Genomic DNA, 72,089 nt, shown 5'->3' with positions numbered 1-72,089 from the left:
ATGTGTAAGCTAATATGCCTATGAGTAGAAAAACCACACCCGCTCCCACTCCTACTACTAGTAAAGGGAGAAAAGACTAAGAGAGAAACAAAGTGTGTTGCATTATATAATATTCAAGCAAAAGAGAAGGTTATATCATTCCTTGTGTCACATTCCTCATATTATAAATACATTTATAAAAATATCTAGGTTTCTGGTTCCTCGTTCACACGACCTAGAGAGGCAAAACTATGCACCATTGTTCTTAATAAATAGTATCCAAAATTGAGCATTTCAATGGAGGATGTGAGACAAACATGGATGAGTGAATGATGCTCCATCATCATGGATAGGTGGAACGATATTAAAAATAGACCCTTCATCAATCTTATTGTCAGTAACATATCAGGCTTGATACAGGAGCATCTTGCATTAAAGAGATGGGAGAACCTAAGATTTTAAAATATATATATTGAGGAGAGAGAAAGTATTGAAAGTAGTAAAAATATATATATATAGTCATTTCATTTCATTTATCAAGGTGCATATGTGGCATTTTAGAAGTTTGTCAAATGTATTTAATATTTGTAACTAGATATTTACACCTTATCTAGTGGTTGAGTCTTATCTATTTTCTTATTGGCCCACAAAGGCAATGTAATTTTCTAACTAGTCCACATGGTGGTGCTTAATTGTAGTTGGGTTGGCATTTAATATTTGTATCAAGGTAGTTGTATTTACCTTTTATTCCACATTGGTTGTGTTTGTAACATCTTGGGTGGTAAATACCTATATAATCAAGGCATATGAGCATTTGTAATCAAGCTTTTTGAGTGAAAGCTCTTGAGGTGTAAGCTCTTGGTGTGCAAGATCTAGTTTGGAAACTCTTAGTTTGTAAGCTCTCATTTTCGAAGCTTTCTCATATTGTTAGAAGTTGGATTTCTCTTATCTTGGAGAATTTGTAAGGAGTTTTAAGTCTTAATGTATACTTTGTAAAGTATTTTATCTTCTCTTTTTCTCCATGTTGCTATGTCTTTGGTTATAAGTTCGTAAGGGTGGTGTGGCCCTTCATCAGTGGTATCAAAGTGGCCCTTCATCAAGGCTCTTATTTTCTTAGAGTTATAGATTTTTTAGGGAAAAGGAAGGATGAAACCTTCTAATTTGAAATTTTGAAAGATGTTATAGAAGAGGTTGGACCTTCAAGTATTGTGCAAGTAGTCATTGATTCAACTCAAGTGTGTAAGTTGGTTGGATTGATGGTGAAGAGTACTTATAGGCACATTTTTGGACCCCATTTTGTATACATGCATTAAACATTTTTAAGGACATTAGTTATATTGATTGGGTAAAGGCTATGGTGTTTGAAGGATGCGCAAATGTTTATTTGCAAGTATCACACATCTCTTAGACATTTCAGGAAAATTTCAAATAAGAACTTTCTCAAGCACATGGAAACTAGATATGTTAGGTACTTTATTTTGTTTGAAAGGATGTTTAAGGTCCAAGAGACTTTCCAAAGTGGAATAGATGACATGAATCAAGCACATCAGATGGAAGAAATGTGAAATAAAGAAATATTGATGATAATTGGGGATTAACAATGAGGTAATAAAATTTGATAATTATTATTGTTAATTTTATTATTAAAGAAATGATTTTAACATTTTTTGATTTTATTATTGAAATGTTAAGAAATTCTTTAAAATTAATGTTTTTAATTGTAAATTGCTTGTGTTTGCCAATACATTTGCTCCTTCATTGATCTTATTATGCAGGTCATTAAACATGTTGATATTGATTCTCCTAACCTTGGAGATATTTATGAGACCTATGATAGCACACTTGAGTTCAAGCATGTTATTCATGTCAAAGACCCTACTTTGGGGTTTTATGAGGAGCATCTTAAGCCCATTGTGATGCGGTGGTGAAACATTATAAATAGCCCACTTCATATGACAACTTGTGTTGTCAATCCTAAATAGTATACACCAAGACCTAGGAGAGTGGTTCCATATAGAGTTGAGATGAATCTCAAATTTAAAATTTCAAGTTTTTAATTTAAATGTGAAATAGAAAGTTCTAAAGTAGATCTCTTCAATGTTCATTAATCGTTATTTGTTACTTTAATATGTTCATTTTTGTTAAGATCAACTGAAGGATGGTTTCTTCAAGGCCCTCGCAAAAATGTATAGTGGAGATTATACAGGTACTCTTTGAATACAATGGCTTGATTTTGTCAATCTTTGTGGTCCAGCCTTTAGTAGACTAGAGGCGAGGATGGATAGAGCTACATTATCTCAAAGGGACCCTATTACATAATGATCATCGCATGGTAAAGATACAACTGAGCTAGAAATTATTGTCATTCTTCTTTCACATGTTGCGAATTCCTCTACTACAATAGGAAATTATTTTCACATATAGCTTCATCCAATCAATCATGAGGAAAAACCTTGCCTCTAGACGATTCGAAGAAGTTAGTGCTTCTTTATGTTGCATTGTAGCTACAAGATCAATAAAGTGTTCAATATCGTCAGACTTTAGTGGTATGTTGGGTTGTTAATCCCAAGGATGCTATGCAAGTTGAAGAGGATTACACACCTATAGGATTGCTTAGGCTTCCTTTGGATGAGGACCCTCAACCTATCCCTACCAATGACTAAGAGGATGACTCTGATTTTGGTTTTGATTCCTAAAGACAACTGTGTATTTGGCATATACTATTTGTAGAGACATTATTAATATAAATTTTATGGACATCTGATTATAGAGATGAACTTTATGTTATTGTTTACTATTTAGTATTTTATTTAGACTTCTTTTCATGTCATTTTGATTTTCATACATGATAATTGGAGTCTTTGGGCATTTTTCTTATATGTACACCATATATTTACAATAAAAGTACTTAATATTTAAATTTTGCTAATTTGTTATGTATTGAGCTTCTAAAATGTCCATGGTGAATGGTTATCAATGTTATTAGATGCATATTTGAATTCTCTCTATAAACAAAAATCTCCCTATTTTTTTTATAATCTCTCCTTGGTGTCTTGTCCCCTAAATTTTGGCTTTGAACCATACCTATACCAGAAACATGTCATTGTCCCCTCAATTTTGACTTCGAACCATACTTATACCAAAAACACATCATTGTCCCCTCAGTTTTGGCTTTGAACCATGCCTATACCAGAAACATGTTATTGTCCCCTACAACATCCCCATCTCAAAAACTCCAAGGAGTATAAATTATTAAATTAGAATACAATTTATTACTTTGTATCAAACCCTCTGGATTCCAATGGCTCTATCAAAATAAATTTGGTCTTAATTTAATGACATATTGACACCATTCATCTTCACAAGCCATTATGATTAAACATCAGAAGAATGTCACCAAAATATTTTTGATCTAATTATGGTAGTATTGTTTCACGTATTCATGAGACCTTAGAGCAGAGTACAAATAGAATGACAACAAACTAATCTAAACCCAAGAAATCATTGTCAAATAGAGACTCTACGAACATCAAATGTTTCCCTAACTACAACTACTAAGATTTCTCTTAGACCAGCATCTCAATGACAGTTCTAGAATGGGAGTATGCCATGAATGCAGATCTACAAAGATGTATGCAAGATCGATGTGACAATGCAGATTATATGAGTATGATAACCCTAGAATGCTATGATATGAGTATAAAATAGACTAAATATGAGCTAAATGATACTAAATAACATGAAAAGAAAGTTAAAATGTTATCAAAATGACATAAATTCACTATAATAACAATGCTAAAAGATGATAAATCTAAATGTGTCTATAGTGCAAATTCCTAAAACTTGGATCCTTTTGCTCTTGAATTTCCCTCCTATTTATGGGATTTCAAAAGGGTTTGGGGCAAAGATCAGGATTTAACTTTTGACAAGGGGGTAATGGTGAAACTATAAATATCTCATAAGGCACCAAAAGGAAGAGTCCAACAAACTTAGTTTGCGAGGATAAAAGAGGATTTTTCAATTCTTTTAAATGTAAAAAGGAGGATTTTCACTTTTGTGAGGATAAATAGATTTATTGATTTAATAAATGTTCCATCTATTTTCAACTTTTGTCTTTTCCTTTTTCCTTTTTTTATTTCATTTTATGATTTTGTGAATTATTTTTCCCCTTTTTAAAGTTGATTTAGGTCCTTTTTAATTTGATAGATGATTTTATTGATCAATGACCTAATGTAACGATTGATTTGAAAGTTTGTTGGTTTCCTCTGATTTTATCCTTGATTTTGCATTGTTTGATCAAAATTATGTTGTTTTAGGCCTTTGCCAATTTTTGGGTGTCTACAAATGCCCCTCTTTGAGCTGATATGTGACACATATTAGTTCAAAGACTGTCTAATTTTTTGATTTTAGGTCAAATTCTAATAACTGAATGTCTGATTGATGATGTTTTATTGATTTGAGGTTGATATGATGCCTGATTGTTGATAATTTGATGTCTGATTATCAGTGATTCAATGTTGATGTTTAAAAATCCTTCATTTAGGATAACTTGATTGGATGCCCTAGTTTGATTTGATGTTAAAATGTTGGCTGGGGTAGAATGTTTTTTATATTTGAAATTTTTTTATGTCCCGAGGTAGAACATATTTTGTATTTGAAAATTTGTTATGCCCTGGTATACTGCCCCCTCAGAAATGAAATTGTAAAAATGGATGTGCAAAATAGGGATGTTCCAATTTTATTTCTAAAAATGTTGATGAGAACAGTTGATAGGGAATGTGTAGTCACAAAGTGACATGTGGGATCAATCAGGTAATGTTGATAGATAGAAAAAGTGCCCCCCTCAAGATACAGAGTAGGGAAAACTAACATGTCCATTTCAGGATATAGAGTAAGACAAATAACAGGTTCAACATTGTATTTCCACAAAGTGATGTGTAAAATCAATCAGGTGATGATGGATAGATAGAAAACAATACCCCCCTCAGGATACAGAGTAGCAAAAACTAATATGTCCATCTCAGAATACAGAGTAGGACAAATGACAGGTTCAAGATAGAACCATTAGTTGAATAGCTAAATGTTGAGATTGGATTGATGTAGGATGATCACTTGTGATGAAAAATTGATGTCATTGTTCGATATTCAAGTGTTCGAGATGGGATGAGTGCCCCCAATGAACAAAGGCCTTCAAATTAGACATAGACAGATGATAGGGTTGATTTGTGGAGCTTTTGTGGTCATTTTATTGGCTTATCATGTATGTCATTTATGATGAGGACCCTTTTATATCCATGTGGATGTACTGTATGACCTTTTTATGTTCATGTTGTTGGGACTTGTTTGATATTCATGTTGATGACTTTTTGATGTGGATGATTCGATCATTTTTAATTTATGAGATATTTGAGTTGTTTGATGTTCGAGTGTTGCAATTGTTGTATCATGGACTCTTGTATGCATGTGATGTTGTGATTTGAGTGTTATAATAGTTGTAGATGTTGATGCATTGTGGATGATTAATGTAGTATATAGAATAGCATGATATGTGGATAGTGAATGAAGTAGTTAAATGACATGTATGAGGAAAATGTGCTAATGGGATGGGTGAATGAAATGTTAGGTAACAAGAGGCATAAATGAAATGAAATGTGATGAACATAATGTAATGTAATGGTATGAATGTAATAAAATACAATGAAATGAAATGTGGTATGTAATGAAATGAGATTGGATGTAATGAATTGTGATAAATAAAATTTGATGTTATGAAATGAAAATGTGATAAAAGGAAATGCAATGTGATAAAATGAAATGAAATGAATGATAAATAAAATGTGAGTAGATGAAATGTGAAGGATTGTAATGAATGAAATGAAAGGATGTGTATAAATGTAAAATAAGGGATGGATGAAAAATGGAAAATGAAATGATAAGCGAAATGTGATGGTAGGATATGTTTAAATAGAATGTAATGTGATAAAAATAATAGGTAATGTGATTAGATGAAATGGGAAATGAAATAAAAAATGAGTAAATAAAACATGATAAAATGTGGTAAAGTAAAATGAAACAATATATGAATGAAACGCGACAAAATGCAAGGAAGTGATAACATAAAATGTGATAAATGAGATGAGAAATAAGTGTAGGGATAAATGAAGCATGATGAAATGAAATGATAATAAGAAACAAAATGAAATGAAAGAAGATGAGAAAATGAAATGATGTAAAAAATGAAAAATGGAAGGAAATAATAAATGAAATGTGAGGAAATGACAATGATAAATGAAGCGATAAATAATGATAAATGAAATGTAATGATAGAAAATGATAAATGAAATGATGTGATCAGGAAAATATGATTAAGGGGAATAAAATATGGAAAAGGATGAAATGAAATGATAATGATGAATGAAAAGAATATGAAAGAAAAATGATAAATGAAGTGATACAAAAAGTGAAATGTAAGGAAATGAAATGAAGTATGAGATGATAATAATGAGATAAAAATAGAAGAGGGAAGATGAGATGAATGCAATTGAAAAATGGAAGGAAATGATTGTGCTAGAGATGAAAAGATGTGAAGGAATGGGACTCAACCTTTGAGATTCGAAAGTCATAAATGAAACTTGAGATCGAAGTAAAAATAGGTGAAATAGTGAATGCATGAAATATGATGAATGGTGTAATGAATAGTGACCAAAATTATTTGAGATTCAAAGATCACACAATGTAATATGAGGTGAAAATAGGAGAAATTAGTTGAGTGCTAACCGTGCATGGGTATGTTGTTGTGTGTCTTGTTATTTGATAGCCTTCCCTAAATTGTGTACTCATTTTCTGGAATGGTGTTTACTAAGCTCATCTGAATGTTGTGCCAATCGTTTATTTGTAAGGAACCCAAGATGAAAATGCAAACTAAATGAATGCAAATAATTGTCACTGTTTGTAAATAGATGCAAATTAATTGTCATCATAGCGTGTTTAGTATAAAGTGACCTAGTACAACCACCACTAGCTCAGCTATGGTGATATTAATATTGTATCATGCTGAGAAGTAGCACCAAACATAGGCAATCTACATGAAAGATATGACAACTATTAAGAACACATGCCAGATAAAGAACCTCACCTAAGATATCATACAAAACTGATCGAGGTACACATGGCCTTCCAGGCGAGAGGATGCACTTACAAGTGGACACAAATGATGTAGAAAATCAAAGGATCACTGGAGCAAAATAGTGAAAAACCAAAGGAAAATAAAATATCATGACTTCATCCTGGTACCTCCAGTCAAGTAAATCATCGAGGTACTAGAAGCTCATAACAGTAGAAAAAATCATTGTTTGTGGATAAGTAGTGTTGATAGTTATGTGCAAGAGTGTCAAGTTTCTTCAAGTCCTAGTGGACGGAATTGATGTAGGAGTCTGGTAGTGTCAGCGGTGAATTAGTAGTGGGATCATGTGATTATGGCAGAAGATATGTGTCGGCGTGGATCAAGGTCTCTGAGTGTCATAGCCAAGTGGCAAGTGTACCTATACTAATGCAACAAGATGCAGAGAGCGGACGCATGGCAAAGTCAGCAAAATGTGAGTCATGGTGAGTGACAACCATAAATAGGTGGATAAGATGTAGATGAAGTGAAGCACGATGAATGGTATAGCATAGTCATTGAGTTTATTGAGAAGTCCAAGGAAGTGTGTAACTAAAAGCATGTCGGACTCACCAGATTAGTCGCAACAGGAGGGTGATGTTAGCCAGGGAGGATGGGTGAGGCAAGGACAGAGGGAAAAACACAATTGGTGGACCTCTGGGGAACTAGTGTATCAGTCCAAACTTCAAGCATTAGAACATGAGCAAGGTGAATCAAGTCATGCGAGATTGGCGCAAACACATCCTAAGGGTTCAGGAGTCAGAGTGGAAGAAATATCATTCTCAGCATTAATGATTTTTTCGAGGAGCACAGCGCAACTAGCATTGTAGGTGGTATTGGATGAGGAATCGATGGCGTAGGTGGAGACTAGTCCAGTCGGGTTGACTAAGAGTGCGTTAGCAGCAGTGGTAGAGGCAAGGGAGATGGATTCACCAAGGAAGACTACAAGGAAATCTTAGAGAGAGATAGAAGACATTAGCGTGGGTGAGGTAATGAGTTTAATAAGTCTGTTGATTAGCCTTGGGATGCCAGGGAAAAATTCGACGAAAGAGGAGGGGAGTGGATTGGGTGTGGTGGAGCCACTGCCAGAGGTGGAGGGAGGAACGTAGGCGACAAGTGAGGTGGAGGACTCACAAAAAATGCTACCCATAGAGAGACTCTAAGCAGATAATGTGGAGCAAGAAGTTGCATTTTTGCTAGGATTAATGGAGAAAGCTTGCGAGGATGGAGAGCAAATAGAAGCGAAGTGGCTCCAAGTAGTGGTGAATTTGGAACGGGATCAAGTGTGGTCATTGGAAGTGGAACTGCGAGTGGAATAGTCACGAGCAGAGGGAAATGATATGTGTCTGCAAGCATAGCAATCATGAGCACAAAGATTGAAAGAGTCGCTGAGGATGGCACAAGTGGGTTTGGAAAGTACGCATAATGAACTAGTGTTATTGCAAGCACAATCTAAGTTGTTTAGGAAGGCAATCAAAAAATTGAACACCCTATCATTGTAGTTGCAAGAGCGGTTAGCATTGAGTGAGTCAAATATTAGTTTGTTACAGCAATGATTGAGTGAAGCGAAAGCAAATGTGGAGTGCTAGAGAATGGCAACTGATCAAATACAACAAGAGTGGGATGTGGCCCAATGAGCGATCATTGTACCAAGAATAAACAAGCTGGTGGAGAATGTGTTTGTGGATATGCAACGGACTGCAAAGGTGCACCAGGAAGTTGCTTATTATATGAGGCTTTATCATTAGTCACTCCTAGAGGAGAAGCGACGAGAGACTCAATTTTTAGATAGGGAATTCAAACAAATGTTGAATGCTCAATTGCACAGTGGGAGATTTCCAATTCCCATGAATGTGGTGTGGGTGCAAGAAGGATTGACACCAAGAGCCTCATCCTCTAGGATTGGTTTTGCGAAAATGCCCCTGATTGGATACCCTGTCCTGCCACCTCCTCGAGAGAGGCCAGATTAAATGATCCACCAGATGTTATTTGAATGTAATATTGTGTTGCCATTGTAATTGAATAAAAAGTGTGTTTGTGTCTGTGACAAGAAAAAGGGGTGACTGGTGCTCATGATGGAAAAATATTGGATATACAATATCATTTCAATTTTTGCCATTTCCTTGATATGTTTAGATGTTTTTGGCATTTTGAGGAATATGTGGATGTTTTTGGAATTTTTGATAAATATTTGACTGTTTTTTGATGTGTTCATAAATATTTGAATGTTTTTGGAATTTTTGCAACTATTTCAAAGGTTGTCAGTCCCCATAAAAGAGGTAACGATAGGATATGTAGAGGAAGATTGACCTTCACTTATGTGGGGTAACTGAATGGTGGTGTCGGCTCTCAATGAAAGATGAGTACAAACTTGTGTAACATTTGGAGAGTCGTGGTGTTTAATGTGGAAAAAGTAGGAAGTCTTAAACCATGAATTATAAGGCACAATTTTGTATATATTGATAGCCTTACAGACAAGCTTAAGACCAAAGCTAGGATTTTTCTCTAGGTGTGTTATGAGACGGATGCTCACGAGGGCTGTGAAAAGGCATTTGGGGCCTATAGGAGGCTTTGATGGCCAAAAGAGGCATAAAAGGGGCCTTGAAAAAGGCGCATGGGGTCGACAAAAGTGCTTGAGAGCTGAAAACGATGCTTCAAGTCCTAAAAAGGTGAAGCAAGGCCTTGAAAAAGGTGTTTGGGCCTAAAAAGGCACTTCAAGGCCTAAAAAGGTGTTTGAGGGGTCTAAAAAAGCGAGGAGATCACTGTGATCTCTCAACCATACACTTACTTATTATGTGCCCCCTAGTTAGGTGATGATGAAAGAGTCCAACAGATATCTAGACCTTTCGAGATAGCATTGATATATTTGTTCAAAGGTTGTTAGGTTAATTGTGGGCTCTACAGCATAAATAAGACTAATAATCTATTGGGAATTTTTTTTTTAATAAGAGGAAAGAAAAGAGACTCTACCAGAGCCTTTTTCACTATTCGCATTGTGCCAGATTTTCTAAAGCCTAGCAAGATGCTTCAAGATATAACTACGCTACTTCGTAATGTATTTGAGACATTTTTTATTATTTTTCCAAAGGAAATAGAGCCATTAAATATTTAAATATTTTTCAATATAGTGGGTCTCACCATTGATTTCATATAAAACCAGTTGAGGTATACAAACCTATCACAAAGCAGTAACAACTATAGATAGACACTAGCTCGGCATGAAATCGATGGATCATCGATTTGAAAAATGCAAAAGTAATTTATGCATAATTATATAGCATGTTTGAGTTGAGTTTGTTATTTGTTGACTTGATTTTTGGGCTAGTTTTGATATTTTTGGGAGTTTTTGGGTATTGTCGGCAATCATTAACAATTTTTTAGTGTGTTTGACAATTTTTACCAATTTTCAAATGTTTTTGACAATTTTTAACAATTTTTGAATTTTTTGACAATTTTTTATTATTTTTGAATGTTTTTGACAATTTTTGGCCTTTTTTTTACTGTTGTTGACAATTTTTGGCAATTTTTTATTGTTTTTGACAATTTTGGAACTAGTGGGAACGAAATGAGTATGTGAGTGAGATTTTTTGGAATATGGAGATAATTGGAACCTTGTTGGAGCACATGAAGAGTGGGGGAGACCAAAAGTGAGCCAAAGAGGCTCAAAGTGGGCTCAAAGAGCTATATTTGAGACAATGGAGGCAAACAAGTATTTTTGGGACTTCAAATGGATTTTATGAAGGCTGAAATGGATATTGGGAACTATTGGTCATGGCAAATAGTCGATATGTGCACTGATTTTCTTGTAGTTCATGTCTGTGATATCTTGGAACATAATCAGACTCCATGTTTCCTCTGAGTCGCCTGTCTTCCTTTTGTTCCTATTTTGTTGGTCGTCTCTACTGTTATGAACTATTTCTAATGCTAAGAAACTGTTGAACTATAACCCACAAGTGTTTCTCAATTGGGTATGTGTAAAATTAACTCAACTATGAGAAGGCTACAAACAAGAAAAATTTGTCTCAGAGAGAGTTTCTTGTCTCATGCCTTGTTGTCTTTCGGCATTAAAGGACTTGTGTTGTTTAGGGAAGTCCAAAGGTGTTATCTCTCGCTCCTTTTAAACCAAACATGGTATTTCTCGTCTCTTTTGTACCATTTTTTTGTTTTTGTTTTTTTTTTTTTTTAAAATCTTTTCTAGTGTTTTTTATTTTTTGGTATTTTCAGCAATGAGTTGTTTCCTCAAAGCTTTAGACATAAAACCTTTTGAGATGGATGTTGTTGATGGGTTCTACTAGATTTTCTCCATCACAATCAGAAAGCATGTAGATACTAGTCCCAAAGGATTCTATGATAATGTAAGGACCAATCCAATTGGTCTCCCATTTTCCTTTCCTTTCCCTAGCTACTTGATTCTTAGGGTTTTCTCGAAGGACTAAGTCACCAATCTAAAAAAACATGGGGTTTGACTTTTTTGTTGTAATGTATGGATAACCTCTTTTGATACACCTTGAGATGCTCATGTGCAATACATTAATGTTCTTCTAAGAGTTCTAGCTACTCTAGACGAGACACTCTGTAGTCTTCATTGGATAGGATATCACAAAGAGTAACTCTCAAGGATAGGATTTCAACCTCTAAAAGAAGAATGGCTTCACAACCATAAACCAAAGAGAAGGGTGTAGTGCCTATAGGCATCCTAACACTCATCCTATAGGCGCAGAGGGTGGGGTTTAGTTGTAAGTGCCAGTCTCTACCAATATCATTAACAATTCTCTTAAGAATGTTGATAATGGTCTTGTTGGTGGCCTCTTCTTGGCCATTTCCTTGGGGATAATAGATTGACGAGGAATGGTGTATAATGTGAAATTTCTCACATAATCTATCAATTATATGATTTTTAAAGTACAAGGTGTTGTTCATTAGGATGGCATGGGGAATGCCAAACCGACAAATGATTTGGTTCATAATGAAGGAAGAATTTTTTTCCTATAGAGTTGGAAAGTGGCATCGCTTCAACCCACTTGGTGAAATATTTTGTTGCGATGATAATCCATTTATGTCTGTCGAAGGAAGGTGGTTGGATGGCTCCAATCAAATCAAAGCCCCATGATAAAAAGGCCATGGTGTGTCCAAAGGGTTGAGCTCTTGGACTGGCGCATGAATAAGGTTACCATGGATTTGATATTTTTGCAAGTTTTAACATTGTCAATAGAATCATTTTCCATAGTTGGCCAATAATAGGCCATCCTAAGAATTTTCTTTGCTAACGTAAACCTGTTGGAGTGTGACCCACAGATGCCTGCATGGACTTCTTGCAGAGCAACTCTTTACTCATCTTTTTCAAGACATCTAAACAAAGTATCATCAAGACCTTTGCTTATACAGCATATCAACCACCAAAGTGTAGCGTGAGGTCTATTGAATGAAATAACATCTTTGGTTTTGTCAGAGATTAGAAGGAGTGGTGTTATCACGGAAGTAGATGATGATGGAGTTATACCAGAGGGAGTCGGGGGTGTCTAAATTGCAAACAATGAGGGAATCAGGTTGAGTAAATGCGGGTTGAACCACCTCTTCTACTAAGAACTCATACCACTCATGTTGCTCTGGTAACTGAAGCAAAGAGGCCAAGGTGGCCATGGCATTTGCTGCTCTATTCTTATCTCTAGGAAATTGTTCAAAAGTAATGTGAATAAAGCATGCCTTAAGTGTGTCGACCATATGTTTGTAAGGCAATAACTTTTTATCCTTGGTCTGATACATGTCGGTGACTTGATTGATGATCAACTGAGAATCTCCATAAACTTCTAGCATTGTTAATTTCCATTCTAAGGCTAGTTTGAGGCCTAAGACCAAGGCTTCATATTCTGCCATGTTGTTTGTGCAGGAGAAAAGTAGTTTGTAGGACTTGGGGATGGTAACGGCTAGAGGTGTAATGAACAAAATACCAGCACCTAAACCATGGTGTGTATAAGAACCATCAAAGTAGAACTTCCAAGTGACCAACTCTATTTGAAGAATGTGCATATCTAGAAACTCAGCTAAGATAGTATTCGAGTTCTCTATGGGCACATCAGCCAATTGATCTGCAATAGCTTGTCCTTTTATTGCTTTCCTATCGACATACTCAAAATTGAACTCACTCAGGATCATTATCCACTTAGCCAATCTACCTATTAACATTGTCTTGTTGAGAAGATACTTGAGGGGATCAATCTTGGAAATGAGTTTAACCTTATGTGTCAAAAGATAATGGTGTAGCTTTTGTGAAGCAAAAACTATGGCCAAACAAGATTTTTCAATAAAGATGTAATTGAGCTCATAGTTAACCAAGGTGTGACTCATGTAATAAATGGCCTTTTCTTTGCCCTAGTCATTTGTCTGTGCCAAGAGGGCTCCAATTAATTTATCTATTAGGGAAATATATAGCAACAATGGTTTGTGCAATATCGAAGGTACAAACATAGGGGAATTCATCAAGTAGTTTTTGAGTAAATTAAAGGCTATCTAACACTAATCATCCCATTTTAAGATTATGTCCTTGTGGAGAAGGTGGGTGAAAGGCACACACTTTTCTGCTAACTAAGAGATGAAGCGATGGACTGATTGAAGTCTTCCTTGAAGAGAACGTAGCTAACTCAGGTTCTTTGGAGGTGACATGTTGATTATAGCTTGTACCTTTTCAGGATCAACTTCAATCCCTTTGGCCGAAACTATGTACCCTAGGAGTTTGCTAGATTTTGCACCAAAAGCAAATTTTTTAGGGTTTAGCCTAACTTTGAATGCTTTTAGGCGGGTAAATATCTTGTCCAAAATGGGAAGACGGTCTTCTTTGGTATGAGATTTGGAAAGGTTATCATCAACATAATCTTCCATAAAAATGTGCATCATATCATGAAAGATAGTGGTCATGGCCCGCTAATAGGTGGCCCCTGCATTCTTGAAGCCAAAAGGCATGACATTCCCACAAAATGTGCCCCATGCAGACGTAAAAGTTGTTTTCTATTGATCTTCTAGCACTATCTGAATTTAGAGCCAAAAGGCATGACATTCCAACAAAATGTGCCCCATGCACATGTAAAAGTTGTTTTCTATTGATCTTCTAGCACTATCCGAATTTGGTTGTACCCTGAAACTTCATCCATGAGTGAAAACATGGAATGGTCTGCTATCAAATCTGCAATTGGGTCGATGTTGGGAAGGGGGAAATCATCTTTAGGACATGCTTTATTTACATCCCAAAAATCAATACAGATGTGTATGCTACCGTCTTTCTTTGATATAGGCACAATATTTGATATTGATGACGCATAAGCTAAGGGTTGGGTGAAGTTGGTGCTAAGCAATTTCTCTAGTTCTATTTTGACTAGTAAGGCTATGTGGGGATGCATTTTTCTTAGCTTTGGCTTAACCGGCTAGGCCTCTAGAGAAATGTTGAGATGATGGAGGATTAGAGTTGGGTCTAACCCGGGCATGTCTGTGTAAGACCATGCAAAGTTTATTTGCCTCTCTTTGAAGAAGTGAATAAATTCACTTCTTTCTTTTGTGTTTAAAGATTGTGCCAAATGGATTATCCTTGGTTCCTGCTTTGTCCCAATGTTGATTTTTTTTTTATGTAGGTTCAATTAGGATAGACGATCTTTCCTCTGAGTGCTTGAGTAAGGCATCAATCATCTCATCCTTGGGTGCCATAGTCGAGTTTGCACCATTGGATGCATCATTTCTTTTTATTTCAATTTTTTTCTCAAGATCAGCTACAACCTGGTGTTGATCATTAATTCTTTGATGTGCTTGACCTATTCTAGTATTGACTAAGATGATTGATATCATACCCATCTGTATGCATTTCTCCTATTCTTTGTAAATAAGATAGTTCAACCGCATTAAGGTAGACAAAAACATCATGGTCGATGTCAAAATTGGGAATATGGTGAGGGTCAGTTATATCCCAGCTAATGAGCTCAGGATGGATTAAGGATAGGGGTGTGTAATATGGATAGGATTCAACAGGGTTTAAAGACATGACCTCAGTAGACAGTTCATACGTTGTATCAGTCAGGTCTATAACATATGCTTCCTCTAAAGTATCAGGAAAAGTAGAGCTAGCGAGTGGCTCATCGTACTCATCTTCGAATTCTACTGGAAAGAAGTTAGGAAATAAATTTCGAAACTTAAACCCATTAATAGGTTCATCATCCTCATATGATGTGATGTGACGTGTTTGTTCTATATCAGCCTCTAAGTTGTTATGATGTGTGTTGGCTCTTGATGAAGTTAAGTCTGAATGAGAGGTGGATCCTTGTGAAATGGAACCATTGGATGCGGGAATGTGAACAAAATCACATTCTTTGTCATGAATGGACTCTTCAAATAAAAATTCAAATTCCCACTTAGTGGAATCATTGTCATCTTTGTTATTAGAGGTGTCCATGAGTGGTTCTCTTGTATGATGTGAATCAAGGAAGGATAGATTCACATTTTTGGTGTTAGTTGCTTTTTGGTTACTACCATCCCTTTCTTTGGGCACCCACACCAAGGTGGAAGAGGAGGAATCGTTATGTTTGAAACGGGACTTGAAAGTGATCTATGCATTGTCTTGTTCACTATACCCTACCCCTTTTTTGGATCTGTTAGACCTGAGATGTGCTGCTAGGGGTTTGATGATCCCTTTCCCTTTTCCTAAAGGGCCATCACCTGTATATCCCATCTTTTTCATTAAATCAAAACCTTTTCCATATAGGTGAGGGGAAATGTCAATATTTTGTTCACTAATTTCTTCTGTGGAGCTTGAAGGTACACCACTTTCTTTGACAATATCTGCATGGTAAGGCCTACTGGTAGATGATGGTTTTTCATGAGATCTCGAAGACAGTGGGGGATCAAATGATGAAACTAAGTACTCACCTACCCCTTTGCGTTTAAGTTTGCACTTCCTATCAAACTCTTTCATTAGCCTATGCATTCTTCATAATGTGACTATTTGGGGTTTTTTGGTAATGATGGTGAAGGAATAGAAGAAATGGAACAACTTTCTCTTTACCCTTAGTTGATGTAGATAAGTGGTTGTTGTATATGAGCAATGTTAGTATGCTAATAGAAACCAAATTTAAATAAAGCTTCTACAAACTAAACAAATTTCATAAACTTCAAGATAGACTAAGATGAACTCTTAATTGAGAATATGAGTCATTAATGGGCTTTCTCAATGAGAAGCTCTCTTATTGAGTGGCTTTGTCTAAATAGATAGGATGTATGCTCAAGCTTATGTTTCAAAAAGGGCTTCAAATGGAGTTGGAATTTGGGTGTGAGTGTATGGTTTTGATGTAAAATGGCTTCTTAAAATGGCATTATGACTTTACTTCATGGATTGTGTTGTTTTGCAAAAGGGAAGGATCCAATTTATAGGCAAGAGGCTTGAGGGATTGAGGGCTAAGATGCAAGGATGGGAAAAAGCTCATGGAGGGCTCAGATTGCATGAGAAGAGAGCACATGGATTGTGCTTCCTTACAGCCAATCAGGGAGTGACACATGTCACAGGGTGAGAGGATGGAGGAAAGGGGAAGGATGAGTCAACAAAGGAGGCTCAAGGGATAAAATTTTCATAAAGACCCTCATAATGGCTTGTAAGAGCAATAAAAGGGCTTGGAAGAGTCATTTATGACCTTGTGGGCTTCATAAAGTTTTATGGTTGAGATATTTTGAGGGAGATGAGAGCAATTTCGACTTGGGCTTGATTAGGAGGGTTTTAAGCTTGCTTAGGATTGTGCAAATGATTAGAGGATGGATTAGGATGGTTTAGGATTAGCTTAGGGATAGGCAAGTGGATGGCATTTAATGAGGGTGGGTGAAGGAGGAGATATTTGTTAACTTTGGCTTGGGTTAGTAAGTCTTAACCCATGTTTAGAGAATGTGACAAGGTTAGGAGGGGATTAGGATTAGGTTTAAAGACATCTTCTAGAAGAGTCTAGACTTTGGATGAGGATAAAGACTTTCTAGAATAGTCTAGAATTTCCTAGGATGAGGATGAAGACTTTCTAGAAGAGTCTAGAACTTCTTAGGATGAGGATAAATTAGATTTTTAGGAAATAAATAAAGTTTTATTTATTTCAAGGGTTTGGGTTGAGGAGATATTTATTAAAACTTTTTTAATAAACATGAGGATTAATATTTAATCTTAATTAAATATTTTGAGTTGGGATTAGGGGTAGGAAATGATGGGATTAGCCTTTAATCAAAATTAAAGAAGGATTAGAAGATTTTGGAAGAGGTTAGTGGTCTTAAGGAAACTGGCCAAGTTTTGGGCAAAAAATAAATTTTTTATTTATTTTGAGTTTTTTGGTCAATTTATTAATTAAATAATTAATAAATAAGAAAATAATGTTTAAATAAGATTTAAACATTTTTGGGAGGGATTCCTTAATTAAATATTTTTAATTAAGATAAAGGGATTTAATGGCATAAAAATAAATTCATTAATTAAATAATTAATTAATTAATGATGATGTCATCAGGAATTTTTCAGAAAATAAAAATACTTTATTTTCTAAAGGTTTTTAGGTGTCTACAGTTGTTATCTCAACTGGTAGAACATGAAGTTTCTATTGATGTGGACGTGCTGATGTCATGTGTCAGGGTGTCAGTTTCTTCCTTGTTACGAGGAACAAGGGAGTTACAATATTGGACAAGATTTTGATCCCCAGGTTTGACCCATGTATGGAAATTTGAGACATTGATGGTAAGTGGAAGGAACAGCTTGCATGTCATGGATCCACGGCCTTCCTAACAAGATATTGTAAATTAATTTCAAGTCTAAGACTTGACAGACAGTTTCTTTTACCACTAGACCTACCCTGATTGGCAAAATGACCATGCCCTTGGAGGATCTCTCCTCATCGTCATAAGCCTTAATGGTGATTTTCTTCTTTGGATCAACAACATCCTCTGTATATCCTAGGTCTTTGACCAAATTCAGTGTGCAAATGTTTAGGCTTGCCCCACCATCAACCAAGGCTCTCTTGGCTTTGTTTCTATAGATAAAGACTTCAATCTACAACGGATAATTTTGTGGATGGATGACAAACATGTCATCTTGGGCTTAAAAAGATAAGAAATGAGGGGCAACAAGGTTACTTACCATCTTTTGAAGTCTGCTATCACCAAGGTCATTTAGCGCTAAGGCTTTAGTGAGGATATATTTATGCTCAGGGGAAATTTGCAATAACTTGAAAATAGAGATATGGGCAGAGTCTTGAGTAACCGGTTAACCAAATTGTATTTGGGTAAGGCAGAACTCATAGTTGCGTGATCGAAACCAGTCACGGGCCCTGGTAGAATGACTTTAGAGGCTTGACCTCGGGTAACAACATTTGATGATTGTTTCTTATTTTTATCTTTAATTATGATGACATTTACGATGTCATCAAATCCGATGATCATGTTGATGGTATTATCGTAATGGTGAGCATAATTAACCTTGTCATGGGAAGGCGTGTTCTGGTTTGTTCTAGAGGATTCACCCTTCTCATGGCTCATGAAAGGGTTCTTGAAGGACATGTGGTCTTCATTGTTGCAGAGATTATTCACTTCAATAGTTTCATTGTTGATCAATTTTTGTATAGCCCTTTTAAGGGCGTGACAGTTGTTGGTTAAGTGTCCCCTGTTTCGGTGGTAGGCACAGATGTGCTTGTCACTCCACCACTTTGGTTTAACTTATGATTCATAGGGCTTGGCCTCAAAGAGTACAATGAGTTCATCGGCTAAGAGTGTTTGCAATGCACTCTCGTAAGACACCCTAATAGGTGTATATTCTTTAGGTATATCTGAAGATTGGTATCCTCTTGAGGAAGAAGCTTGATTATAGGCTACTTGTTGATTGGACGTTGAAGGAGTAGCCAGATTGTGTTGGTAAAATGGATGAACATTGTCTTGTCTGGGTGGGTTTTGTCTAGTGTTGACGATAGGATACTGTTGGTTTGGATGGGGTTGAGTTTGTGGTTTAACATGGTTAGCTTCAACCACCCCAACATTGATTGTGTTTTTGTTGTTATTTCTCCACCACAAATTTTGCTTATCAGTGGACCAATCAAATGAATTGTGAGTCTGTGAGGAGTTGTTTGAGAAACTGTAAGAATTTTCATTAGGGAAAAATGACACCAAGATCAAGAAGCTCAAGCACTAGCACAAGAGAGACTATTGATGATCAAATGAGAATCTCAATAATGATCAAGATGATAATGAATATCAGATGAATACACACTAGAAGTTTTTGTATATAAAGGCAACTAGAATGACTAGGATTCAGCAAAGAGATAAGGATTACAACTTAGTATGTGTCCACCAAAGGTGGATTATCCTCCATTGAGCACAAGAGTTTGTGCGATGATGAGAGGATAAGTTTACATGGGTGTATCTCATAAAGAGATGTTGTAGACACCATGTGCTCTAATAAGTTGCTAACTCCTATGTTGTCAACAAGACAACTCATATGACTATGCTTATTCCTAAGTGTCTACATGACAACTAATATAAAAATGCATTATCCTAAGTAAACTTAAATAAAGTGTAATAATAATTAATTATTTACACTAACACCCCCCCTTAAGTGCAACTTAGGGGAATGCACTTAAGCTCACAAAACTAAATGCAAGATGCAATGTGGGTCTCGGCTATTAGACCATGTTAGGTAACCATGTACAAATGCAATGCTCTATAGACAATGCTATGCAATGCAATGTAATCTCTTTGAAAATGGAGAAAGAGGGAAAACCTCATGGGAAAAACCTCCTCCAAAAAGAGAGATAAGTACAATAAAGAAGAGAAGAGTCATGTGACCCCCCTTGGTGAAAAATCTCGCACCCCTAAGAGATCTCACAAAATGCAATGTAATCTCTTTGAAAATGGAGAAAGAGGGAAAACCTCATGGGAAAAACCTCCTCCAAAAAGAGAGATAAGTACAATAAAGAAGAGAAGAGTCATGTGACCCCCCTTGGTGAAAAATCCTGCACCCCCAAGAGATCTTGCAAATGAAGATACTTGACCTTAGTGAAGGGCTTGGTGAAGATATCTGCAATCTGATGTTCTGTAGGACAATACTATAATGCAATGTCCAACTCATGAATTAGCTCTCTGATGTAGTGCATATGAACCTCAATGTGTTTTGTGCGTTGATGTTGCATTGGATGTTTTGAGATTTCAATGGCACTTTGATTATCACAATGTATGATTGTGGGTCTAGGTATGTCAAAACCAAACTCCTTCAGAATATGTTGTAACCAAATAGATTTTGTAGCCGCGATGACAGCTCCTTGATACACAGCCTCAGTAGATGAAAGAGCAATAGTGTTCTACTTTTTACTCTGCCAACAAATGGGGCTAGAACCAAGATGAAACATGTAGCCTGAAGTGCTTTTGCGAGAATCAAGATCCCCTGCATAGTCTGAGTTTTTATAACACACTAACTATAGTCCAATACCAGCTGCATATCATATCCCATATGTATGTGTACCCTAGATATAGTGTAAGATGTGTTTGGTTGCCTTCCAATGAAGTTCATGTGGCTCTTGCATGAAGAAAGAAACCATGCCAACTGCGAAGGATATGTTAGGGCATGTATGTGTCAAGTAGATGAGACTTCCAACCAACTACCTATACAAACTAGCATCAACAAATGGAGTGGAACACTTTGCTTCTAACTTAACACCTGAAAGAAATGGAGTAGATGCAACCTTGCAGTCACTCATGTGAAATCAAGCAAGTAGATCAAGAGTATACTTGGGTTGAGATAATGTGATCCCTGATGAAGATTGTTGTATCTCAATACCAAGGAAATAATGAAGTAGACCCAAATCTGTCATGGAAAATTTGTCCTGCAAAGTAGACTTGACACTATCAATGATGGATGTTGTACTCCCTGTAATGATCAAGTCATCAACATAAAGCACAAGTAGCAAGTGAGAATCATCCCACTGAAGAATGTAGGCATTTGAATCTGAATGACATCTGGTGAACCCTGTAAGAGAAGGAAAGAATCCATCTTAGCATACCAAGCTCTTGGAGCTTGTTTTAGTTTATAGGTAGGCTTTTTTAACTTGCAAACCAAAGTAGAATCCTGAATGAAACCCTATGGTTGCCCCATAAAGATCACCATTCAAGAATGCACTTTTCACATCCATCTGATGAACAACCCATCTCTGAGTTGTAGCTATAGCTAGTGTCAAACAAATGGAGTTCATTTTTGCAACTAGGGCAAAGCTCTAAGTGTAGTCAATACCAAGCACCTAAGAGAGACCTTTTGCAACAAGTCTTGCCTTATCAATACTTCCATCCACTGCAAACTTGGTCTGATAGATCCGCTTACACCGAACCAATTTTCTTCCCTTAGGAAGAGAGACTAAATCCCATGTGTTGTTTCTCATAAGAGAATTGTATTCTTCCTCCATTGCATTATCCCATTCTGGAATTCCTGAAGCTTCTTTGAGGGCCCGTTTGGCCATGGGCATAGGAATGGAGAATAGGCATGTAATATTGGGAATAGGAATGGCTATTCCAATAACAACTATTTTTTGGAATGGGTATAAGCTCATTTTAGAGGCAAAATGGGAATATGTATTCCTATTCCCTATTCCAAGTGACAAACTAAACAACAAATAAAAATTGTATTCCAATTTTTCTATTCCCATTCCATCAACCCAACGGGCCATGAATGATTGAGGATTGGAAGCAACTACAATATAAGCATGAGGGAGTGAGTTCTGTTGGGATCTTGTCCTCCTAGTATCTGAAGGATTCCCTACCAATGGTCCTATCGCATCCAATGTTTGTTGAGCTCATTTTGGTCTAGTGGAAGAAGATGTAGAATTAGAAGGATTTCCTCAATCTCATATATTTTTTGCCTTTGTTTGGGTCATGAACGGACATCTTCCAAGTCACTGTCATCATTGTCACTCTCTTCAATGGAGGAAGGAGTTGAAGAAGTAAAGCTTGGACAACTTTCTTCAAAGTGTACACTCCTCTCATAGAAAATTTCATGTGTCTCAGGATCCATTAATTTGTAGGCTTTATGAGATTTTGCATAACCAACAAAGATGCAAGGTTTACTTTGAGGTTCCAATGCCTTGCGTTTCTGTGGAGGCATTTGTGCCCATGTTGGACAACCAAAGACTCTAAAGTGCTTTACAATAGGCTTGCTTCCATTCCAAGCTTCAAAAGGAGTTAAACTATCCAAAGCTTTATGAGGACTCATATTTTGGATGTAGTTTGCACAATTCGTTGCTTCAGCCCAAAAAACTTGATCAAGAGACTTATGTAGTAGCATGCAAGTGGTCATCTCCTTGAGGGTTCTGTTCTTCCTTTCTGCAACACCATTTTGTTGTGGAGTGTATGGTACTGAATGCTGAAGGTCAATTCCCTCTTGAGTACAAAAATCTATAAGTCTTGAGTTCACATACTCCCTTCCATTATCTATTCAAAGAACCTTGATGGCTTTCTCTAACTACTTTTCTACTTGAGCCTTAAAGGTGAGAAATCATTCAAACACTTCACTCTTATGAGCCATGAAGAATACCCAAGTATAGTGAGAATAGTCATCAATGAAGGTGATTGCATAGCATGAGTTTCCAAATGATGGCACTAGAAATGGGCCCACCACATCAGTATGAACTAGTTCAAGAACATTTTGTGCTCTCCAAGACTTCCCCTTGTCAAACTTTCTTCTAGATGCTTCCCGCGCATGCAACCTAAACAAACACCATCTAAGAACTGGACTTGAGGTAGACCATGAACCATTTTCTTGTTGCTAAGCTATTGAAGATACCTGTAGTTGAGATGTCCAAACCTCTAATGCCACAGTTTGCTTTCTATATTCGAATGAATTAACAAGGCTTGTGCATTAAATTTAGGCGTGCAAAGGAAGAGAAAGTGTAAAGCCTTGAATCATGTTTAGCTTCACCTATTGCAACCATAGAATCATCTTTGATGCTTTTCACAATAATTGAATCTAGAAGAAATTCAACATTGTTTCCACCTCCGTAGTGAGTGATTTGGTAGACTAAAAGAAGGTTGGAGGTAAGATCAGGAACATAGAGAACATCCTTGAACGCTCCACTTTCCATCTCAACTTCGCCTTTTCCTTCAACTTCTACCTTAGTATCATTCCCTACAAAGATGTGAGCTACCTGTGAAGGTGTCATTGAAGAAAAATCTCTCTTTGAAGCCCCCATGTGATGTGTGGCACCTGAGTCAATAATCCTTTCCACCTAACTAACAATGTGTGGGTAAAGCTTGCCCTTTGCTCTTAGAATCTGAAGATGAAGACCCCTTTTCCTTATAAGCATTAGGCAATGGAGCATTGTGCTTCTTCATGATGCTTTTTAATTCATCAATCTGCTTATGATAACACTCAAGTTATCATAACCAATTTTTTACAATAGGCGCACTTCTTTTTTCTTGATTATTGTCCCCCTTTTTGTTGGTATTAGAAGAAGACTTGCCTTGTTGATTTGACTTAGGTGGTGACTTTTTTGTGTCCCCTTGTTTGTTAGCTTTCCTCTTCTTCTTTTTACCCTTGCCTTTGTTTGAACTTTCACCAATTGGATTTTTGGAGCTCTCATTGTTAGCCACCAATGTCGTAGACTTTGAAGACTTCAGAATCCCCATTGTTATCAACTTAGCTTGTTCATTTTCTAACAACTGGGCATATTCATCAAAAGTGAGTTTCTGATAAGAAGCCCCTAAGGTTGTCTTTGAGGTGTTGAAAGTCGAGACAAATGTGGAGTAGTCTAATGGTAGCTTATTCTGAAATAGATAAATCAACCTGTCATCCTTAATGGGGCTACCACAATCATCAAGTTTTATTCTCAACTCATTCCCCTTAATGATAAAATACTGGATGGAACCAAAGTTCTTAGGATCTAAGGAGATAAGTTCATCTTCAATCTTGTAGACATCCTCCTCGATCACTTTCCCATATAGCTTTTTAAGGGCATCCCAAGTTTCCTTGGATGTATAATATTTTATGATCTGATAAAGGATCTTGTCATCAACCCCTAACCTAAGGATTCCTAGGGCTTTTCTATCTACCAATTCCCAAGCACAGATATCACTTTGAGTTACTTTATCACCTGTGGGTTTAGGAAGAGATCCATCTACATGTTGAGAAACTTCTTCATTCATTAATTCAAACCTTTTTTAACTGACCATGTGGCATAATTATGTCGTGTTAATTTTGGAACCTTAATGTTTTCCATAATGCAAGAAAAGAAAGATAACAGCAAAAAGAAAGGAACACAACACCAAGAGACACCCCCCCCCCCCCTTTCACTCAAAGAACCCCCCCTCCGCCCCACCTGCGCCCCCGCCCCAAAATGAATGCTTTAGGCACTTTATACTTAGTGTGATTACAATAGCCACTTGCCAATTTAGGGCTTAAGTGGACTTCTAATTTTACAATAGCACATATGAAACTATATCAGAATCAACAATATAACACACAAGATCTCTCAAGGATCTAATTACAATTGCCAAAATAGACCAAAAATGACCAAATTATGAAAGTACTATATCTACTCAGAATTATTCCAAACTAATACCAGATCTAGAAAGTAGACAAAAAAATCATGCACTTTCAAAAAAAATAGCACTCAAATATGTGTCCATATGAGCCCAAATGAAGCCTCAAGTTGTGAAAATCGGGATTCGCAATTTTCCAAAAAATTCAAGAACAGAGATCTCAAAAAAACCTGCACCAATGTGTAGATCATGAAATTCTACCCCAAAACAAAAAGAAATTGCTCAAAAAAAAGAGTTTGTATGAGGGAGATATCGTTGTTTGAAAATCACTTATGTAATTATTTTTCCTGAATCGCTCTCGTCACACCTTCAAAAATCAATTGACTCTAGATTTCACCTCAAATATCCGATTTTGATGAAACAAAAGTCGATTTGGGGGTGTTTTGACCTTTTGAATGTAAAGCCAACATCTGATTTGCACTACCAAGCTCCAATCTTGACCTGCAAAAAAAATCTCTCCAATGGCTATGCAATGAAGCTCCCGTGGCTCAGATACCATGTAAGAATTTGCCTTAGGGAAAAATGACGCCAAGATCAAGAAGCTCAAGCACTAGCACAAGAGAGACTAATGATGATCAAATGAGAATCTCAATAATGATCAAGATGATAATGGATATTAGATGAATACACGCTAGAAGTGTCAATATATAAAGGCAACTAGAATGATTAGGAGTCAGCAAAGAGATAAGGATTACAACTCAGCACGTGTCCACCAAAGGTGGATTATCCTCCATTGAGCACAGGAGTTTGTGTGATGATGAGAGGATAAGTTTACATAGGTGTATCTCATAAAGAGATGTTGTAGACATGATGTGCTCTAATAAGTTGTTAACTCCTATGTTGTCAACAAGACAACTCATATGACTATGCATATTCCTAAGTGTCTGCATGATAACTAATATAAGAATGCATTATCCTAAGTAAACTTAAGTAAAGTGTAATAATAATTAATTATTTACACTAACAAAAACCCTTACTATCTTTTGATAGCTTGATGATATCATTTTTTATCTGGATCTCTTCTACTTTGGTTCTATTTTCTACTGTAGTTTTAAAGTCCTTAGGACCTTGAAGTTGCAACCAGTAATTCATTGGTTTGGAGAGGCTATTAATGAATATATTCATTTTTTCTTTATCCGGGATGTCCCGATGATATTTGGCAAAGATATGCATCCACCTTTGTAGGAACATTTTGAAGGATTCTCCTGGCAGTTGTTTGGTGTTACATAGGTCAACCATGGTGGTCTCCCTTTCAATGTTATATGAGTATTGTGTGATAAACACAGCAACTAGTTGATCAGACGATTTGATGTTGGAGGGGAGTTTTGAAAACCATTTAATGGCTTGTCCTCCTAGGCTTTTAGGAAATAGTTGAATTAGGTAAGTTGTGTCGTGGACAAATTCCATACTTAGAGTATAGAATTGTCTAAGGTGATCCTAAGGATCGGATGTACCAAAATACTTGTCATATTTGAGGGAAAGGCGTAAAGGTGATGCTCTTGTCAAAAGGTAGGGGACACACCTTCTTGAGGCTAAATTCTATAGGCTAGATTTTCCCTCTTTTCATCCTTTCCATTTCTAATTGTAAGTCTTGTAGTTTTTGTAGAGCAACATCTAATGGTGATTCTTCCTCATCGTGTATAAGATTTGAAATGTCAAAATCAAATGGTATCTTGGCACCCCATTGTGCTAATGTTAACAAGTAGCATTCTTTGTGTTTTTCAAATATCATGTCCATGATATCAACGAGCTCAAGGTTTTGCTGAAAATCTTCAATTTTGGTTTCGATGCTCTTCTCATCCCACATGTTGGATGAACCCATTTTGAAAGGGGGCTCTAAGTTGTGGTTGAATAGGGGTGACTCATGGGTAGTTGTATTAGGTGAACTTTTGGTAGGTGTAACAAGCTCACTAAGGTTTGGAGATTGTGTGCATTTGATGGTTCTTTTGGCTATTCTAGCACTCACCCGTATAGGTGATCGTTTTGATTTCGTGGCTACACTGGTTTTTCGCAGTGCCATGAGATGTAGATAGGATTCCTTTAGTTCATTTGCATTTTGACAACATGAGAATTTCTTGTATACCATAGTTCGTTAAGCAACAAACTATGTTGGGAAGGATGTTTGACAATGTTGATAATGGTGGAATTCAGGCTCACGAAGTCGGGTAGGGAATGGATGTGTGTTTCTGATTCATTTCTAACTTGATATGCGGGGCTGAAATAATAGTAATTATTGGATGAGGATTTCGGTTAAAGTTAAAACATTGATTGTTTGAAGAATGATGGTGGTCAATTTCTGAATCTCTTTGTTTGGTAGAATGTCAACAAGGGAAAAGGGTATTTGAATCTATAGTTCGTTTGTGAATATTGCACTTGCAGGTAGCCTCTATTTTAGGTTTTCCCTCAAATGCGCTACAGAAAGTCTTGGATACGCCATTTCAATGAGTATATGCACTATTTCACAATTCACCAAGTGTTTTTCTACAGAGCATATGCATTATTTAAGTGTTCAAATGCACTATTTTATCAGTCATTTGCATTATTTTAGGGGGTAAATGCGTCAGAGAAGACATCAAATGCATTGTTTTGTGAAATTGATACATTGTTTCAAGTTATTCAACAGTTTTCAAGCCTTGTTTTGTATCACTTTGCCACTGCATCTTCTTGAAAGGGTTTTGATTTGAAATTTTGAAATTATTATGTATTACAACAGACACATCCACACAAAATTGCAATAGAAATAATGAAAAATTAAGCCCACACACACTTAGAAACAAAAGAAATAGCTTCCTAACAAGGTTGTTTAAGGCTGGTGACTATCAGGTTTTAGTGTTCACCCAACAATGTTCGAATTTACCTCTCTGTGACAAAGAGCTTCCCACCAACACCAAGGAGGTTTGGCGCAATCTTTGGTGAGACTACTAGATTTGAAAGTTATATTTCAAACATGGTTGGCTTGCATTTGATTAAGACTGCAAGATTAGAAGACATTCCCTCTCACCAGCCATGCTAAGGCAAATCTCGAGAGGTAGCCCTTCTATGGCGAACTAACTTATCTAGTAAAAAGTAGGAAAAGCAGAAATCGAAAGCAAGTTTGGGAGTTTGATCACTTTAGAAGAGAGAGAGCATATCCTTACTATTTTGATCTCCCAAGCATGATAGACAAAATTTGTTTAATTTTGAGCCCTTAACTACAGAAAACAAAGGGGCTCCTAATTTAGCTAGGTGTTTGTTCATTCCCTGTTTGACTGTTGTTGACCCTCACAAAAGGTTTAACATTCTAATCAACTATTGTGAGTTGAGAGCATAGGGCCTACTCCCGATTAGATCAGCGAGACCAAACTTACTACTTAGACTAAATTATAAATTCAAAAATGTTGCACTCTAATTGACAAGGGTTTAAGTCTACTTACCTGGTTCGAAGCTAGCAAAAGCTAGGCGCATTTTTTAGGGTCTTCATTCCTATCTTGGGATTTTAGCAGCCTGAGAGTCTTTGTCACCTTAAAAGAGATTTGCAAATAACTAGCAATCTGATATGAACGTTAAATGTGATAATTAACAACCAAATCAGATGTATGACAAGAAATAGCAAATGCGTTACAAAAAGTTGTGCGTGCACTACAAGAATAAGCAAATGCATTGTAATAATAAGCAAAAGTGCTATAAGAAGCAAATGCATTGTAAGAAGAAGCCAATGCGCTATAGAAAGCTTCAAAAGCGTTACAAAATGCTTCAAATGTGTTAAAAGACTAGTCGAAAGCGTTAAAACAGTGCTTAAATACGCTGCAATGTCAAAAAAATGGCAGATCCGATCTTCGTGAGCTTGGGAACACCTTTGAAAGTGTTGATCTCGTTATGAAGCTTCCCAAACACTATAGAACCTACAATGAGTCAGATATGTAGCAAAAACTAGAGAAAAACACATATCTAAAAGAAAAAGAAAAGATTAGCAAGAAAACTTGAAGAATAGAGAGGCTTTAAGAGAAGCTCCATGGTGGGCGCCAATTTGTACACAGTGGATTCGCATATTCATGAGACCATAGAGAAGAGTACAAATAGAATGACAACGAACTAATCTAAACCCAAGAAATCATTGCCAAATAGACTCTACAAAAATCTCATGTTTTCTTAACTACAACTGCTATAATTGCTCTCAGACTAGCATCTCAATGATAGTTCTAGAACGAGAGTATGCCATGAATGCAAATCTACAAAAATGTATGCAAGATCTATGTAATAATGCATATTATATGAGTATGATGACCCTAGAATGCTATGATATGAGTATGAAATAGACTAAATATGTACTAAATGATACTAATAACATGAAAAGAAAGTTAAAATGCTATCAAAATGACATGAATTCGCTATAATAACAATGTTAAAACATGATAACTCTAAATGTACCTATAGTGCAGATGCCTAAAACTTGGGTCATTTTGCTCTTAAATTTCCCTCCTATTTATAGGATTTCAGAAGGGGTTGGAGTAAAAATTAAGATTTCACTTTTGACTGGGGGGTAATGGTGAAACTGTAAATATCTCATAAGGCACCAAGAGGAAGAGTCCAACAAACTTAATTGGTGAGGATAAAAGAGGATTTTTCAATTCTTTTAAATGTAAAAAAGAGGATTTTCACTTTTGTGAGGATAAATGGATTTATTGATTTAATAAATGTTTCATTTATTTTCAACTTTTGTCTTTTCCTTTTTCCTTTTTTAATTTCATTTTATGATTTTGTGAATTATTTTTCCCCTTTTAAAGTTGATTTAGGTCCTTTTTTATTTGATAGATGATTTGATTGATTAATGACCTGATGTAACAATTGATTTGAAAATTTGTCGGTTCCTCTGATTTTATCTTTAATTTTGTGTCGTTTGATCAAAATTGCGTTTGTTTTAGGTCTTTGCCAATTTTTGGGTGTCTACAGGTCCTAGCTCCCCTCTTCACAGAAGAAAATTTTAATTATACAACAATATTGTCAAGCGTGCAGCTTCCATTGTCCCTCATCCAATAGTTGCATATCATACTAGGCATAAGAGGCAAATGAAATAGATAGAAATCCATGTTAGAAGTAGGCATACAAGAATAAATAAACATTGAAATCTTGTCTAATATGGGCATACAAATTGCATGATGTAAATTGAAATCACACATACATTGAAAGAGGCATTCCTAGAAGGTCATGGCAATCTGCTCATCTTGACTGAAGTGGCATCATATTTTTAAGCAATCTTTTGCCTCTCTGGCCTGATTATTTTCCATCTGAAGTTCTAACAAAGGCATGGTGAACATTAATTGCTAATTTGTCTCTGCATAGGTCTGATGATTTTTTGCTCCCCTTACAAAGGGATTCTTGCACTCCACATCATCTGAAACTTTCGATTTGGTTTTTGTCAAGCAATTTTGACAATGTTGATCCACTTAAAGAAACTCAATGTAGTACCTCAATGGAGCAAACATAACGAAGCACATTAAAAAGTGATAACAATGTCGAATAAAATGAAATCATAGAGAGAAACAACAGAAGTTAATCCTTACAGTTGTTGGACTTATTCGAAAAAAAGCACCTTGTTGGAATGAGCCTTATTGGACTCGTCAGTTAAACAAAAAAGTGAGAAAGATGCAATTACCTTGTGACAGTACAAGCTTCACACAACAAAGCCAAGCAAACCCAGAAATTACCTCTTCATCATAGACTTTCCCATTATGTTAACTTCAATAGTTCTATGTCAGAACTATACATGCCACAAATGGAAAGCAGCAAAGCTTCTTACAACAAATGCCAGCCGAACCCCAGAACTACCTCTTCATCAGACTTTCCCATAATGTTAACTTCAATAGTTTTATGTCAGAACTATAGATGGCACAAACAGGAAGCATCGAATTTCTCCCCTTTGGGCGTACAATAAAGTTTCCGCAGCACACTAGCCATTAAGTTTTAACAACTCTGAATGAAACAAAGTTTTCATTTTTTTAATACAAATTGAGATCCACAACATCCTCATGGCAAATTCACCAGGACCAACTTCCATGTTGAAGAGAGGCTGAAAGTAAAATAATTGGTTCCATTCATTAAAGCTCAGAATGTGCAAAATCCTCAAACAACAGACTAATAAACCCATTCAAACCATGGCCTGCAGAATTCTGAACTAAACCAAACTAGATCATAGATGGGCAGGAATGAAGAGCACTTGCCAGATTCGTGCTCTTGATCAAACAGTTAGCAGAAGAATGCCTCTTGCATGGAGATGCTTATAAATAATCTCATAAGACATGATTGAACCTTCATTGCAGATAATTGTCCTTTCTAGTATTGCATAAGTTCAACCTTCTTCCCTTAGTCAGCATATAAACCTAGCAAGGTTCAGAGATAAATAAGTATAAAGCAACTAATTTAAAGCTCCAAAATTGTCTTATCTTTCTTCAGATTGTGTTACGAACTTTTAAGAGTGTGAGCTTCTGGACTTCCTGCTACTCTAATGATCATAAGCAATTATCACCCGTGGACTTCCAAGTGCATGGACTTCCCAAGAGCCTTTGGGGCACAACTCTGAATTGCTGGCATCAAGAGCTAGATAAAAAGGTATCTCTACATTTTCTTGATTTGTATCAATTCCACATAACTATCACAAGATGGATGTCTGCAATAAGGGATCTTCACACTTTTGAATTGCCAAGGCTTGATGCACATATCATAAGAGTGCCCCAGTATCAAATAAATATTCTGTATATAGTAACGCATATAATTTTTATATGCATAATATTTCACATAAGCCTGTATCTACCATTCTCAAAAACCATCACCAGTAATCCCCACAGGAACATGTGCCATCCTTGAAGTGATGGAACCGATTTGCATCCCTAACAACAATTTGCCGCTCAACAATCTTAGATATGAACTTTGTTGCACTGTGGCAGTCACCACACACCCGCAAATTTTTAATGATTCGTATCGGTGTGCCAGGGGATGTACTGATAAGCCCAAATGCAATGGCCAGCTTCTCACTGTGGTGGCAGAGAATATGCTCCTTTTCCTCATCCTCGACATCATGTAGGGCAAAGTTCTTGTCAGGCACATAACCTGCCTTCTTCATCCATCCTGCCAAATTGTCCAACATTGCATATATTTCTTCTAATTGAGGATGTGATTTGTCTCCCACACTGAACACATGAACCTTATCCTTTAACTCAATCCAGCTACATCCAGGCCTCCGTTTCAGACCTCTGTCTTTCATCAGTGTTCTCACCTTTTCTACATCATTCCACCTGCCATCTGCAGCATATATGTTTGACAGCAAAACATGAAATCCAGGATTTTCAGGCTGCAAATGAAAAAGCTGATCTGCCACAGTTTTTCCTAAATCTATATTATTATGGATCCTGCAGGCCCCAAGCAAGGCCCCAAGAACATCTGAATTGGGTTCTAATGGCATTTTATCAATGAACTCTTTAGCCTCATACAGTCTTCCTGCACGTCCAAGAAGGTCAACCATGCATGCATAGTGACCTAATGTGGGTGTTATGTGATGCTCTTTGCTCATATAATTGAAGTAATGCCAACCTTCATGTATCAAGCCTGCATGACTACATGCAGATAGAAGTGCAATGAAGGTAATATTGTCTGGCATGACATCATCACTCTGCATTTGTTGAAAGAGAGAAAGAGCTTCCACACCACAACCATGCATTGCATATCCAGCAATCATAGCATTCCATGACACAGTGTTTTTCTTAGACATTCTGTCAAACAGATGACGAGCAACTTCTAGGTTACCACATTTCACATACATGTCTATAAGTGCACTTCCTACAAAAATATGTGATTCAAGTCCACACTTGACAATGTATTTATGGACCTCTTTGCCATGTTTTAGAGCAGACAGCCGAGCACATGCAGATAGAACACAAGTGATGGTCATTGAGTTTGGGTTGATGCTTTCTAGAAACATCTCTCTAAAAAGTTCCAAAGCATGATCACCATGTCCCGTCTGTACATAGGCTGCTATCATCGCATTCCATGAAATTGCATCTCGCTTATACATTTTGTCAAATATTATACGTGAACACTCTATATCAGCACATTTCCCATACAAAGATATTAGGGCATTTCCTACCATGATCTCTGAATCAAATCCATTTGCTCTGACATAACCATGGATTTCTTTTGCCCTGTCAAGAGACTCTAACTGTGAGCATGCTCCCAAAACACTCACAAGAGTAACACAATCAGGTTCCACTCCTTCCATTCGCATTTTACAGTATAACTCCAAAGCTTTCTCAGGGTACCCATTTTGTGCAGATACCCCAATGATTGCAGACCATGTTATTACATTAGGCTTCAAGCCTGCAAACACCATCTGGTCAAACAGCTTCAAGGCTAAGCCATACTGACCATTTTGGCCGTAACCTGTTGATGCAGTGGCATATTAAATCGGATTAATGGTGTTGTTCTAAAATAGATTGATGTTAAGTTTAGTATCTGCTTCTTTATAGAAAATAAGATATGTTTGACGACAAAACATGCATTTAACCTTGTCTTTATTTATATTAAACTTATTTTAGGATGATACAAACTGAAAAATGTTGATGATAAAGTAAATGTATGCCTTGTTTGGGCATACAAAATTGGTGTAACTTGGCCTTTAATAAGGGGAAGTTACTCTGTTAAACTATTTCAACATGTGTTTTTTTTTTTTTTAAATCTAATTAATTTTATTGCAGATGATCTTGTTAGCTATCTTGTGGACTCCTGTATTACCTGTGATCATGGTGTTCCATGAAACTACTTCTGTCAGTGATACTGTTTCAAATATTTCTTGTGCATCTTCCAAACTTCCACATTTGGCATACATAGATAAAAGAGAATTTCCAACAGAATCATCAGCCTCATAGCCACTTTTGATTGCGTAACCATGTATCTCTTTCCCACTGTGCAGCACCTCCATGTTGGCACAAGCTGGGAGAACACTTACAATGGTGATTATCTCTGGCTTCATGCCTGCTATATGCATTCGGTTAAAGAACTTCATCGCCTCCTCTGGTCTCCCATACTGTGAATAACCTGCCAAGTTAAAATTTTGAAGAGATCAAAAATGTTTAACAATACAGAGTAATAATGATGTGGCATTTTGTATGAGTTGCTTCTGATTTAAAGCACATCAAAGTAATTGATCTACCTTTCCACTTAAACAATGAAAAATTAATAATTATAATGTAACATCCCTTTTCTGAAATAGGATTTAATATTATATAATAATAAAAGTAAATATGTGTATGTAGACACGTAAAATGTTCTCGCAAAATCAATAAACATCTATTAATTAAATAGGCATTCCTGTTTATTTAATCAATTCGTTAGTCTTTTTCTGTAATATTGAAATAAATATGCCTATTTATTTTTCTAATTAGCCACGCCTTTTCTATCCTAAAATTAAATAAGTTCACATTTATTCTTGTCAATGAATTGAAGCAGTAACTGTAGAGAGAGTGGTTTTGGTTAATGTAGGAAAATAATCAGCTTTTCCTGCACACCCTGCCCATTATATTTCATTGGCATCGTTGACAGCATAACTCATTTGGTGCAGAATTTTGAGGCATCCATGCAACAAATGGAAAGCAGAGAAACCCAAAATGACTCAACAACAACAAGCAGACACACAGCATATATATTAAAAAACAATTATAAACACTGAACATGGCAGAGTGGACTAAGGCCCACACACAGCAAATTAAGGAAGTAGATCAATAACCAAGGACATTACCAAGTAGGAATCACAGGACAGATAAATAAAAGAACGCCTTTCAAAAACTACAAATAGCAATAAGACCTTGGTTTGTATGAGCAAACAGTATTATTAAAACAGACAAGGACTGCGGAGAATAGCAGAACGAAAGAAGATAAATTGAAAATAAATACCATATTCATCGAACGTAAGATATTCTACTAAGAAGTGGCAGGGAAGGAATTGATAATTCCCAAAGGTCAGAAGCAGTAATAAACAGAGGTAGCAGTAACCAAATTAATAAAGTAAAATGGCTTGCATCCCCAGCCCACTTTTGGCAGGTTTCACTCATAAGCAGAATTCAGTTTTTGCCACCAAAAAACTACAGCAGCAGACTGCTGCAAAACCCGAATTCCATCTTCCCAGGCAGGGGAGCCCTTAAATCAAATGTTATAACAGCTTTGAATACTTGGAAGCACTATATGAAGAAAAGTGTAGATCCCTACGACACGAATATGGCATCAAAGAATTGAACGAAAAAACCTGTAAAACCGCTGTTACTAACAGTCCAAACAAAATCAGGGTTTCAATTACCCCGTCAAGACCACAAAGATGGACGGATTAGAGTGGAAGGCAGGCACAGAAAGAAATTCAAGAAGACCAAGTTTTCAGAGACTGGTAAAGTAACTCCTCCCTCTAAAAAAGTGTGTTGTGAATAATTTTACAATCCCAGAAATCGACAACCACAAAACCACATTTGCATTTAAAAATCCCCAAGGCATAAATGCCCCAGTTAAGAAGCATCTGGAAACCCAAGTTATCTCAAGCAAATCTTTAGAAAAGAACCCTGAAAAAGTAGTAAGGGTGGGAATCGACAAGAATTTTCACAACCCAGGACAAAACCCTAACAATTCTAAAAGGTTTGATAACCAAGAGGTCCGGCTGTTATCAGCGACTATTACACAGAAGTTAAAAGGCATCACTGTCAAAACTTGGGGTTGTATGCCTTTTGGTGTGTCCACTCAATTGCTTATTCATAGTTTATAGACTGGTTGCATAAAGCCCTTGATCACCAGGTAGAAGTATTACTATCCTTTTTGAAGATCTATGTCATTTAGAATGTGAAACTAAACAAGTTAGAAATGCAATTCTTAAGGTACCTCTATTTTTTCTAGATGGCTATTGTGTTGAATTCTTTAAATGGTCCCTAGATTTCAACAAACAAATCATAGAAAAGGTAATTATTTCAACCATGGAAACTATTTGAAGGTAGGTTTCTAATTTTAAACGAAATTAAAATTCTTATCAATCTTAAGCTAGGAACTCAGAATGTAAAAGCTCTTAAAATTATCACCAACCACTCGTATAACTCAGTCCCAGAAATTTTTAACGGATGAATCCATGATATAGAAATATTTAAACAAGAAATAAACTGGGACTCAGAAAATATTCCATATTCAACAGTTCACAGATCCTTAACCTGAAATCTTATATTACTCAAGCCAAAAACATTACAGATTCCATGATTAACCCACAAAAGTTTGAGTGGGCTATAACAAAATCACTAGAAAAACAGATGATAGGCAATTAGCTCCAAATGATGCAATAGAAGGAGAAATTGTTGATATCGATCTAAATCATGGAACTACAAAGGATCAATCCAATCTCCAATCCTTCCCCAACATTCAAGAAGTGAATGCTCCACAAGAGGTGAAAAGAAGCGAAATACTAGACAATTTATAGGGGAGGAAATTAAACAAAACATTATAAATTATACCCATGATAATACTCAAGATGAGATCCAAGGGGAAATTACTTGAAATTTTCAAAACCAAGCCAATTTTATGAAAAAGGTTGAGAACGCTAAGAAAATCCTTAGTATGATAAATGATATTTCTCTTGTACACAATGAAGTCTGTAAGCAATTCCACATGTGGCATGAATTCACCAAAAAACAAAACGAGGTAAGATCAGAAATTTTGGAAGTCTGTATTTCATCAGAACTTGACTCACTATACAAATCCACAAACTTTCCAATTCCAGAGAACATAGTAGATATATTAGACGATTTTGGAGAACAAATGCTATCCCGAAATATAGAGATTGATATTGAGAATGTAGAAAGGATTTATAATATTAGTGATTCAATACAAAAAAGAAACCCTTCTACTAAGAGTGGGGTTGTGTGTCAAGATTCAGATTGGTATACAAACAAAGAAGGAAATGCATCTCATTTTCATAACTCCCCTAGGGAAATCAATATAAGTTCGAAAGGATTAGATCAATCAGAAGAAAACTGCGAGATAGAAAATTGTACAGATACCATAGACAAAACATTAAGCAAAGAAATTGACCAAAAAACTAATCAATCTGAAGACCCACAATACAATTCTATACTTAAATCAAGGGAAGGTAACTTTGGTTTAGCAGCAAATTTGGATGGCTTGGATAATCCAATACTAACTAAAAGACACAAAAGAAAAAAAAGGTAGGAAGTCAATTATAGAACTCAGAAATTTAGATGGAACAGCAGAGAATCAGATAAAATTAACAGATTTGCTTCATGCGGGGAGGGAAAGTACCTTCCCACAGCACAATGAGAGTTACAACATGGAATGTTAGGGGAATAAACACCCCTAACAAACAAAGACTTCTCAATAGAAGTCTAAAACTCATAGAATCAGAACTAGCACTAATCCAGGAGACAAAACTTAGCACAATGGAAAAAAAAAATTACCAAGAAGCTAGGCGTTTGGCAATCAGATTGGGTAGAACAGGAGCTTCATGAGGGGCTAGCTGTTTTATGGGACCCTAGGAAAATCAGCTTTGAATCCATAATAAAAAATTCAAATTGGATGTGGTAAGGTAAGAAGCACAAATAGTAATCTATCTTTTCTCATCAATAATGTTTATGGCCCTAAAGAAAACATCAGTAAATTAGAAGTATGGAATCAAATTAGCAATTGTATATCTAATAATAGCACACAGAGTTATATAGTAGGAAACTTTAATGATATCTGGAATAGCAGTGAAAAATATGGAGGTGGTAAGATCTTATCACAATCCCAACAAGACATAGTCTTTGGGTCACAAACAACAACATTGTAGACATCATAACCAACAATGGAAATTTTACATGGACAAATAAAAGAATAGGCTTTAGTCAAATAGCTGAAAGATTGGATAGATTTATGTTTTAAGGTGATTTAACTAGCTTTGATTATTCATTAAAGGCTGAAATCTTAAAAATATTATGGTCTTCCTGATCAAACTAGAAATATACGAGCCATCTAAACCCACAAGGAATCCATTTAGATTTGAAAACATGTGGCTTAATCATAAAGACTTCTTAGATCTAATCAAAGTATGGTGGAATAAGGAGATAGTTGAAAGCTCTAAAATGTTCTATTTTGTTTCAAAATTTAAAACCGTTAAAAACTAACTCCTAAAATAGAATAAGGAACACTTTCATAACATTTTTTATAAAAAAAAGTGAAGGTAGAACAAGAATTGGAAGAACTAAATGACGAGGTAATAAGAATAGGCAAGACTAATGAAAAATACTTCAAAGAAAAAGACTTTTTAGCTAAACAAGAAGATATTCTAGCCAAAGAAGAATTATTTTGGAAACAAAAAACTCGAGAAACTTGGTTAACTGAGGGAGACAAAAACACCATTTTTTTTCAAAATAGCACAAAGAACAGGAGAGCAATAAACAAAATAACAAAATCAAGAACAATCAAGGAGAATTAATAGAAAATCCTGAAGATGTTATAAAAGGCAGTACTAACTTCTATCACAACATATGTAATCAAAATGATAACTCAAATCTGAAGGCACAACATGCAATGCTGGAGTCCATACCAAAACTTATATCAAAATAAGATAACAAATGGATCAATAGTAAATTTACTTTGGAAGAAGTTAAAACAGCAGTATTTCGAATGCACCCTCATAAAGCTCCGAGACCTGACAAATTTAATACTAAGTTTTTCCAATCCTTTTGGGATATAATAGGACATGAATTACATGAAGCAAGTGAAGCTACCAGGAACTCAGGCACGCTCCTATCAAAAATTAATAATACATTTATAACACTAATACCCAAAAAATAAAACTACAAGGACATGGGAGATTTTAGACCAATAAAATTATGTAATTTAATATATAAAATTCTTTCTAAAACTTTAGCAAATAGACTTAAACAGCTTCTACCTAAAATTATCTCTGAAGAACAAACAGGATTTGTTCCCAATAGATCAATTCTTGAAGGCATTTATATCTCTCAAGAGATTATCCACACAGCCCAATCAAATAAAGAATCATGTGTGTTGATTAAAATTGACATTCAGAAAGCTTACGAGAAAGTAAACTGGAGATTCGTATGCAAATGCTTAGAATCTTTTGGTTTTTCCAGAAGTTGGATAAATCTCATCTTTACTTGCATTTCAGCACCTAAGATATCTATACTTGTGAACAGTAATCCGGAAGGTTTTTTTAATATATCGAGTGGGATCAGGCAAGGAGACCCAATCTACCCATTTTTGTTTGCAATTATTGCCAAAGTTCTTGGAAGAAATATACAGAAAGCTCAGCAGGAAGGGAAAATTGAAGACATGACAATAACAAATGATTCCCCCAACATAACACACTAACAATTGTGGATGATAAAATAATCCCTTGACAAAGCACTAAGGAAGAAGCAACTCAATTGAAAAGTATTCTGAATAAATATATGGAGGCTTCAGATCAGAAAGTTAAAGCGGAGAAACCATTTTTCCTTAACACCAAACCAGAAATGGAATCAGAAATATGTCGAATCTTAGGTTTCAAAGCGAGTAATTTTCCATGCAAATACTTAGGTATTCCATTAGGTAAAGGTACCAAAAACAATAAATTATGGGATCACATCTTAACTAAACTTCATCATAAAATGGAAGGTTGGAAGGGCAAATGGCTATCAAATGCAGGGACAGTCACTATGATCAAATCAGTCCATTCAGCATTACCAATTTATCAGATGTTAATTCTCGCTCTTTTCAGTAATACCAAACTAAAGCTAGACTAAAACTAAGGGATTTTTTATGGCAAGGAGCATCCAAAAATAAAATAATGGCCTTCGTTAGATGGGGGATCTGCAAACCTTTAGAAATAGGAGGGCTTGGCATCAAAAATTTAATATTGCACAATTTAGCATTAAGAGCTAAATTAGTTTGGAGAATTCTTCAAGAACCTGAAATAGAATGGGCCTCTATTTTACTTAATAAATGTGTACTAAATGTTGAGCCTATAAACTTATTTTGGGCTAAAAATCATCCTAATGGGTAAAGGATTTGAAATTTCATTAAATCATGCATTCCTATCATTAATGAAAACTAACATGGGATATAGTTAATGGAGAGGATGCAATCTTTTGGGAAGACTCATGGACTGGGTATGAAACTATAGATTCTTTAGGTCTTGATCCCATCATTAAAACTACTTTAGCACAAGTAAGGGGCAACAGATTAAGTAACTATATCACAAAAGATGAATCAATTCCATCTAGATGGAGTTGGACAACCTTAAATGATACCCCTCTTCAGGACACTCATAAACAAGCATTAATGGAAATTATGATTAATAGATACACTATTAAAGATAGGAAAGATAAGATTGTGTGGGGAGGGTCAAATGATGGGAATTATAAAGTCAAAGAAGGCTACTATCCATTAACCAAGTGCCAGAATTGTCAAGTATCAAAATCCTCTCTTAAGTTATGTTGGGATAAGTATTGCTCTCCCAAAGCTAGTACCTTCTAATGGGCAGCAATGCAAAACAGAATTATCACAGCTGAACAGTTTAGAAAATTAGGATATGAAGGGCCATCAAGGTGTGTTTTGTGTAAGGAATCAGAAGAAACGTGCGAGCACATTTTACTGAATTGTCCATATGCTAAAATGTGTTGGTATGAAGTTTGTCATAAGTTAAATTGGTCATCAGCCTATCACTGCAACCTCATAGATTTTCTTAAGCAATGGCCTACTAAAATGTATAAAGTAATATATTATCAAATATGGACAATAACCCCTTCCATATGTTGACATAACCCCTTCCATATAATGAACCTATGGCAAGACATATTGTCAATTAGTGACAAACCACTTAGCTATCCAGGAAGGTCGGTTAAATACTACAACCGAGCTTTCCATTAGGGAATAGATTTCAGTGTAGCCCGAGCAGATGAAGGTTTATTATGCTAACCGAGCTCATAGTATAAATCAAGTTGTTCAATATTATCAGTGGGAAACAAAATTCGTGTGTAAACCGATTTCACAGAGTTAACCGAGCTCTCTTTGTTAGCCGAGCTATCTATATCACCCGAGCTACATAGTGCTACTCGACCGTCCAATGTTAACCAAGGTTCAATATCACCCGAGCTCTCTGTATTGCCCAAGTGACAACAAAAGATCAAAGGTGTTGTATTGCCCAAGCATTAGTACCGCGACCTAAAGGCATATTTGGTTTCTATGAAGATAAATTTTGTGGGAGCTGACTTGATATAGAGTTATTCTTTGAAGAATATATATGAAAAACAAATTCATTTGTCTAGAAATATATGGAGGTAATATTGTAAGAGAAAAAGACATGCTTATTTTGGAGACAAAAGGCGACTATTGAGTAGAATATGTAATCAAGCTACATGGCAATATAAAGAGCAAAGAAGAGACTCATCCATCACAGTCAGGTGATCAGATTATTCAACAAATCAAGTTGCATTGCAGAGATCATCTTGTTGATTCATCTTAACAGGTGCATCAATCAAATCCTCTAACTAGGTGGATCTAACAGTCTTATGCTAAGTCTCTTCACAAAGCAAAAACTTCATTGTATTGTAAAATCCTTCTGCAAGGTGGACCTAGCAATCCTTCATACTCCTAACAGAGTAGATCACCAGAAGTGATCAACTATAAGCCCTAACATGCCAACTTTATTGCTAAAGTAGTGAAGCTTGTGGGTGCCATTCCCACCCCAATTTACCTTCTACTTGGAGGGTTTCTAGGTTACCATATCTTGTGTCAAAGTGTTATGGTGTTGATTTCTTTATTACTTTTTGTTCATGCATGAAAGTAGATTAGACAATCTAAAGAAGTAATAGCTGAAGTAATCTAAGTGTGAAAAGTTTTATTGGTTCCTGATTCACCCTCCACACGCCCCCCCACCCTCTTAGTCACTTGCTTGTCATTACATTTCCAACACCATAGTCATATGGGAGCTATGGAAGGAACATAACAAAAGACTTTTCCAAAATAAAGAAATGACGACACAAATTTTAGGCAACAAAATTGAGGCAAGTATTGTTGAAACCCTTCATAAAAAAATTAGTAATACAAATCATATTGAAGGCATATTTACTCAAGGGGATAATGTTATTAGGAAAAATTGGTTTGGATTAAAAATCCCTCCTCAATTTGACAAAGGAGGAAATAAGAGAAAAACAGAAAGGACAAATTGTAAATGGTTACCTCCTAAGAGGGGTTGATATAAACTGGGGAATCCAGGAACCTCTGGGATTGGTTGCATTGTTCATGACTGGAAAGGCAACATTATAGACAAATTAGCAAAACACTTGAACAAATCTACTAACAAGTAATAACATAGCGGAACTCGCAGCTGTCTCTAAAGGGTTAAAAATTTGCAAAGACCTGGGCATCAAGTCCTTAGAAATTGAAGGATATTCTTAAATTATTATCAATGCTTTAAGAACTGGGAGAACCACTAACTGGAAACATAACTCCATTCTAGAACGAAGTATGAAACTCTTATCATCTTTCTCAGATTTAGAGTTCAAACATATTTATAGTGAAGGTAACAAATTAGCAGATGAATTAGCAACCATGGGGTTGATGGTCTAAATCTTACAAAGTATTCCCTAGTTCAGAATTTGTAACTTTTGTTAAAGTATCCAATCTCAAGCCATTACACATATACAAAGAATGATAGACTGAACTATAAAAATAAGTCTCTTTTTACAATTCAATATTTTACCATAGGAATATTCAGCATATTCATTTACTATTATAGGTTAACAACATAAACTTTTAGAATCAATAAATACATGTTCACATATTTAATCACATAACTCATATACAATTATTGCCACCTATGCAACAGCCTCAAGATGCGGAACAATATGCGGAAATATATGAAATTTGAAAAGTCAAAAATAGATTACTCAGTTTTGAATAGAAGATTACTCTGCTTCAAGATTTTCACTGATGAATGCTAATGTCCCTCTCAATAATTAAAGATTCCAATCTACAATTATAAGAAAGTTTCTTGTTTCAATAACTTCTGAAAATAGATAGAATGTTTGAAGTTATATTTTGTGCTAATAATTTGATCTTAGCTTGTCAAGAAAGCTTATTGCAGGTAAGACCCAAAGACCGGGACACCAGTCAGTTACTCCTAAATGCCAAAATGCTTTCCACTTAAATTCTAAAGTGATATCAATTAAACTTCTACAAATTATAGAAAGGATAACTCTGTCATTTATAATTATCAAACTTTTATGTAAACCTGGTTTATATGTAAATCAGCTAAAAAAACTGGTAAATAGCCACTGTACCAGGGTGGGAAATCAATGTTAATTGAAGTAACAGGACTGAAAAGTCCCTGGCTAAGCCGGGGGTTTTCTTTCCCATTCTTATTCCCCCAGTGTCTGCAATTGAATAGGGTGTATAATGATTTTTGAACCTTAATATCAATAAAAAAATAAGGCCTAAGCCGTTTACTGATCAATAAAATGTGTTCACATTTATTTAATTACCCATTTACAATCTGCCTTTTCTCCTACTTATAAAATAAGTATCTTTATTTATTTTATAAATTCACTAATCCTCTTCTTCCTTTTCCCACCAATCAACTCTGCTCACATGGATCAATTCTAACTTTGTAGTCATGTGACAAATGTCATTCATCTCTTAATAAACCTTTTCCTCTCACATCTCCCATCGTGTCTAAATCCAATGCATCATGTGATATGTTACCAAAAATTAATATTTTATATCCACCATTTAATCCCATCCCTCAACTCGCATTAACCTCTTAATCTCCTTTATTCTCATTATTTCCAACACACTTTTTAATCCTAGCCATTCATATTTTAACCTCTTAATCTTGACCCTCGATTTTCACAAGCCTCATTTGGTCAATCACAACATAATCAATGAAGGCAAAAGAGGTTAAGGCAAAGGAGACTAAAGAAATCAGTCACTCAATCAAGGCAAACATATCTATTTTGCAATTCTGGAGAACTCTTGATATCATTATCATCGTTATACCCTCATAATCTTTGCATCAATCAACCAATCTCCATTTTTTCATAGCCTCTTGTACATGTGCTAACAAATCTAAGAGCATGAACATTACTATTACAAGATCTTGTAAAATAGGAGGGAAATGAAATCAAGTTTTTCATGAAGATATTTGGAATATTTATGTTTATTTGCTATGTTATGTTTTTGAGAAGAAGTGTTCCATTGATATGATGTTGATTAGGTTTTGTACACCTACAGCTTATGATTGGGGCTTAATGGATTCAGAAATATGTAGTTAATTTCAATCATCATCAATATGATTTACAAGCTAGTAAGTTTCATGAACGGTCAAGAGATTGACAATGAAGAGTTGTGACTCCCTTAACATAAGATAATAATAAAAGGAAGATGGAGGAAGGAAGAAAGAGGGCCATAGTAGTCAAAGAAGTATTAATGGAAGAAGAAAGGAATGGGAAGAAAATAAGTGATTCTTTCAAAGGGCAGCAATTATGAAAGGTTATGACTTTCTCGAAGAGCAGAAATGATGAAGGGTTGTGACTCTTCCAAATGGTGGCAATTATGAAAGGTTGTGACTCTTTCAAAGGTCAGCAATTATGAAGGGTTGTAACTCTTTCAAAGCTCAGTAATTATGAAAGGTTGTGACTCTCTCGAAGAGCGGAAAATGGTGAAGGGTTGTGACTCTCCCAAAGGGTGGCAATTATGAAAGATTGTGACTCTCTCAAAGGGCGTAAATGATGAAGGGTTGTGACCCTTTTTAAGGGTGGTAGTTGTGAAAGGTTGTGACCATTATGAAGGATTGTGATTCTTCCTCCCATTGGAGGATATAAAGGGGAGAAGATTTTATGTGAAGAGGACATCCAAGGGAGATCAATTTGGGGAACAATATATTATTCTCAAAGTCAACCATGAAAAATGGTGACTCAATCCTTATGAATGGTGGTGACCCTTCCACCAATTAAGTAGAAAGGATAATTCATTCCAAGCATTGAAGGGGCTACATGGTGCTGTGAATCAAGGGATAAACAATCAGTAATCAATCAGCAATCAGTACTAAGTAAAGGGCAGATCTGAGTATAACACATGAGCAGATCATCCAATCAATCAAATATAATCAGCAGTTCGTTTCATCAAGAAATACAATAATATATCAAAGTGGTCAGCACAAAAGAAAAAAGGACTAAGATCGATTCATAGAGATTGATAAGAATTTACACCAAGAAGGCACTTACATTTTGTAAGAAGACCAAGAGGACCCATATCGAGATCAATCAATTGGTAAGTCTTATGGTTGTCACTATATCCTGTAAACCTGAGCTTCTAACTCTTGGAATCCAACTTGGAGCGTTGGGCATATGGAATCCAAATATATGCCAAAGAGCCAAAAACTTTTAGATGGCTGATCCTAGGTTTGCGACCAGTTCAAGTTTCCTCGGGAGTCTTCCCCTTGACAATATGTGTGGGAGACCTACCAAGGAGATAGACTGCAGTAAACATTGCTTTTGCCCAATATATCTTTGGAACATTTTTGTGTTCCAAAATAGCCTTGCTCATTTCTGTAATGGTGTGGTTGCAACGCTCAACGACACCATTTTGTTGAGGGGTGTAAGGTACAATGTTTTATACCATGTGTATCACCGAAAGTGGAGAAAGCAATGGAACAAAACTGCCGCCCCCCCCCCCCCCCCCCCCAATCATCAAACCTAAGAGATATAATAGAACAACCAAACTCTTTTTCTACTAAGGTCTTAAGTCTCTAAAATATAGTAAATGCATCTGATTTCTATTTAAGAAAGTACACCCATGATTTTCTACTGAAATCATCAACACAATTTAAGAATTACCTGCACCTAGTAACAAAATGAGTATTCACTGGCCCACATGCATCAACATGGACCAACTATAGTACCTTAGAAGCTCGCCATGAGTCACCATCCTTGAACAGCACCCAGTGTTGCTTTCTAACCTAACAATCTCCACAAACTCCTTGATTCTGAGTTTGAACTTTAGGTGGGCCAATTACTAAATCATCTCAAACAAGCTGAGCAAGATGGTGAATGTTCAGGTGACCATATGTTGATGTGTGACATTGTTGACAGATGTTAATTTTGTTGCGAAAGCATGCTCAAGAGTTTCATGAGTATCCAAAAGTCTATATAGACTATGATCCTCAATGCCAACAGCAACAGTAGGTGTGTTGCATGATCAACAATCAAGCACTTGTGTGCATTAAATACAAGATCGAGTTGAGGAGAATGTCGCATGATTTGACTCACTGAGAGTGGGTTGAATTCCGTGCTAGGAACATAGTATACACTAAGGAAAATAAGGTTCCTCCCACTAGACTATATTTGCATGTTGCCCTTGCCGATATCGTATACTCTTCACCTCGTCAATATATGACTGAATCAGTATAGGGAGAAAATTTTGTAAACCAATCACACCTATAAGTGAAATGCCGAGAAGCACCAGAATCTATATACCAAGCAGACGATTTCACATAGTCCACAAGTCTTTTAGCCATGAAGGTGTAAAAGGAAGACTGTTTCTACTTTTGTGTGCTTAGAACATTGGCTTTAGACTGAGACCCTCCCTACTTCCATTGTTCAAAAGCCAAATGATTGCAACAATCCTTCAGCAAATGTTCATATTTGTGAGTCATTACACTGCACCTTCTTCTTTGATGCATCTTGTGATTGATTGGAGCCCTTCTACTAAGATTGTTAATAATCCAAAGGTTTTCCTTTATCCTTGTGAAATGATTTGGCTAAAAAGGAATGCTCTAAGGAGGATAAGATGGCACTGCTACCAAATTGTTCTTTCAAACAATCCTGCTGGGGAAGTTTGGTGCATAACTCTGGAAATTTCAAATCAACATCAAGGTAGACTCTTCAAGGTGATGACTACGATATCTTCTTCCTCCATTTTCCAACTAATAGTTTCGAGTTGATCTCGAATGTCCTTAATCTTTGTAAGATGCTCCTGTAAGGACATGAGTTCATCCATCATGATAGAGAACAACTAGTTCTTTAAAAAGCGCTCGACTTTTGTCAGATTTCTTATGCAACTCCTTCAGATGCTCCAAATGTCTATTGCAAACTTACTAGAAGAAATCTAAGGCAATTGGTCCTCTGTGACAAAGAGCTTGAGAAGCATGATACCTTCTCGATTCCAAACATCAAACTTATCTCGGTCTTCTTAGATTGTGGTAGGACGGGTTTTTCTGCCCAAAACAATTGTATCCAGGCAACAATATTTGAAGATTGTCAGCATGCATTGCTTCCAAATATTATAATTTTTGTCGTTGACTCTTTGATTGCCCACCAACATAAAGTTGGTTAATGATGCCATCTTGCACGTTTCCCAATGCACAAAAAATGAGAAATGAAGAGGCGATAGCACAAAATTGGAAGAATAAATCTAAATACAGAAAAACAGAGGTAAATCTAGGTACAGACTTCAAAAAAATAATGAGGTACAGTTGGCACAAACTTTAGGGAAACTTTGACTAACCTAGAAAAATCCAATGAAGACTCGAAACAGATCTCAATAAAACCCAAAAAGAATCTGAAATCAGTCTTAAATTCCAACTGTATTGGTTTTTTTGAGGCACAGAAATTGAGGTCCCCAAAAAATTTTGACGACCAACTTGAAATCTTGAAAAACCCACCAAAAAAATTTAATTAGTTTTTCAAACCTACACAAAAAGGAGTTTTGAATGAAACCCTAGCTGTTTTGAAAAATACTTCAAAAAAATAGCAAATCCACTGTAGAAAATGATTGATAATCTTCACGAAAGCAAAACAAATAACAACACAGGTTCGTTTTATCATATAAGTGCAAACTACTAGTCCTTTTTGAGAAAAATGGGTCAAGGACCATGTTAACCCAAAGAAAATGCAAACCAAAAGATAAAACGGGACCGCCTGTAGCAAGAATGACCAAAAAAAAGTCACGTTTGGAGTTGCAAAAGTCTAGAAACGTCGTGCAGGAAAGATTTGTAGACAATAGCAAAAAAAATGTCGCCCAGATGGTGATCAGGAAGAAAAAAAATTATACCCAAAAGATTTCATGCATGCAAAAAGTGCTTCTAAAAATGCTTTACGAGTTGCAAACATGTGATTTTCAAAAGCAATTATCATGAAAAATCCTTGTCAAGCTTGGAAAAAAAATTCCTGCAAACAAATTTCAAAAAAAATTAGAGAAAATTCAAGAAATTATATATTTTTCGAAAAGAGTTTGCTTTGATACAATATTAAGGAAAGTAATTCATAAAATATTTGATGTATTAACAAGTGATCAAAGAGATCATTATAAAGAATTTTACAAATGTGCAAAATAGAAAGTTTCTAATAAGAAACTTAAGAGGATCGAATAATTGATCTTATCTATCTAAATCTTAGTTACCGGATTTGTGTGTCGGACACCAGATCCGGATTCGGGTCTAATCCAGATCCAGATCCACACATGGATTCATGAGGATCCGAGCATGATCTGCATGAATCCGCGGCCAAGGGAGCCAAAAAAATAAAAAGTGGGCCAATTAAGTTTTTTAATTTTTTTTTTTGTGTAAACCCTAAAAACAACCCTTTAAGTCATTATGCAAGTTCATTTGTTCTTTATTTTGCTCTCTCATAGCTACTAGTTGAAGTAAAGTGCTTGGATTCGAAGGAGATAGGTTGTGGAGCTTCAAATACCTTGCAAAAAGTGTTCAAGGTATGCATTTCAACCATATTCTTTAGTTCTTACATTGATTATTGGTTTATTTCTAGTTTTCCAAATTTTCATGTTTTTGTGTAAGTGTTGAAGCATAGTTTTCTTTTCATTTTTTTTGCTAGATTGCAAGAAGAGAACAATGAGTAGTCAAGGCTTGGTGGGTGGGGTTGGATCACCAAGACTCAAATTTGATAAGGGGTCTCCCTTATGGAGACACACAACAAGAATTACACAATGTCTTGGGGGTGAGTCATACATATGGAAGTGTAATTATTGCAATGTACAATATAGAAGCTCTTATTCCCAAGTGAAACTACATTCTTTGGCCCTTGTGGGTGAAGCAATTAACATGTGTGAGGGTAGTGGGTCAAATAAGAAGGGATTACTAGCTGCACAAATTGCAGCGTTAGCAAAAGAGCAAGAAGATGTTGATAGAGCAATTGCAAAAGCAAAACGTAATGCTTCCAAAAGAACAAATACACCAACACCACAATCCAATCAAACAAGCACAAGAACACATAATTTTTTTCCTATGCCAACTACAAATGATGGAGATGCAGACCCATCTCCACTCACCCACAAGAGAGGCCCACTAGATAGGGCATTCCAAAATGAATTGAGAGACATTGTTAATCACAAAATTGGACGTTGTTTAATTACAAATGGTGTTTCATTTAATTTTGCGAGATCACCTTATTTTAGGCAGATGGTGCCAACAGTAAATGAAGCACCCCATGGTTATAGACCACCTAGTTGTGACAAGTTGCGCACTACCATATTACATGATGAGAGGAAATCTATAGAGGTTGAACTTCAACCAATAAGAGATTCTTGGGTTCAATTGGGTGTGTCTATTATTTCGGATGGGTGGAAAGATTGTAGAAACCACCCATTGATCAATGTTATTGTTGTATGCCCTAAGGGGGCAATGTTCTTGAAGACAATTGATTGTGAAGGGCAAGTGAAAGATTAAGAATTTATTTCACGCATTCTCATTGATGCCATAGAGTCAATGGGTCTTGATAATGTTGTCCAAGTGGTCACGGACAATGCAAAAGTTTGCAGGGCTGCAGGGATAATTGTAGAGTCTAGAAATGATCATATCTTTTGGACACCATGCACCATCCACTCTCTCATTTTGGTGATGAAATCAATTGGCACCGAAATAGACTGAGTGAAAAAGACATATGAGAAAGCTGAATAGATTCAAATGTTTGTCAAAAATCACATGTCACAAGCAATTTTTAAAAGTTTCCCAGACTTGAAATTTGTTACATCCCAATTTTTTCCCTAATTTCTCTTTAGTTAAAAATAACCGTTGAACTAGAATAAATTTTCATATTCATGTGAAGTTAGTCGATGTTCCATTATGATAGTTATAGCCGTTGTGTTCATGTGAAATGAATATAGTTTATAGTCATTGTGTTCATGTGAAATGAATATAGTTTATAGCCGTTATGTTCATGTGAAATGAATATAGTTTATAGCCGTTTCGTTCATAACGAATATAGTTTTTGTATAAACGTTGTTCAATCAGTTATTATTTATAATGAAATTCCTAACAATATTATGAATTATGAAATTGATGTTTTTGACGAGAATGATTGTTTTGAAGGTTGCAGGATAAAGACTCGAGAAAGAGGGGAAGCATTACGAAATGAAGTCATCCGGAGATGGGACTATCATGCAATCTAGTTATCAGGAATATCAGGTTTGATCAAAAAGACGCCATGGCAAGGTTGTCAAGCTTGACAATTAAAATTCAAAGTGGGAAGTCACATGAGCTAAAAATAATATGAGATTTTAAATTTAAATAAAGAAATTCTTACCTCTAATTGTTAATTTAATATTATATCATCACTTTGATTAAACCACAATTAAATACTTGCAAAATGGCACTATTATATTAAGATCTATAATACAACAATGTCATCTTGTAATTTATTTAATTATAATTTAACCAAAATAACGATACAACATTAAATTATATTAATAAAACTTTTTCCATCTTGTTACATCGATTCATATTCCAAACCGATGGAATTCCAAATCGCATTCAATCTTGTAACGGCAGGAGACGAAAGATCAATCAACATCTTTTATACACTGCCTTTGTCGTCTTTGAAGGACAATAACAAATGCTTCCGCCTGTTCACGTTTTCTCCATGGTTTTCGATATTATCTATCAAGAATCCGAGTGGGATAAGTGAAAGCAACTCTCTCTCTGCCGTGAGCTATTAGTTCTGATTTTTCGTTTAAAGATCTCTCGAACTTCCTGCTAAATATCATTGCCTGCAGCCTTGTTTTGAGGAATCACGAAATCGTTCATTTGAAGTAGACGCGAAGCCATTTCCTGAGAGTCGAGATTCAGCCTATATAGAAGACTTCACAAGCAGAGCGCTCAGTAACTGTAGACAAGTAAGGTGTATTAAAAACGTTCACATTTCCTTGCTCACGGGGTTCCATCTTTTATGTCTTCTTTCTTTCTGAATCGGGTTGGAATAGATTGAATACTAAATTATATTATCACATCTGTGCTCATCATAATTGTAGAAAAACCAACTGAGTTGTAAACGTTGTTTAGCAATTAAAGTAGATGATGCTTAGGCTAGCATTAAGACTTCTGATCTTCTTTTATTTGCCTGATATTACCACTTCAATCAATAATACTTTTGAATATAGAACTATACCAATATCAGCCCGTATCCTAACTCTGTAGCATTTTGTCATGGACTGTTCCAATCAACCAAAATCAGTAATATGGTTAACTTTGAAAGAACCAAGGAAACTCTGAGAATGCAAAATCATAATCTTATGAATAAGATTTAATGAGTTCAGGCACCGAAGAATCACCGATCTAAAGATCTGTTAATGGTGGAGGTGTAGATGAACTTGACACAAGAAAAAAAAAGAAAGAAAGATATCAATAATTAATTATAATCAAGATAATCTGATTAGCTCATGTAAATCCACTTTGATAATTAATTGTCAAGCTGAGCGGTGGAGATCGGGTTATAAAAACCCACCTCTGAAATCCCTGGCCAGGGCAATAAAAAGGGCATTCATGCCACAACAAAAAGATCGCGTTGTTGTCCTAATACTTCAGCCATTCAATCGAATAGCTGTTGAGACCTCAACCCACCTGAGTACTCCGATGACTGGATCGATGAACATCCCAAGCTTGACCTCAGGGAAGGGAGGGCCGTTCTATTTATTTAGAACTTGTGGGGATAAGTAAAACGGTCCGCGGTTGGGAGGTTAAGCCTACGTTAACGCTTCTCCTCTCACCAAGGTCAGAGCTTGGTCAATTAAATTGGAAAAGTCTTAAAAGTAATCAGTACGTATCTTTGTTTCTTTACTTCTTTTATGCAATATATGAATGTAACTGAAAGATTCTTTTCCAGTAATTAGATGTATCATAAAATGATTCTTTTAAGTATATTAAATGCTTTTTTTTTTCTCACAATAATTTAGATTAGGGTTAAAATTCAATAGTCTCAATCATTAGAATAAATTTGATATTCAGTATTTTAGATTTAGAAATTTTAGATTAACTTCAGTATTACTTTAGATATATCTCATCTGATAATTAGAATATTAAATTCAGCTGATTTATAGTTGTAGAATAACCTGATGTTACATATGGTATCAGAGCACTGGGTTCAACACTAAACCTGGGCTCATCATGTCCATGAAATCTAATAAAGATGAATACAAATACAGGATGCTAATACGTAGAACACCCCGCAAGAAAACCCGACACCCTATATTTCCTTACCTTCTAAAAAATATAACTAAGTATGACTATTCTTGCTGCTCTGAACCTCAAGATGATGAAACATTGTATCAAGCTATACAACGGATGAAGAAGGAAAGGATTCGATGGACCCCAGCCAAGAAAGCAGCGTACAGGAACAAATTGATTCAGATTTGGAACGCTCAGCAGAACAATTCCCTTCTTCATTTTCACAGATCTTGGATGGTACGGGACATGTACCAAATTAAGCCAGAAGTTGCAAAAACAAAAATAAAACATATTCTATGAACGAAGGCAACCTCATTAGAGGAATTCTTTTTTTTGTAATAAAGGATTGCTTTGTCGAGCAATGTTAAATAAGATTTTTGCTTTATTGAGCAATGTTTAAAAAAAAAAATTTGCTTTGTCAAGCAATAGATATGTTTTTGCAATTATGCTTTGTCGAGCAATAAGATATAAATTTTGCAAAATTTGCTTTGTCGAACAATATGATTTATAATTAAAGATTTGCATAGTTGTGCAATAAAATAAAATAAATAAATATCTTGGCAAACAATGGGGATTAAACTTTCCTTTCGAGCAAAAAAAAAAAAAAAACTAAACTTTAAACTAAATTGTGTAAACTAACAGGTGCAACTCCTGAAAATTCAACATGAATAACAATGAGGATGTGGAAAACCGAGAAATAGTTCGAGAGAATCAACAAACCTCTAACGAATTATTACTTCAAATTCTTCAAGAAACACAATTAAAACTAGAAGCAATGGATAAAAGAATGAGTGAGATGGCAGCCCAAATGGGGCAACATCGCGAGGAAATGCAAGAGACACCCAAAGTTGAGACTGAAGTCTCGGAACAAAATAGGACTCCCTCCCCTAGGCAAACTGATAAACAGAAGAAAAAGGAGATTGTAGCTGATTTATCAGCTGATATAAACAAAATTAAACCTCCAAAATTCTGTGGTACTAAATCTGGAGAAGAAGCCAAGGCATGGTTGACGGAGATGGAACAATACTTTGAGATCCGGAATTTTTCAGAGACTTCTAAGGCTGTTTGGGGTATATACCAATTCACTGGGGAAGCAGCAACTTGGTGGGGAAACACTAAAGTAGAGTTGAACATTAGATCTACCAACATAACTTGGGAAAAGTTTGTCAACATATTTAGAACACGGTGGCTACCTCAAACCTTCTATGATCAGAAACTCATGGAGTTTCAGAATCTTAAACAAGGGGAAATGACAGTTCATAAATACTGGGAGAAATTTACTAGATTACTTAAGTGTGTACCCCCTTATCAGCAGGATACCAATCTAAAAGTAAGAAAGTTTATCATGGGATTGAATAATAGAATAGGGGGAGCCGTAGACGTTTTAGCACCACGAACCATGGAAGAAGCTTTGGAGAAAGCTGTGCGCCAAGAACATAAGGTCAAAAAGGATGATTCTATTAGGGACAGTAAGAGAAAAACCAATTGGAATTCAGAAGGTGCTGAATTTGGACCACCCAGGAAACAATTTAAGGACTTTAAGAATAACAAACCCGAAAATAGAAGCAGTGGAACCAGAGAAAATCAGGGAAATGTTCATATGAACAAAAATGACAGGAATAATGAGAAAAAAGGACCACCAGGAGGTTGTTTCATTTGTAAAGGAAATCATTTTAGAAGACAATGCCCTAACCTCAATCAGCAACAACGCCCATCCTTGCCACAGCAACAACAGGTTTTTCAACAAAGAATTCATGCAGCCCTGGATAATCAACAGGCAGAGCAACAAATAGGTCCTATTGAAACACCAGGTAAGATTTATGGTAACCCAGTAACTATTCTTATTGATACTGGAGCAACAGAATGTTTTATTTCACCTAAATTATTGAGTAAATTTCCAAAAAGATTTGGCTTTATGGCAAAACCGTGGACAGTCGAATATGCAAACCAGACAAGGGCTAAGGTAGAGCAATGTTTGTTCGAAGCACAAGTTGACTTTCCAAACTTCTCTACAGAACTAAATTTATACGTAGCACCATTAGGATCTTATGATATTATTATAGGAATAAATTGGCTCAATGAGCACAAAGCTAAGGTAGATTGTCTTGCCAAAACTGTAAGTTGTGTGGATGGTCAAGGTAGGCCTACAAGTATTTCAGGGGTCAAACATAAAATAAGAGCCCAGCAGATTTCAGCAATGCAGCTTAAGAGGTATGGAAGAAAAGATTGTGAGATATTCGCCGTAAAAGTTGAAGATTTAAGGGAAACTACACTCGGAGATGATTATATTTATGAAGATGGGAAAATTAAACAAAAATTAAAAGAATCATTTGAAGAAAAATATCCCTATCTAAGAAACTATCAAGATGTATTTCCTGAGGAACTACCTGGATTACCCCCTTCCCGAATATTTGACTTCTCTACAGATTTAGTACCAAGAGCAGAACCTATATCTAGAGCCCCGTACAAGATAACCACCACAGAACTTATGGAATTACAGATTTAATTATAGGATATGTTGGATAAGGAAATGATTCGACCTAGTGTCTTGCCATGGGGAGCCCCTGTATTGTTCGTAAGAAAGAAGGATGGAACCATGAGGCTATGTATAGATTTTCGGATGCTTAACAAAGTCACCATCAAAAATCGGTATCCGTTACCCAGGATAGATGATCTATTTGATCAAATGAAGGGTGCGACTGTGTTTTCGAAAATCGATCTGAGATCAGGATATCATCAGTTGCGAATTAAGGAAACAGACATACATAAAACTGCCTTCAGAACCCGATATGGACATTATGAGTTTACAGTCTTACCATTTGGATTAACTAATGCCCCTGCAGCCTTCATGAATTTAATGAACAGTATATTTCACGATTGCTTAGACAAATTTGTGTTGATATTCATAAATGATATTCTTATTTATTCTAGAAATGAAGAACATCAGAAGCATTTAGAGATAGTACTTCAGAGACTTAGAGAACATAAATTATATGGGAAATTATCAAAATGTGCTTTCTACCAAAAGGAAATTCAGTATCTAGGACACATAATTTCAGCACAAGGCATAGCGGTAGATCCATCTAAGATTAAAGCAATCAAAGAATGGCCAATACCCAAAAAAGTGTCCAAAGTCAGGAGTTTTATGGGGTTAGCTGGATTTTACAGGAAATTTGTCAAAGACTTTTCAAGAATAGCTTATCCAATCACAACACTTCAAAGAAAGGGAAAGAAATTTATTTGGACAGAAAAATGTCAATCAGCTTTTGAGTTTCTAAAGGAAAAACTGACTACTGCACCTATTTTAAGAGTACCCGATCCACAAAAACCATTCATGGTAATCACTGATGCTTCAGGTGAAGGATTAGGGGGTGTGTTAATGCAAGCGGGACAAGTCATTGCCTATGAGTCTAGAAAATTGAAGAATTGTGAACAAAACTATGCACCACACGATCTGGAATTAGCAACCATAGTCCACGCTTTACAAATGTGGAGACATTAGCTAATTGGAAAACCCTTTGAACTTCGATCTGATCATCAAAGCTTAAAATATATTTTTACTCAACAAAATTTGAATGCTAGACAAAAGAGATGGTTAGAGTTCTTAGAAGATTATGAATTTGACATAAGTTACATTAAGGGAAAGGAAAACAAGGTTGCCGATGCCTTAAGTCGAAGGAGGCACATTTCAGCAATGACTAAGGTAAAATTTCAATTGAGAGATCAAATTTTACAGCATTTGGAGAATGATGAATTTTATGCAGAAATCAGTTTGGCACTTATTAGAGATCCACAGGACCCCAAATATTCAGATTTTAATTTAGAGGAAGATGGACTGTTGAGATATCGCCACAGGATTTATGTACCCAATCAATCTGAGTTACGTAGATTAATTCTAGGAGAGTATCATTCAGCTCCATATTCAGGACACCTAGGAGTCACGAAAATGTTATCAGATATAAAACCTTCGTACTATTGGAAGGGAATGAAAAAAAAGATAATTGAATTTGTAGCAAGTTGCTTAGAGTGTCAAAAGGTGAAAGCGGAACATAGATACCCAGCAGGACTGTTACATCCAAATGAGGTACCTAAATGGAAATGGCAAGTAATATCCATGGACTTTGTACAAGGGTTGCCTATGACTCGGAATCGACATAATACTATTTTGGTCGTGGTTGATAGATTGACTAAGGTAGCACATTTTATTCCAAGAAATTTATCCGATGGAGCATCCGAGATAGCCCATAAATTCATAAAAGAAATTTTCAGATTACATGGGGTACCAGAGAAAATTATTTCAGATCGTGATACAAGAATAACTTCCAGATTCTAGCAGACATTATTCTCAACCTTGGGTACTAAATTGAATATAAGTTCAGCATATCATCCTGAGACAGATGGTCAAACAGAACGAGTTAATCAGGTATTAGAAGATCTTCTAAAGGTTTATTGCATGGATCGACAGTATCAATGGGAAACGTATTTGCCTCTGGTTGAATTTGCATACAATAACTCCTATCAGTCTTCGATTAAAATGGCACCTTTTGAAGCCTTGTATGGCCGTACGTGCAGAACCCTAATAAGCTGGAATCGATTAGAAGACAGAGTTATAGTTGGTCCGGAGATGCTCCTAGAAATGGAAGAACAAGTACTTCATATTCGCTAGAGATTGAAGGAAGCTAATGACAGGCAAAAAAGTTATGCTGATGCGAAAAGAACACCCAGAGAATTTGTTATAGGGGACAAGGTGTTATTAAGAATTAAGCCCCAGAAAAGTACTATTAAATTCAGCAAGAATGCTAAATTGACCCCCAGATATGTGGGACCCTTTGAAGTTTTGGAGGTAGTCAACCCAGTAGCCTACAAGATTGCTTTACCTCCAACCCTTGCCAAGATGCATAACATTTTTCATGTGTCCTACCTTTAAAAGTTTGTTATTCATCATGAACACATGATTGATTGGAAGCTATTGCAGGTACGAGAGCCAGGGGTGGTAGAGGTAAAGCCAACCAGAATACTCGAGGTGCGTAAGCTGTGCTTACGAAATCAAGAAGTGACTCAGTGCAAGGTTCAATGGGACCAATATTCAGAGGATAACGCTACGTGGGAAGACTATCATGATATCTTTCAAAGATACCCTTATCTATTTTCAGAAACTGGGAACTGAATATTTCTTTTAATTATTAGTTTTCTTTGATATTATTTCATCGTGGACGATGAAAAACCTAAGGGGATGGGTATGTTACATCCCAATTTTTTCCCTAATTTCACTTTAGTTAAAAATAACCGTTGAACCACAATAAATTTTCATATTCATGTGAAGTTAGTCGTTGTTCCATCATGATAGTTATAGCCGTTGTGTTCACGTGAAATGAATATAGTTTATAGCCGTTGTGTTCATGTGAAATGAATATAGTTTATAGCCGTTATGTTCATGTGAAATGAATATAGTTTATAGCTGTTTCGTTCATAACGAATATAGTTTTTGTATAAACGTTGTTCAATCAGTTATTATTTATAATGAAATTCCTAACAATATTATGAATTATGAAATTGATGTTTTTGGCGAGAATGATTGTTTTGAAGGTTGCAGGATAAAGACTCGAGAAAGAGGGGAAGCATTACGAAATGAGGTCATCCGGAGATGGGACTATCATGCAATCTAGTTATCAGGAATATTAGGTTTGATCAAAAAGACGCCATGGCAAGGTTGTCAAGCTTGACAATTAAAATTCAAAGTGGAAAGTCACATGAGCTAAAAATAATATGAGATTTTAAATTTAAATAAAGAAATTCTTACCTCTAATTGTTAATTTAATATTATATCATTACTTTGATTAAACCACAATTAAATACTTGCAAAATGGCACTATTATATTAAGATCTATAATACAACAATGTCATCTTGTAATTTATTTAATTATAATTTAACCAAAATAACGATACAACATTAAATTATATTAATAAAACTTTTTCCATCTTGTTACATCGATTCATATTCCAAACCGATGGAATTTCAAATCGCATTCAATCTTGTAATGGCAGGAGACGAAAGGTCAATCAACATCTTTTATACACTGCCTTTGTCGTCTTTGAAGGACAATAACAAATGCTTCCGCCTGTTCGCATTTTCTCCATGGTTTTCGATATTATCTATCAAGAATCCGAGTGGGATAAGTGAAAGCAACTCTCTCTCTGCCGTGAGCTATTAGTTTTGATTTTTCCTTTAAAGATCTCTCGAACTTCCTGCTAAATATCATCGCCTGCAACCTTGTTTTGAGGAATCACGAAATCATTCATTTGAAGCAGACGTGAAGCCATTTCCTGAGAGTCGAGATTCAGCCTATATAGAAGACTTCACAAGCAAAGCGCTCAGTAATTGTAGACAAGTAAGGTGTATTAAAAACGTTCTCATTTCCTTGCTCACGGGGTTCCATCTTTTATGTCTTCTTTCTTTCTGAGTCGGGTTGGAATAGATTGAATACTAAATTATATTATCACATCTGTGCTCATCATAATTGTAGAAAAACCAACTGAGTTGTAAACGCTATTTAGCAATTAAAGTAGATGATGCTTAGGCTAGCATTAAGACTTCTAATCTTCTTTTATTTGCCTGATATTACCACTTCAATCAATAATACTTTTGAATATAGAACTATACCAATATCAGCCCGTATCCTAAATCTGTAGCATTGTGTCATGGACTGTTCCAATCAACCAAAATCAGTAATATGATTAACTTTGAAAGAACCAAGGAAACTTTGAGAATGCAAAATCATAATCTTATGAATAAGATTTAATGAGTTCAAGCACCGAGGAATCACCGATCTAAAGATCTGTTAATGGTGGAGGTGTAGATGAACCTGACACAAGAAAAAAAGAAAGAAAGATATCAATAATTAATTATAATCAAGATAATCTGATTAGCTCATGTAAATCCACTTTGATAATTAATTGTCAAGCTGAGCGGTGGAGATCAGGTTATAAAAACCCACCTCTGAAATCCCTGGCCAGGGCGATAAAAAAGGCATTCATGCCACAACAAAAAGATCGCGTTGTTGTCCTGATACTTCAGCCATTCAATCGAATAGCTGTTGGGACCTCAACCCACCTAAGTACTCCGATGACTGGATCGATGAACATCCCAAGCCTGACCTCAGGGTAGGGAGGGCCGTTCTATTTATTTAGAACTTGTGGGGATAAGTAAAACGGTCCGCGGTTGGGAGGTTAAGCCTACGTTAATGCTTCTCCTCTCACCAAGGTCAGAGCTTGGTCAATTAAATTGGAAAAGTCTTACAAGTAATCAGTACGTATCTTTGTTTCTTTACTTCTTTTATGCAATATATGAATGTAACTAAAAGATTATTTTCCAGTAATTAGATGTATCATAAAATGATTCTTTTAAGTATATTAAATGCTTTTTTTTTTCTCACAATAATTTAGATTAGGGTTAAAATTCAGTAGTCTCAATCATTAGAATAAATTTGATATTCAATATTTTAGATTTAGAAATTTTAGATTAACTTCACTATTAGTTTAGATATATCTCATCTGATAATTAGAATATTAAATTCAGCTGATTTATAGTTGTAGAATAACCTGATGTTACAGAATTATTGAAGGTAAATTTGTAAATTTAATAGTCAATTATATACTATTGGATTCCATAACATATTTTTTGTTGTTTACATTAACATGTTTTAATTTTTAAATGTATTACTAACTTGAGTTCAGCATGTTCTTAGGTTGTTGAAACCCACTTTGCCTCTCACACAATCGTCTTGAGACAACTTGTGAAGGTAAAGGAAGCATTGAAACAAATGGTCATTAGCCCCCAATGGGGCATTTGGAAGAATTCCAAAACAGCAAGGGCCTTAAATGTGAGAAGAATGATACTAAATGAGAATTGGTGGGGTCTTGTGAGTTAAGTGTTAGAAGTCACCGATCCAATAATGACAATGCTTCACTTTGCAAAAAGTGATAGCCGTGCCTTGGGGATATTTATGATTCCATGGACACTATGATGGAAAAACTTAAAATGGTAAGTTTTACGCTCTTTTACAACAATTGTTTATTTGAGAGATATCTAGATTCTAAAATTTAAATTAACATAATCACTAATTATAATTAGTATTCATATCTCATATCCTAGGTCATACAAAGGAGGTAGAATGATCCTCAGGACACCTTATACAAAAAGGTGGAAGCAATTGTTCATCGTCAATGGAACAAGATGACCACACCTTTGCACCTCCTTGCATATGCTCTATCCCCGAGGTACTGTAGTGCTTATCAAATGCTTGTGCTTATGCTATCCAATGTTTGTGTTGTTGATATTTGATAATGCTCAATTGTATTATGTTATCCCCAAATACTACAGTGCAAATATACTTCGCCTTCCAAGTAGAGTGCCACCATTTAGAGATGCAGAGGTTGCAAATGGGTATAAGAGAGCACTCGCTAAAATATTCCAAAATCTAGAAATTGGGGCAATTGTGAGCAATGAATTTGCTGCCTTCATCTCAGGTGATAATTTCCACCCTATTGCTATAGCAAACCAAAGCAAGATGGATGTCATTAAATGGTGGTACCTTCTGTTAAGGTTTGTGAATCTCAGTGATCACAGTTAGCCTTCCTTTGACTGTAGACTGAAATGAATGGAGGTAATATATGTTTGATGTTATTATATTTGCAAAAATGAAATGTTAAACAATGTCTTTGCTCTGATCACAGGTACTGAAATTGCCATAAATTGATATTCTTCGCTGCAATCAGAATGGCATATTAATATGGTTGCAAAGAGGACATGACTCCAAAGAGTCATGTCTCTACATGGCCCAAAGACCACATAGAGGCATGCCTCTTCGAAGGCATGTCACTTCATAACAAACAAAACTTGCTCAATTATAAACGGGACAACCATTAGTCCAATAACATGTAATGAGACATGAATAATATATATCTAACCATAACAAATGGAGCCCGATCACATTATAATAAATGGCTGCCAATAACAAATGGAACCTGATCACTGTATATTAAATAATCCATGTTTTACTTCTTCTGACGCTAATACATTAACACCTTCATGGGCAAGACTTCACGTACCTCCAACCTCTTGCCATAAAGATCCTATCCCAAGTAACTTTGTACAATTTAGCACCTAAAGTTGATTTCTTAAGCTTAAAGTTAACACTCTCAATTCCTTGTATTTATCTTGATTGCGGTATTGATATTTTTTAATTTCTCTGTAAGTTGCCAGCTCTTCTGCAGGTGAGCCAAATTAGAGTACTTACTCATTTATCCACTCATTCAAATGCAACCAGTTGGCTGCAAAAAAAGCAGAAGACCTTGTGTTCATTCACAACAATTTGCACTTGTTGTCATGAAAGGATCTTAAGTACAAGAAGGGGCCCAAAAAGCTTTGGGATGTAGTACCAGACTTCTGATTTAGATATGACCATCTGGGATCTTGCTAGATCCACCTCGCTTAATGTGGATGATGAGGAGGAGGATAATGAGTTCACAATCCCCTCTACTACTAGTGGAGCTGGTTTGGGTTCCTCTGGTGATACAAATATAGCACTTGCAGCTCATCAATACCCCTCTGATGCAGATTTTCTTGAAAATCCATTTGATGATTAAATCAAAAACTTTAGTCTTGACTCTTTGCTCTTTTATGAGTAAATCATGTTACAAACTTTAAGTTTAATGATCTATATTTTGAATGTTACACACTTTCACTTTCGGTAATTCAATGTGAATGTGTTGACTTTCTTTATAATCATGAAAATAGATAAATTATCAAGTATACTAGATTCATAGATTCATACTATGAAATGATTTAGTTTTAGAATTATGTATATTTATCTTATTTTTTAGTATATATAATGCATATATATTTATACAAAATTACAAATATATATATATATATGCACGAATCCTCCATGAATCATAAATTGGGGAAAAAAATCTCGAATCCATGGATCCGATTCATGTTCTTGAATCGGATCCATTTCACGAATCAGCAACTAAGATCTAAATTACATTATATACCAAAGATGACCATTAAAACAATAACATGCTAATACTTACACTATGTACGGAGACCAAGAGGGAACTTAATCAAGAAAGGAGGCAAAGAGGGCACTTGACCATGTAAGGAAACAAAAGATGACCATTAAAACAATAATATGCTAATGCTTACCCTATGTAGGGAGGCCAAGAGGGCATTAATCGAGTAAGGAGGTCAAGAGGGCACTTGACCATGTAAGGAAACAAGAGTGCACTTACACCATGTAAGGAGACCAAGAGAGCACTTAGATCATGTAAGGATGACCACTAAAACAATAATATGCTAATACTTACACTATGCGGGGAGGCCAATAGGAAACTTAATCGAGTAAGGAAGCTAAGAGGGCACTTGACCATGTAAAGAAACAAGAGGGCACTCACAACATGTAAGGAGGCCAAGAGAGCACTTAGATCATGTAAGGAGGCAAAAAGGCGACTTAAATAGGACTCAGAAATCCTCTTACAGCCTCAGCCCAAATTTTGCAGGGTGGCTTGAATCTTTGGGAAGGGTAAGACATTCATAAGAAAAGCAAGTATAACCAAACCACTAATCAAGCAAAGAGGAAGTCTCTGGTATACATTCACTCTTGGGCTTATTGTGCAAAATGGCTTTGGGCTGACCTATCATGTTTCTTTCTCCAATTTTCAATATGCTTGCACAATGTTATTACTAGTATATGATTATAATGTATTGTCTAACCCTAATCATTGAATACATACATACATACATATATCTTGCTTCCGTTATGATTGCAGGATTCAATTCTAAGATCAGAATGCGTACAAATATCTACTTGGTAAGATGTAACCGTAACCCTAAGTTGTTGCCATTGTGATTCTAGGGAAAATTAGGAAGGAGTCATCACATATAATAAAATGCAATGCCCAAGGATAAGTGTTGAATCTGCCCTTGGTGCTTGTAAAACCAACCAATATAGTAAAGTATGCAATTTTTTACAAGTTAAGTTTTAATTTGATACACCAGTCAAAGTGTGTCTGCTTTAAAAGATTTGTTTCTATGGATGTCTAGTTTTAAAATAGATTTTGTAAGCTTGATGAACTGCATACATTCAACAAATTGTCTCTATGGACGTCTGGTTTTAAAATAGAATCCTTAACTGTTGAGGACTCCATTGTTCAATAGCTTCATATGCTAGCTTGCTTAATACTGATATCATTGTAACATTAGCTTCACTTGAGCTAAAAATGATAATTATATAGGACAAGTTAAAGGAAAATACTGTTTCATCCTCTACTTCTAGTACCCATCAAACAGCACATTTGTTTAGAATCTAGATGATTTTTACTATAAAAATCTAGTTTTATCATAAATTCTATTAGAAATGTTCAATATCTTTTTTTCAGTTTACTAATTCATAGAGTAAGGTTGTAAGTGCAATTAGGTGTTTTAATTCTGCTTAAAGCTATATTGTGGGTAGAGTAAGATCGTTTTTTAAGGTCAAATCTTAGATAACACGTCTTATGAGAGCCTCTCAAAGAAACAAGGAAATGGTGTGACCAATCAGAGCTATCTTCACCTCGTTGTAAGCTTAAAAAAGGAAGATAATATTACTCGTATTAGAACTAACAACTGTGATCAAGACCATAGTGCATTCATTTACGCAGCAAATGAAAAGTGTAAATGAAAGTAAGTACTTGGGTTTAAAGGAGTAAAATGCTTGGCAAACTAAAAATGCTGAAATATCAATTCAAAAGGGGTAAAAATATGTTATTGTTACTTCATGCCAAATATAATGCATAAAAACAAAAGATATGTCATGACCCTCTCCCAAGACACCCACACACCTGTTGCTATTAATGATTTGCACATCTAATATCGATCCATATACTGATGAGTTGTAATTCATAATGATTTGAATAAGTGCTGTATTTAGTGGTTAAAAGTAGATGCTGTTGAGGCCCATTTGGTGAATGAAGCAGAGGGTGGTGGTAAGGATGAACATATGTTGCAGTTGGTCAAATTATATTTGGCTAGTGGACCTGATTTTGATCCTAGTTACAGTTTAGTTGCGGTGATGAAAACGACCACCTACCTCTACCTCTAATGTATGTCGTGCTTGTATAGTCATCTTATTTCAATTGGATCCATTAGATGTAGTTAGATTTGGGCATTTTATGTCACAGTCTATTTTCCATGACCTGCAGAATAGAGTGTTAAAGGAGTCATGAAGTTGCTTTTGGAGAAATATTATCTCTTTGTGGGAGGCATTCATCATGGATGCCATGACGAGAAGATCTGAAGCATTGTGTGGTCCTAAATCTGCATGTAACACATAATGGGCATCTGCTTCGTTTTAATATCGTTGGGATTGTTAGGGTTTGTATGGAAGACAATATTTACCTGGCAGCAGGTTAGAAAATAAGGGAGAGGAATACACTCAGGGTTGCAAAACGGTCTGTAGGGGGACTTCTTGTGAAGTTGTTTTTTTGTGAACATGCTATAACTGATGGTTCTGAACATGTATAAAATTTGTAAATAGAGGAAGGATCAAATGTGTAAAATTTGGAATACTAACGAAGGTAAGGATGAAACCATTTTCTTCTCATTGGCCTACCTTTGACAATGTCAGACGCATAATTCTCCAATTTCTCAGCTCAATTAATATACATCTGTTTTATTATAATATAAATGGTTACTAGCTTATATTTATTTTTCAATCTTGCAGGCATGGTTGGTGCAAATGAAGCAAAGAAAGATAGAGATTACAAAACGGTAACCAACCGCAAAGTCGACACTTTCACCCCATGGGAGGAAAGATAATAGTAAGTATAAATTCAATAATAACTGTACACAACAAACAAGTCAAATAGAATGTTAAATCGTGATCGAATTGGCACATTTCAATAGGTTCTACCGAACATTTCAGTCCAGTTTACCAAATTGCATCCGATTCAGTTCTGACACTTTCAAAGCCCATTTAAACCAAATCTTCCCAACCCCACGGCAACCAAGCGAAGATTTAAATTTTTATTTTTCGAAAGAAGTAAACCTTACCGGTCAGTTTTCACTGGAGATGAATATTTAAAAGCAAACTAACTGCACATTCTAGTTTACAAAATATATAACTACTGCTTTTGTTTTGTGAAGTTAATTGATTACTAAATTTTGACAAGCTTGTACATATCCGGAAAGAAAGCTATAAGAAATCTGACCTGAAATGATAGAATTCCAGGAAACAATATCCCTTTGAAACATTTTTTCAAACAATTCGAGTGCCTTTTCCAAACTTCCACATTTAGCATACATAGCCACCAGGGCATTCCGCACATACACATCCGATTCCAACTGTCTCCTAATTATACAATTGTGTATGTCCTTTCCCTGCCTCAAGTCTGAAAGGCTAGCGCACGCCATGAGAGCGCAGGCAAATGTAAATGTATCAGGACTAATCCCTTCATCTTGCATCTGATTATAAAGCTCCAGGGCTTCTTCATAAAGCCCCCTTCTGGCATATCCTCTAATTATAACGTTCCATAATATGGGCTTCCTTCGTTGAGGCATTTTGTCGAACACTTGGCGTGCATCATTCAAATTTTGACATCGACAATACAAACCAGCGAGTTTAGTGCCCACAAATTCATGGTATTCAAGTCCATTTACAATGACAAACGAGTGCAGCTTCTTGCCCACTGCAAGAGCTTTGGCAAGCGCACAAGATTGAAGTAGCGAAGCGTATGTTTCATAGTGTAGGGGATGAACTGTGTCTTGTAAAGTAATAAGAGCTTCTTTTAGTTGCCCTTCTGTGCACATTTTTATTATAGTATTATCGACGACACTAAAATTGTTATGATTTTCCATTAATCTGTCCGCTGAATTCGGCATCCATTTTAGCTGCATTGTCCCTATTCGTCGGGTAAACGAACGCAGACGGATATCCATTGATTTGGTGAGGCCTCGTCCATCAAATGTATTGGAAAGACTTGTTTTTCAGTATATTTCCTTGTCCACGTAAGAGTTCAGCTATCTTGAAATCTTGATAAAGCAGAGAATGGTGGAGATTTATGCAGGACAGTAATTTCCCGCCGTTCCGATGTAATATTTGAAATGGACTCAACTCAACCTCCTCGTGTATTTAACTGGCCGTGTTTCGTGTTCTTTTCGAAACTATTGTGGCAGTTGTTTTACTTTTATTCCCACGGACAACATAGGTGTACTTTTTTTGAATTTTTTAAATCTTTCTTTTCTAAAATTCAAAATGTTCATGTAGACTACAACTTTGTTGAAGAGGTAATCTTTTCATTTATTTTATTTTTCCCCTATTTTTATTTAAAGTGTGAATAGATATAAAATTTGATTGTAGTTTATTTTTTATGGAGGGTTCAGACTTGTGAGAGAACTCAACAAAGACACGAAGTCTTGTGAGTATTCAGCGAGATTTGATACTTGATAAACTCATTGAGAACCATTTAACTTTAGACTCATTGAGAACCGTTTAACTTCACCAATAGACCAAGGGCCTATTGACTTGATTGTAATTTTTGATATATTAATATAGAAAGTATCTAAATTATTTTATTATGTTTAAATTTTTAGATAATTCTACTCATAGTGAAAGATGTTACTTTTGTAGGATCACTACTAATGATGTGATATTTTAGAATATGGACTAGGACAAACAAATGTGTGAACTCCATGTGCAATCAGACTAAACCAAAAAATTCACATCAAAAAACTATAAAAATCTCTTATATCTGTTAATTGCTCTCTTTAAACAAAATTGTGCTCTCTCTCTCTCTCTCTCTCTCTCTCTCTCTCTCTCACACACACACACACACACACACACACACTCAAAATTTATTAATATTAATAAAATAACAATTACTAGACATTTTAGCTTCTTGTAATGATGTTACTATTGACCAAGCCTACAATTGAGCTTTGGATTATGAACACAAAAACACACATCATGAATCCTATAATATATGCATGTCTTTCTCTCACAATCACAAAAGGAATCCTATAGCCTTTGTCATATGTATGTATTTATGTATCTATATATATGTGTGTGTGTGTGTATTTACATGTATATTTATACATACATATAAATGTGTATATGTGACTTTATCATATGTTGAACTTTTAATGAGTATTTCAGAATATTGATATTATTATTAATATTAATCTTTTTTAAATGTATATTATTATTTTAATCTCATATAATTAGTAGGGCGTGAAAATAATTATATGAAGATGTCATTCATTTTAAGTGGCTACATGACCCACTAAAATTTGCAGGAGATATGATAATTATAAACTATATATTTATTATTTTAATAAATTATAGTCAAATATATTCATAAGCTCAAAAAATACATAACCTTTCTTAAATCCCTATATTCTTCACCAATATTAGGCAAGCTATGAAGAATGTCTACCTTCATTTCTTTTAATACTTCATTCTATAAAACAACATTAATTATCACACCCTTGTTTTCATTTGAACAAAAAGGTTGCTCCACAAAGTGAACCTTTAGCCAATTAAGTGAACTTTTCCAATTTACATAGCTTAATAAGCTAAACTACTTAATAGAAAATAAATATGAAATGATTATATTCTATAAAACAAGGAGTAAGAATGTAACTAACATAATTAACACATTTTAAAAATATATATTTGAAATTTAAATTTCATCATAAATGAAATAGAAGCTGCGAACATAAAGTAGATAATTGACCAAATATCTTCTTAATCAAATTAACTTTCATTTAAGAAAAAATAAAGTTGTAGTGCCTACCCTTGGTTTACTTTTCATATTATATTGTTGAATTCTTTTGGACCAGCTTTATGGTTATATTTGATGATTAGTGATACTTGATTACTCGATTTGTTTGGATGTTATTCCATACTCAATTGATTTATGTGATGAGTTACTTGATACTCGTTTATTTCATGAGTGCGTGATTATTCTTTGAATGATGATGCTTGTATACAGTGATTTTAGTTATTTCATGATGATAGTTAGAAGGATAATTTATATGTAGTTTCTATGGATACTAACCCCATACTTGCATGTGTATGGTGTACATGTATGTTTTACCTTATGTTTGATGTTTCTAATGTGGTTGAGGGAGGAAGTCATAGTCACCTAGTAGTTGAGATCTACACGATGTGCCACTCCTCACCATTGTCTATTTAGTTTGGATTATATGTATATGTAAATGCTCAGATTGTATGCAAATTGCAGGTACCAGGTATCGACTTTCTTGAATTGCTAGGATGAGCATGCCCTATTGCAGTATCTCAATGGTAAAAGAGGGGAGATAGTTCTTGAGCCCAAATCCTAACCCTAAGCCAATTGTCCTAGAAAGTAGGACAAGTATCTGAGTTATTTACCCTTCTGAATTCGTCAAGTGACATGCATTCATGAGTTTTGATCATTGAGTTTGATTTAGTACTCTGTCTTTATTATGACTTTCCAAATTTAGATTCTAGGTATGTTGTGATTTTTAGTTATAATTAAATCAAATAAAGAGAATATTAATTATTTAACTTAACAAAAAAATTTACAAGGAGAAACCAAATTTTAATTATATTTAATTGAATTGAGAAATTAATTAAATTTAAAAGATTTAATTAAAGTTTTAATTTTGGCGTAATTATATTTATTTTATTTGATAATAATTTATTTAGGAGTTTCATTTTAATAATAAACTCTAAAAAAGTAGGCAAGAGCCTACAACACTGGTAAATTGTGAGCCTCTTAGTTGGGAGGTCTTGGGTTCGAATCTACTCAAGCTTAACTAATAATTAAAATAATTAATTATAACAAATAATTAACCTTCGCTTCGGCCTCTTATTAATCAAAAATAATAATAATAAACTAATAAACTCTAAATATTATTATTAGTTGAATTAATAAATATATTAAAGACATCATGTGATTTAATAAAAGAGAGAAAACAAATTTAATAAAGTTTATTTTAATTAAAATGCAAAAAGTTTACACATGAAATTCAAATAAAATAAAATAATAAAGAAAAAGGGTTCGCATGATTGCAAAAAATTGAAACCCTAATGGGAGAAGGTTCTTTATTAAGAAATTAGAGCTCATTTCTCCACACACAGATTTGGAGAAGCAAATTTTAGGGTTTTCGAGAAGACGGGAATTTCTTTCGAGCTCTGAGCATTAGATTGGTTAGCATCAGATCGAGGTAGGATCTTGTTGAGTTTTGCATAGTAGTTTCCTCTTTGAAATCGCTTTGTCTTATCCATGTTTGCATGGATCTATTTAGAATTTAATTTGGGTTGAAACCCTTGATTGAGAAAAGATGATTTTCGTTATTGAATTGTCTGTGAGAGAGATCAATCAAAAATTCTTATTGGAAATTGGATTGTTTTAGAAAATTAAAATTGGGATGAGGGTTTGGAAGAGAATATCAAAACTTTAAATTTACAAAAGTGGTAGTCTGTATTTGTTTTTCCTATTAGATCTATAGCGGAAATATATATATATATATATATATATATATATATATATATAACCATAGTAAATAATTACTATGATAATTTTTATAATAAAATAGACTTGTAAAATCTTTTATTTTGGTATGATTTTGGAGGGGCCAATTTTGTTTGTATGTATGTGAGTTATTGTTTCTGCTATATTATCTCTTGTTATTAAAATCTTAAAAATTAAAAAATTGTTTGGTAAAGTTAGTGAAACTTTAGGTTAATTTCTTTTGGGTTCCCTACTTGGGCATTACATCTGGTATCAGAGTTTGACTTTCTACATTGGGAGCTCTAGGTATATTGGAATGTCATTAGATGACAACTAGTTAACTAACACAAAACTTAAACTGCTATATGTATCTTCTTCAACTTGAACACTTGAACTTCAAACTAAAATGTACTTAAACCTAGAAATAGGCAATTTTGGATTTACTTTCAAAAATGTTTCTTATGTTTATGCTTTATAGTAGTATGTTCTTATTGATATTTTAGCATCTTGTTGTTCTTTCTTGGATATTATTGTAGGATACTATTTGAAACTAGATCGAATAGTGAGAGATTGTAGTTCAGGCCGTAGTAGAGGTTATGGGCAAGGTAGGGATATCAATGTGCATGAGTCTGGCCATGAGAGCCTAGTTTAGGAAGAGAATGTGGAGGAACACAATGGGGAGAATTAGGGTGATTCAAAGGAGGCGAATTTGAGATAGATGATGAGGACGATCTCAAAGCGTCCACCTCCTCCTCGGTGTGTTGATCACGAGGAATCACATCATGTAGGGAATGAGGAGAGATGAAGGTCCAAGAGTCCTCGAGGAGACTCCCACAGTGACAAACAAAGGTCAGTTAAGTCCGCTCGGATGAAGGACCTACAGAGGTTCAAGATCAAACCTTTCACTAGGATTGGTTCAGGATATATGGTAGAGCAGTGGTTAATTGCTTTAGATAGATGTTTTGAGTAAGTGGGCCAAGATGGTGTACAAAAAAGTGGAGACACACCCCCACCCCCCCGAAAAAAAATTAAAAAAATTCAATAACTCAATCGAGTATTTGAAAACTCAATCGGCTTATTTGAAAAGTGAAATGTCAGCCAGGCTTGGTTGGTATCCAAGTTTGGCCATTATAGTTTACAAAACCTAATCAAGTTTTGTAAAACCCGATCAAGTTCTGATTTACTACTTCACAAAGGTAGATAAAGAGATAGAAGGGGATATGAAGAGGGAGAGTGAATAAGAGAGATGGAGAGTGAATGAGGGTGAGAGAAAGAAAGAGGATAGGAGAAAGAGAGAGAGAGGGGAGATATGAAAGAGATAGAGAGATTATGGGAGGGAGGGAAGGAGAGAGAGAGAGAGAGAGAGAGAGAGAGAGAGAGAGAGAGAGAGAGGAGAGAGAGAGAGAGAGAGAGAGAGAGATTAGGGGATAGAAGAAAGAGAGAGAGGGGATGTGAGAGAGAGAATGAGAGATTAGGGGATATGATAGAAAGAGTGAGAAATGGAGAGAATGAGAGAAGGGGATAATAGAAAGAGATGGGGGATAGGACAAAGAGAGAATGTGTGTGTGTGTGTGTGTGTGTGTGTGTGTGTGTGAGAGAGAGAGAGAGAGAGAGAGAGAGAGATTAGGGGATATGATAGAAAGAGTGAGAGAGAGGGAGAGAAGGGGATAGCAGAAAGAGGGGGGATAGGACAAAGATAATGAGAGAGAGAAAGGATAGGATGGAGAGAGAGAGCAGGGTATAGGACAAAGAGAGAATGAGAGAGAGAGAGAGGATATGATGGACAAAAGAATTAGAGGATATGATAGAAAGAGCGAGAGAGAGAGAGGATAGGAGAAAGAGAGAGAGGGGATATGAGAGTGAGTGAGAGAGAGAGAGGGAAGGAGGGAGAGGGAGGGAGGGGGAGAGAGAGGGAGAGAGAGAGAGAGGGGGGGGGAGTTTAGGGGATAGGAGAAAGAGAGAGATGGAATATGAGAGAGTGTGTGAGAGATAGAGAGAGAGGGGGGGGTGGAGAAGTGGATAGCATAAAGAGAGGGTGGGATAGGACAAAGAGAATGAGAAAGAGAGAGAGAGAGAGGATGGGATGGATAGAAGAATTAAAGGATATGATAGAAAGAGTGAGAGAGAGAAGGGGATGAGAGAGAAAGGGGGATAGAGAGAGAGAGAGGGAAAGAAGTGGGTAGCAAAAAGAGAGGGGGGATAGGACAAAGAGAATGAGAAAGAGAGAGAGGATGGGATGGATAGAAGAATTAAAGGATATGATAGAAAGAGTGAGAGAGAGAAGGGGATGAGAGAGAGGGGGGGGAGAGAGAGAGAGAGAGAGAGAGCGAGAGAGAGAGATACAAAGAG

General features: G+C 35.6%; 1 protein-coding gene across 1 annotated transcript; it reads right to left on the bottom strand.

The window, feature by feature from the left end:
• Nucleotides 1-29,732: 29,732 nt before the first annotated feature.
• On the bottom strand, nucleotides 29,733-66,378 carry LOC149566393 (pentatricopeptide repeat-containing protein At3g12770-like). Its single transcript, XM_089819761.1, has 3 exons — nucleotides 65,454-66,378; nucleotides 33,464-33,766; nucleotides 29,733-33,112 (listed from the first exon to the last, which is right to left on the bottom strand). Exons 1-3 carry the CDS (start codon nucleotides 66,178-66,180, stop codon nucleotides 31,506-31,508), a joined length of 2,637 nt encoding a protein of 878 aa, XP_089675887.1. The 5' UTR covers nucleotides 66,181-66,378; the 3' UTR covers nucleotides 29,733-31,505.
• Nucleotides 66,379-72,089: the final 5,711 nt, after the last annotated feature.

The sequence above is a fragment of the Cupressus sempervirens genome, chromosome 3 (assembly GCF_028749045.1).
Source record: "Cupressus sempervirens isolate cs-2001-9-10 chromosome 3, ASM2874904v1, whole genome shotgun sequence".
Lineage (NCBI taxonomy): Eukaryota > Viridiplantae > Streptophyta > Pinopsida > Cupressales > Cupressaceae > Cupressus > Cupressus sempervirens.
Note: the sequence above shows the minus strand (reverse complement) of the source record. Positions and strands in the feature narration are given on the sequence as shown.

What these genes read in the sequence shown, in the direction of transcription:
- LOC149566393 (XM_089819761.1), bottom strand. Translation starts at nt 66,180, where the DNA reads ATGGATATCCGTCTGCGTTCGTTTACCCGACGAATAGGGACAATGCAG. An exon ending in CTGGAATTCTATCATTTCAG is followed by an intron (nt 33,767 to 65,453) that starts GTCAGATTTCTT and finishes TTAACTTGGCAG; the next exon opens with GTTATTCACAGTATGGGAGA. An exon ending in ATGGAACACCATGATCACAG is followed by an intron (nt 33,113 to 33,463) that starts GTAATACAGGAG and finishes CTGCATCAACAG; the next exon opens with GTTACGGCCAAAATGGTCAG.